Consider the following 72,089-nt stretch of genomic DNA (forward strand, 5'->3'; position numbering starts at 1 on the left):
ATTTTCACTCTTCATCTTATCCAGTTGATGGTGTGGAACTAAATACATCTTTTCGGCATACTCCATCCTATCGATTTGCTATTAAGCTTGATATAAAGGGTACTGCGACGCTTAGAAGCGGCAATAGGAATCCACCCTTCTGGTTGAAGACTCGTTTCTTGGCCGTAATGCCAATTTTTTTATCGGCTATAAATTTGATTTCGGCTTTTCTCTTTTTCAGTTTTTGGTACTGTTGCCTATTGACCGGAATGGTACCGTAGAGGATGTTAAGCGCCACTTCACACAACGCTAAAATGAATTCGTCGGACGACGATTGTAAAATAAGACGTCGCTGTTTAGGACTGGATTTATGTAGCAGTTTTAACACCGGCAGATGTTTACAAAGTCTGGCGGACATGACGTTTGATCACGTTCTTCTTTTTTTCGGGATATAAACCACTTGACGGTCAGAAAGCAATCCTGTTCTGAGACGGTACTGCTCCGGAGTTTTTGCTTTATAGTCTATCATTAGGTAGCCGAAAGGACGGTCGACTGCGTCGTGATAACACTCCATAAAGTATTTAGTGTTTCCCGGGTACATTTGACGTCCTAGCATCGCTACTTGATTGACGTCCAGAGGATTTTTAAACAGTATCATATAATTGGCGTTTAAGCTTATGGTTCGGCTGGACTTACCCTGTGCAAATAAATTTTGCACTATGTAAATAGAACTGAGATTCCTATGGTGACAGTATTGCGTAAAAACCCGTTGAAGTTCCACGTTACCGCTAGCTTGCTCCATTAAATCATCCACCACGAGTAGGTTTGTCTTGGTGACAGGCAGTAAATCATCATCATTCAGAGTCTGGGGTATTCCTTGCACAAATTTAATGTCATACAATTGAAGTAAATCATCGTACAAAGTCTGCCAACAATCATACAACCAAACAATGTTTTCAATTTTCTTGGAAATGATATTCAAACCTTTTTCCAACAAAAGTTTTACAAAATAAGACTTTCCAGAATTTGATGGGCCGCTCACGACACAAGAGAAAGGGTGTTGAAGTCTGAAATCAAAATCGGAAACATCCTGAGAGCCTCTGTGCATCATCTGATCAGTAGCCATAAGGAAGCGTGCTAAAGTCCTGTAAAAGTCTACGTTTATTGTACACGACCTTGAACCTTTTAACGACTGGTTTGTTGTGCAATGTGAGAGAGCTCTTATTTCGCACAATATTCTCGCTCTGAGCCAGGATGTATTTGGATCTATCATGCGACGTCACATAACTGTCAACCAGACCAATCAGGGATTCGAGACAGATAGCTTGTGAATTTTTAGCATTCAGGGTTATCCCTTTAGCTTTCATACACACTTTACCTTTGGCCGTGGCAAAACCATACGATTTGGGACCGCTCGACGAAAATTGTGATATAAAATCCCCATCGTCCAATTCGCTAGTCAGATCTCCCAAATAATCCCCCAGAGGAGGCTCCCAGTCCCCCTCCCTAGACACAAAAATAACACTATCTGTGTCAGAGTAAAGCAATCGGCTGCCGAGTCTGTCCATCAATTCGTACAATTCCAGTCGGGCGTGCGCGGTGGTAAAAGCACCTACAAAAACGTTTACGTCGCGCGCCTTGCAAACATCCTCTTTGGATGGTTTATGCTGGACGAGCGCTACGTCATCTGAAACGAATGAGAAATACGACAACGTGTCGGTATTGCCAAAAACAATTCTGGTGAAATCTTCGGGGTCGTTCACCAGAGTAGTTTGAGGCAAGTTCTGTCTTAAAGAGAAACGTCCCCATAGCGAATTCAAAATTAATTTCGTTATTGCCCTCTGGGCGGCGTTGTACTTAATCTTTTCGGGGTCGAGTTGAATCCCCTCTTTTTCAAAATACTCACGAATGTAAGTCTTTCTCAGCATCCGTGACGACATTGGACGGGTAGCCGGACGCTTGTTGTTTCAAACGCAAAAACGTTTTTACGTATTCGGCAAACAACGTGTCTGACCGCTGCGGAAAATGCCAAACCTCGTCTATCTTGCCCACCACATATCCCTTCTCGATGGCTTTTAAAAGCTCGATACTGACCCAACAGCCCGAGAGCGATCTTTCCTCGTCCGTGTGACTACAACTCGTGGTCTGGTTTTGCTCCTGAGCGCAGGTTCTGCATAGCGGGAACATGAGTTTTCCTTGACATCTGTAAGGGAGAACCGGGTGCAGTAATTTACGCGGAGGGTACACGGTCGCTTTGATAAGCCCGTAATAATTTTCAATCGGTTCAAAATCTGTGAATATGATTTGGGGGTGTTCGATCGGATAGGTTTTCCTCGCTTGACAATATGGATATAAGCTAGTGAAATCGAGATACCTTATTTTCTCATCACCGGTCACTTTGTGATAAAGTTTGTAGGCGTTCGTTCTGCCACCGTACAACGCATCTCGGGGGTTCAATCTCTCCGGGGCGGAATAATCGGTCATAAATTCTATCACAGAGGGGTCGGTCTTTTTCATCCGGTTCCATTCGCATTCCCAAAGAACTTCGATTTGCAAACCGTACGCGTTCTGCAGAATTTCAATCTTATCGTCAAACTCGCCCCTGAGAACCCCGTAGGGTACTCCAGAAAGGGGGTGGCTATGATGGGGTTCAAAGCGACAGCAATGACCATGGAAGACACAGCCGGCGTACTCTAAACCGTGCCTAACACCGTCCTGCTCGTAGTAGCCGTCTAAAAAGTAGTTACCGATCGATACTTCACCATGGTTTACGGCGTGGTGAAGGTCCACGTTTCGAGTCTTTTTTACATACTCTAGCCATTCGATCGAACCGCTTGAGTAGGCCTTATTCTGATGGACGTACGCTTTGTTATGGGTCAGGGCGAGCGTGTTTCTGTTGAGATAATGTGTTTTGAAGACACCCATCGCGCAGCTGGCGATCGTCGTGAACGCAAAAGGGTCAAGTTTGGTGCATTGTATGAAAGACTTTCTGTATGTCATACACCCTTCGCGTAATAAGACGACGTCGTTAACGCCGTACGCGTACAGTTCTTTCTTGAAGTCAAAGAACTTACCCTGAACCGTGCTGTACCACGCATCAAACTTTTCTCTGTCTTTATCAGACATGTTATCGTAGTTGTAGAACTTTTTGTCGGGGTATGGTCCGAAATAGTTCTCATTTTCCACCCTGTTGAAAAGATGCGGAAAGTAACCTTTTTCAGTCGTCGTTAAGTCTAACGCCGCGGGCATTTTGGCCAGAGCGAATGGGAAAAATGAGTAACTGTCGATATATCGCTGGGAGAATGCTTCGTCGTACAACAGAAGTAATTTGCACCCTTGCATTATGACCTCAAGCGCGATCCCGGATTTGCAAAAATACTCGAGGATTAGAAAGGAGTCAAATCTGGAGGCGTAATGAGCGATGAAGCAGTAGCCTTCGTATTGAGGTTGTCTGAAATGGCTGATTAGCTTAGCGATGCAGTTGGTACCATGAGCAGTAAATTTCTTACCTTTGAATGTGATGGCGCAAACAAAATTAGCCACGTGCCTACCATTTTCGTAACGCGTTTCAAAATCATAGAAGATGTATTTCTCACACGGTTCCTTAGGCTCTAGAGGTTGTATGAAGCATTGGTGCTCCCCATCGGCCGTCAGTCGCTCTCGACAGTGCATGCATTTGTCCGGGGCGCAGATGTGTTTACTTTTTTTCTTATCATCCGGGTTAACGTCGTAACGTCTGTTACATAGTTTACAGTATTTAATCATATCACAGGCTGGGTATTCCTGACCGGGAGGTGAGTTTTTTTTATGCATTTCGAAACAATATGCCGATTTACAGTACCGAAGACAATCGAGGCAATGTATGATTCTTACAGGGAACCTGTGACAATCGGTGGCAAAACAGATGTTGCAAGCGTACTTACATCGATGGTTTCTGCGGTTGGTGTAAGATTTGTAGCAAAATGGACACACGTATGGCGAACCCATGAACCCCGTCAAATTCAGTATCATGTAGTAATGATCATTGTGTAGGTAAAGGAAAATCGTTTTTGGGTGGGGTTCGTCAGAATTTTTGTACGTTTCTAAGACCATGGCGTTAGATCTGTGAAATACGACGATTTTAATGTCTAGCGCACGTTCAAACGATGCTATGTCGTCAAGACCGATTTTGTCTTGGATTGAGAAGCCTACGCTGTTTTGGATAACGCCAGCCAGTTTTTCTAACTCACTCTCGGGCTGTTGTGGGTTAAGGAAATGGGCGATACAGATGGAAAAGCACAAATTATTTGAAATATTGTTTGGGCAGAATAAGCTCGTCTTTTTTCTTTTAATTACCTGATCAACGGCCAGATCTGTAATTTTTCGACGACCTCCTCCTTGTCTGTTCATTGATACTGACGCATCAATTTCAACGGTTTGGTCAGATAGTAACCGATTGTTGCTCTGTAAAACTTTTTCAATTTGATCGAGAAGTAAATCCACGTTGTAATTATTACCATGAGTTAAAACCCCGCTGACTGGTGTTTGGAGACTGGGAGCTGACAATGTAATATTGATTACGGAATTGTGGTCGAATTCTCTAGCAAAATTAACAATCCCATTGACCATGTCGTGTAAGTAAGTGTGATAAGAGGCCAAATCTGTAGAGTTAATCTCTCTCAGATTCATAGTCCTTCTCAACGTTACGCTATTGAAACGAGGTCGTGGTAAAACATGATATCCGTTAACGTCCCCACCCTCACGAATCAACCTGTCAATGTCTGTGCGACTTAGAGTCTGTGTAGTAGTAGAATCGACATTACCTGATGTGGATGGTTGCGAAGTATCATTACCGCGGGGGTGGTCTGGTGGTGGTTGGTTGTTTAAAACACCGCCAAATTGTACAACAGGATCAACGTCTACACTTGACATGTGATCGTACAAATTCATATTTGGATTTACAGCTAATTCGAAAAGATCCAAATTAGCGAAGGGTTGTGAAGATTCTAAATTAAACATATAGTCTTCTAAAGAATCAGGAAGTATACTTAGCATTTCAATTTCGTCGGGTGATAGTTCTGTGTCGTCAGCGTCAAAGCTTTTAGCATCGTCCATTTTAGATTTCAGACCAAAACATGAAATAGTACAAAGTCAGAGTATATGTAAAAATCAGAGTATATGTAAAAAGTAAATAGTAAAAAATAAGAGTATATGTAAAAAAGTAAATAGTACAAAATCAGAGTATATGTAAAAATCAGAGTATAAAACCATAAATGAAGTAGTACAATATAAAAATCAGAGTATAAAAACATAAATGAAATAGTACAATATAAAAATCAAAAGCAAACATAGCATATAAAATCAATACATGATTTAATGGAACACATGTATTTTACTCATCTGACTGTTCGACGAGAATGAGAAGAAGATGATGAACCAAAAGTACTAGTTCACGATGGTGTTCGTTGAACACACGTCCGTTTCTATTGATACGTCGAAATATTTCATCAACCAGATTTTGAATAAATCGATCTTGCGCATCGATTCTGCTATGTACCTGCAACTGAGAGTTGTGAAGATCATCGCTCAATGCGACTAATCTACTACGTGTTTCTATCTGTGTGTCACGAACCTGAACGTGCAGTGTCTCTAATCGGTTTTGTGTTTCGCTGTGTGCATCACGAAACTGTTGTCTCAATGATTCTATTGAATCAATAAGCATATGCATCAGAGGAGTAGCAGCGTCGTCATCAACTGTCTGAGACCCTCCCGCTGGGGCTACTTCTTCCTCAATGGCTCCTTCGTCTTCTTCTTCCGATGATTGACCGCTGTTTTCATCAATTGTTTGAATAGTGTTTACGATCGATACCTCATCGTCGTCGTCGAGCTCACTTGCCCAAGAACCACGCTCCCATGCTTCCAGTTGATCACTATTCCAAGTCGTCACATCATCGTGCTTTCCGGTCGAACCTGTTGTGTAGAAAAATAACAAAATTCTTAATGGTCTGTTTCAATTTGGATTTTTAAACTTATGATAATGTAGTTAGTCTTACCGTAAAACCCGGTCGTGTCAGGACTGTGCTGCTGACTGCTTGCGCCAGTGGTAGATGGTCTGGCTGACTGATTGTCAGGCGGGGTAGTAGGGGAAATGACGGGTGGGGTGACAGGCGGGGTGATAAGTAGAATGACCGGAGGGGTGGTAGGAGGTGTGACAGGAGGTCTGGCATGTGATGTAATAGGACTGGGGGGTGGGACGGCTAGTGGAATGGCTGGCGGGGTATCGGGGAAACTGGAACCGACGGTCTTTCCCAAAGGTTCGCCGCTTGGTCCAGCAATCTCGCCGTCATCGTCATGCGGACTGGAATCGTTGGTCTTTCTAACCTTTCTCAAAGGTTCACCGCTTGGTCCAGCACTCTCGCCGTCGTCATCATCTTTCGTAAGATCTATCACAGCCGATACTGTAAATTAAAAATTTTGTTAAAATAAATGGAATAAAATAAGTTCATTTTAATTTATAAAATAATATAAATTACAATAAGTTCATTTTAATTTATAAAACAATATAAAAGATAAGTTCTCACATGCATCATTAATGGCTTGGAAGGCGTTCAATTCAATATTCGGGTTATTCGAGCCTGGAAAAATATAAAACCTGTTTATGCATGAAAGACAATTTAGTGAGCTGATTTTACACACACGCACACACACACACACACACACATACACACACACACACACACACACACACACACACACCAAACGTGAATTTAAAATAAATTAAAAAAATAAAATAAATAAATTACATTTAAAAAATAAAAATTAAAAAATTAAATTTTAAAATAAATCATTTAAAATAAATCATTTAAAATAAAATAAATAATTAAATATAAATAAATTTAAAAACAAAATAATTAAATATAAAAAATAAAAAAATAAAAAATAAAAAAATAAAATAAAATAAAATAAAATTAAACAGATTATCAATCATAAAATAAATTATAACAGCTTGTCGTAACAATAACAAACCACGAGTTGTCAGTATTTTACAAAACAGGAGGCTGCAATAACAAAAACAACCACGAGATGTCAGTATTTTACAAAACAGGGGTGCTATAACAAAAACAACCAGGAGATGGCAGTATTTTACAAAACAGGGGTGCTATAACAAAAACAACCAGGAGATGGCAGTATTTTACAAAAAACAGGGGTGCTATAACAAAAAACAACCAGGAGATGGCAGTATTTTACAAAAAACAGGGGTGCTATAACAAAAACAACCAGGAGATGGCAGTATTTTACAAAACAGGGGTGCTATAACAAAAACAACCAGGAGATGGCAGTATTTTACAAAAAACAGGGGTGCTATAACAAAAACAACCAGGAGATGGCAGTATTTTACAAAACAGGGGTGCTATAACAAAAACAACCACGAGATGGTAGCAGAGCACTATATGTATTCAGTTTCAACCACAATCGAGGAACAATTTTACCAAAAACAGGATGTAGTTCTTACATCCCCAACGCTAGGGTTGCTGTGGCATCGGTTTAACAACAACAACAACAACAGCTGGGTTGAATGACCCCGCTTTTCAGAAAGTGTAAAAACAGACTTTTATGTTTTAAAACATCACGAAAACATAGCGACCCAACTTAAGAAACCATGTAGACGGCGGTAAACAATTACACGTAGAACTCATAGAACATAAGTCAAAGTTAGCACGCATATGATATGATAAGCCAATAACTTATAATAGAACATCAAAATGAGATCAGACGGGCCAGCGTTAGAACACAATCAGAGCAAAGACGTAATGAAAGCTTAGATGTGGGGAAAAACATTTGTTGTGAACATAAAAAGACAAAAACAAATGTAGCATAATGGCTAATCAACCGACGGGGGTTAAGGAAGGCCTAGTCTTTTCATAATAAAAGTCATGGGAAAACGAACAAAATTATAATTTTGTTTTTTCTGAAACATAGACCAAAACTAGTTGACAATCAGATTTATGTGTCTAGGACAGAGTGCGACAACCGGGAAATTATGATATGATAACCCATGTTTTGACAAAGCAGTTTAAACATTGTTTTTAGATAAAACAGCTGCAATACCAACCAAGCAACTATAGTAAAACAATGATAAAAACAGTAATGAGTTATGCCTAAAGTATAAAAAACAGATAAAGCCAAGAGATAAAAAATAGTAGGCAAAGTAGTTTAAACAGTAGATACAAATAAAATAGTTAAAACAATGTTTTAGATAAAACAGCTGCAATAACAGTCAAAAAGCAACTAGTCAATCAATGATTTAAAACAATGCTAAAACAGTAATGAGTTATTTCCTAATGTATAAAAACAGCGTAGTAATATAACATAAAACACTTACTTTTTTGCATCTTGAAAAGGTGAGTTGGTCAGAGTCGGTAAACTGATGGTTTGGCTGAAATCCAAGCTCTGTATTTATAGACCTGCTGCACCTGTGGTGAAAAACGGTACTTTCCCGAAAGATGGCGCTCTTGCATAAGGAATAAATTTGTACTCAGGAAATGCACATCACGAGTCAGGATCGAAACAGGATGCCAACACCCTATGCAACGCCAATAATCTATTTCAACCTGTCAAACGGACTAATAAAATGTCCACCATCTGTGTATCTTTAAACAGAAACGGCTAACACGTTAAACCATGCGTTGCAGAGATAACAGTGTTTATGGCCGATTCAGCGAATACAGATCGTAAAGTCAAACGGACTGCTAAAATGACCAGTAGGCTACACAAAGTGAAAATAGACCGTTTAGTGCGTGCAAGAGATAATGATTGTGCACAAAGGCACTTACATCAGCTTTTCTTGAACACATAAGTTCGGGAGTTGTAACTGTCTATAAACATGTGAGATTAAGAATTTTATTTATTTATTTATCTAAAACTAAAATCCCCTGTTACCTAATATGGAATAGGCTAGTGAGGAGTAGGAGGACGCACGCTTAGAAAGAGACACATACACGTGCACCGTAAACACTGAATGAGTGAGACGCCGCGAGATGGAGCTGCGAGAGAGGGAGAGAGAGAGAGAGAGAGAGAGAGAGAGAGAAACACTGACATTTATACTTTATAAAAGAACGGTATGTTTTTCAACCTTGGTTAAATTATTTTATAATCTTTTCATTTATACTTTAAACGAACGGTATGTTTTTCAACTTTAGTTAAATTAGAAAGATAACCATTTTAATGTATACCCTTTTTTATGTAATATGATTTTTATTCTTTTGTTTATCAAAAACAATTGGATCAATAAGATATTTATTTTATAAGCATTTAATTATATACTTTTATAAAGAACTGAATGGTTTTCAACTTTAGTTAAATTAGCAAGATAGCTATTTTATTTTATACACTTATAGGCCTAAAGAACGGAATGTTTATGTAATATGATTTTTTTATTCTTTTGTTTATCTAAAACTGAATTAAATGGTTTCAGTAGATTTTTGCTAAGATATTATTGCATATCATTTGTGTGAAATATAAAACATGATTAGGCTAACTCTCTTTTTCTCACTTTCACTGTTACCTCAGGAATGTGGGGGGGGGTCATGTCAGAGGACACACACACACACACACACACACACACACACACACCCCCACCCACACACACCCACCCACACACAGGCACACTCCTCTGGCTGGAGAGGCATTCAGAAAAAACAGTGTTTTTGTTTTACAACTTTTAATAATGTATTGAATTTAAAAAACATTATTACGACTTTTAATAAATGTATTAAATTTAATTAAAAAAAAAATAAAAACAACATTTTATAAAGATATCATTTAAACTTTGAAATAAATTTAGCACTATTGTCTCATTCTGATCGCTGAATAAACCTAGGAGGAGAGAGAGAGAGAAACACTGACATTTATGTTATATTATTTTATAATCTTTTCATTTATACTTTAAAAGAACGGTATGTTTTTTTCAACCTTGGTTAAAATTATTTTATAATCTTTTCATTTATACTTTTTAAAGAACAGTATGTTTTCAACTTTTTTTGTGATAGGCTTTAGTATTTAGTAAAATCCTTATTCATTTTATTCTTTTGTTTCTCTAAAACTGAATTAAAATGGTTTCAGTAGATTTTTGCTAAGATATTATTGTATATCATTTGTGTGAAATATAAAACATGTTTAGGGACAACTCTCTTTTTTTCTCACTTTTGCTGTTACCTCAGGAATGTGGAGGGGATCATATCAGATGCTGACACATTTCCTAACAGCACTTGTGATGCCATATAGCCAGACACACATACACACACACACACACACACACACACATAACTGAACTGGACAACAAATTCAAACTTTCTGTCAAAACAGATGTCTATCACAAACACAGAAAATACACCCAGCTTGTGTGCACAAGAGATAATGCTTGTGTGACACAGTCTTCAAACTTTCTGCCAAAACCACATGATCTACGGATAAAAAGGGTCAAATAGGGTCAAAAACTTTCTGTCAAAACCACATGATCTACGACTAGCTAGGACAATAGGGCAAACCATAACAACATATGCCGGAAAGACACCGGTAGATAAAACTGTCAAAACTCATGATCGAACGCTCGATAGGACAATCCATACCCATATCTATACACGCCAGAAAGGGCGGGACAGCTCAACAGACAACCGGAAGGGCGGTGACCAGATGTCATATCTAGTGGGCGGGACCGGAAGTCATCAATCATTTTGACACATGGTATAGCATAAGTACTACTTACATGAATGACAAGGGGATAACGATAGACAGCTGGTGATTACAAACTACAGACACCTGGGTGTAATTTACAGACAGAATTGTGGGAGATGAAGTTCTTAGTGCAAGACACCGTGGGGGTAAGGAGGACATCTAGTGGAGACCTGGGGAAACACAACCAGACACTGTGACAGTATCTTCTTCAAAAACATTGTCTTGGCTTTGACATAGTTTGGCAGTGGACTCACGGACACACAGACGCAAGGACACACACGAAGCCACAGCTAGCTGAGTGATTATCGTCGATTGGAGATTAATGTGCCACTGAAGGAAGTGTTGCCAAGTCTCCTGGTGTGGCAGAATTTAAGGAAAGATGGCCATTACCATTCCCATTCCAGGTAAGTGACTTATCATTCAGTTTTTCTGACACTACTCACTTCTGAGAACTTTTTGGGAAATTGTGACTTGGACATGAGATAGTAGACTCACTTTTTTGCTTTGCTTAAACCCCCTTAAATAACAGTAAAACATTTGCTGTCTTACAGGTGAACGAGGAGTTCTGGAGATGTACTGCGGTTCCCCTGGAAGCAACGTTTATGTCACAGCTGGACAAGCACAGCCCAAAGCTCCTCGAGCTCTTGAGGGCCAAGAGGAGCAACTGGTCAACACATCAATAACTTGTTGATGGAACTGTTACAGGTGGGGCAAAAGTGGTTACAAAGTTAAAAGGTACAATATTAATCAATTGAGTAGTTTGGTTTTCAGTTATCTTGCTTATCTGGGTGTTTTTTTTTTTTTTTTTTTTTTTTTTTGTTAATTAGACTGTTTTTTTTTTCTAAATAGTCTCAATTGTTATTACTATTATTATATTATAATGACTAATAAAGATAAACTAATACAGACCTACAGTAATGATGGCATTACAGGGTTGGAGTGAATTTACCAACAAAAATAATTTATTCATTATTGTTCTATTAACTAGTGAAGAAGAGAGATGTCCCTCTGAGATGAGATGCCTCTATGAGTGTATGGGAGAGAGTGGACAGGAGCTCATCTCTGATTACTGGGTCGGTCTGGTGAACAGGTTTAAATTGTGCTGACTGTTAATGTGAACTGACTGAATCAGGCATTTGGCAGGTAGTGCTGGAGGATTTGTTTTTCATCAACAAATGAGATTGTTTGTCTTAAAAACTTTATCTTTTATCTCAAAGGGGGCTGCAGAGACCACTGTTCATGAGGACCTGAAAATGAAGAATATGAGCATCTATGTCTGCCGTGAGCCAGATGCAGAAGGAATAATCATTGAGGGAATACCAGTCCTTACCAATCTTGGAAATCTGGCCAAAGCATGCTGCTTACTGCTTGGGTTGACATATGCACTTAATCTTGAGTATTCATCCAAGCTTTCCAAAACATTTGAGACTTTTCGTGGGACTTGACACACTGCGCCCAAAACCAAGCCCCAAGTTCATGACTCTGAAACACAAGCTCCTTGCCAAGGCAATCAGACATGACTGTCACTCTGCACTTGTGAACAACTCATTTTGAATATGCACTGTAAAAACTAAAGGTGCCTCAAATATCCTGTCGGATGCTCAATGAACTAAACATTTTTATTAACAAAGCTCTTTCTCCTATAGTAGGGTTACTGGTGGAGCATTGACAATCTTTGCGGTTCTTGCTGGAACTTATGGGATCCTTTAAACACTTTGTATTTAGTTGAGAGGTTCTGGAGTCACCGTTTCATTACCATGAGACCTCGAAGTGCTTTGGGGGGAATTAGAGGAACTTGAATTCTGTAAAAGGGTTATTGGAAGATCTTTTAACATTTAAGTGGTTCCTGGAAGATCTCTTATGTTAAAGCCAGCATCTGGAGGAACCCAATGGTTCTGAGGCCACAATAAGATTTTTATTATCCTATTATTATTATTATTATTATTACATTTATTTAATCATTTAGCAGACACTTTTATCCAAAGCGACTTACAAATGAGTAGAGCAATAGAAGCAGTTCAACTAACAATAGGACAACAATAAGCTCTGACCCTTCCCAGTTTAGTCTGATGCAGTATAAGTTTTTTTTTTTTTAAACAGATATAAAGTAGAAGAGAAGAGAAATTAAAGCATTAGTATTAATGGATCAAGTGTTTATATTTATATATAGGCTTACATTTATTTAGTATATTGTATTGATTAATTGAAATTTTACATTTTTGACCACACACGAAATTGCAGATCGTGTGGATTCTTATGGAAATGACTGGAATTCACCAGTGAAAATTCACAGAACAACATATAATTTTACTGCACCTTAACTGGTGCCTTAATGGTGCCTCCACCTTAATGGAAAATGTTTTCTGCTTGTTGTGACATAAGGAATACTGTTTCCGGGTCGTAGCCTCTACTTCTACTTCCTCTGTCTTGTTTCTAGTGAGAATACTCAACAACCATTTATGAGCACTGTTGATTCAAGTCACACATTTAAGCTTTTCAAAAGCCATAGTGTACATTACAGTCTCCAGTCTAACGGCATCCCAGACTTCAACATTTTATGATTCAAAATAGCTGAATAACTTACCATCTGAGATTTCAGTATAGAGATAAAGGTTAGGATCATAATTTTCACAATTTTTCCATGACCTCCATGAGTGTTTCCATGTATTTTGTTGAGATGTCTTTTCTTGTATAGCCTATTGTATATATTTGGTTGATTCTTCATGTTGCTTATGTATTATACATTTTTTTTTTTTTTGTTATATTGATATTAATCTATTACTAGCTGTTTTCCCCAAGTGCATGGGAAGTGTATGTATTAAAATGGATCTAAAATATATTATAAACAATTCTTATTTTGTATTTGGTTCAGTTTGTTTATTATAATAGAAGATAATGGTAACCATAGTAACAACATGGAATTAATCATTTAAAAGAATCATTTTTGGCTCTTGGAGGCACCCAAAGCAGTTCCACACAGTGCATTATATAAGAGTTCCTCAGGAAACCTGGGGTGCGTTTCCCGAAAGCATCGTTAGCCAACTATGGTCGCAAGTTCATCGCAATGTCCATTGAACTCTATTGGTAACGACGGAACTTGCGACCATAGTTGGCCAACGATGCTTTTGGGAAACGCACCCCTGTGTGGTTCCTCAGAGAACCGGCCCTTTTTAAAGGGTCCTAGAGGATCTACAGACGGTTCCGCCGGTGTGGCAAAGTGAAGAACCCCAAAAGGTTTCTCCAGGCACCTTTTATTTTTACAGTGTGGCTTGTGAATTGTTACAAAAGTGCCTGTTGACTTAATTTTAAAACATTATGTACTGTATGTACACAGTGAAAAACGGTACTGTGAAGGTGTTCCACTAACCTGCACTTTATTAGCTGAGGGCATGCTTGCTTTAATGCATGAATACAGATGTTATTGAGTGTTTATACTGTCCAGCTCATTGCTACTGTTTGGATATAACAATGATTTAATAAATGTTGGAAATTGACATAATAGCAACTCATTATTTGAAGCTGTTTACACTTCCAAAACAAAGAAAGGGCAAATTGGTCAAAATTAATAAGTCAGAGGACATTAACTAGTTTTTTTTTTTTTTCATTTAAATGTTACCTATTTTAATTAAGTCTAATGTGTATAATATTTTTATGATATTTTTGACATTGATTGTACTTAATTTATTGGCTTTTTCTGAAAATGCTACTTAATCTTTTCGCATACATTGAAATACTCTCTCTCTCTACACTCTCATTCCTGCGTAATAATCAAGAAACTTTGCTGCCGTACCATGAGTCCAGCAGGCGTAATGATATGACGCAGCGCCTGAAAATAGTCCCCAGCTCGGTAACCTTCCAACGTGACCGGGACTAAGTTTGTCTAACCTATTAGACCTATTTTCAGGCGCTGCGTCATATCATTACCATTACCTTATATTAAACATTGTGCATTATTAATATTAATTATGAACCTGTATATAGTAGTTCTTATAGTCTTCAGTGAGGTATGAAAAATAGTAGTTATTGATTAGCTAATAGTGAACTACCACATTCGACTGTGCACTATTACTTATTAATTTGTTAATCAGAGTTTCTTGTTAGTTAATAGTAGTTACTAGAGTGTTAATAATGCATGACTCATTTGTTCCTGTGTAGTTATTAATTTATGAAGGAACGGTATTCTAAAGTGTTACCAAATTTTGAATACTTTAAAGAACAGACTTAAGTTTGGCCTCTTTTTAAAGATAACACTTAACTGATTATTATACACGGCAAAAGTACATATGTCCCACTATACAGAGTGTTGAAGTAACTTTAAATCAGTAGGCGCGTTTCCATTACAGATTTGCGCAAAAGTTTTGCGATTTTTTCTAAATGTCGAGAAAAAACTATTGTGAAATGACGTCGTTTCCATTAACCGATGTTATACGACTAAAACTAAATTTTTAACTCTCGCGATAATTAAGTAATTCCAAAAATCATGGCAACGGACGTTGGTAGGTTTATGTCTGTCACTGCAGTGGCCATTATTATTAATCGAAGGAGACGTATGTGTGTTTTTCAAGCATTAATGGTAAGGAAAGACCCTTTATACTTGTGAGAGGCTTTTTGAGGTTTAGAATCCATTATTCCTGTAATTCTTTTGTCTTTTATAAATTTAATAAAGAACTCTGTCTCGTATTCTGTCCAAACACACCGCGTCATCTACGTCAGGTGACTGTAAATGCGCAAAAACTGTTTCCATTGCAGTTTTGCGAAATATTTCTTTTTCGAATTGCCTGAAAAAAACCCTCATGCGAGCGTAAAAACGTTTTTGCGATAAATGGGAGTTTTTGCAAAAATGACGTGTTTCCATTGGGCGTATTTTCAATTCGCAATTTCAATTTGCGCAATTTGAAGGGTAATGGAAACGCGGCTATTGTTAAACTTAGTGAGGTAATTATGTGATTAATTAACATCTCACTATTGTTACCATTTACAACCTGAAGGCTACTGATTTTTATTGATTTGTTTATTCATTTATTTATTTAAAATTTTATATTTAATGATTCATGTTCATGTGAAGATCTACAATAAGTAACCATTCTCACTAGACAAAACATACACTGGATTTGTAGAAGGTGTAATAAGTAACAATAAGTAATAAATACAATAAGTAACCATTCTCACCAGCACCATGAAAACAAAAAAAAAAGGGGAAACAAAACCATACAAATTTTCACAACAATAACAACACAAACCCTGGAATGAACTCAATACATTTAACTAAATTTAGAGCCATGGATACATTTTAGTTAATGCAAAAGAATTTTATCACATTGATCAAGACATCCCGTTTCCCTATGTCCCCTCTAAGACATAAAAGTTGGTACAGTCTCATTTCCTTTAGAATTCCCATAAACAGATCAACTTCCTTTTTGAATCTCATTGTCACTCGGCTGGTCCACTCCCACGACACACCAGGTACTAAAAATTTCAAGTCATCTTAATTACAAAATGAACTTTAACAGTTTGAGTTATGTTTTTATGAATCACATTTTAGCCAAAGAGGAATTTTAACTGGTTTTAATGTTTTAGCCTTAAGCCAAATAACTAAGCCTGTGCACGGACTCAGTACAATGACAAATAAAGATCTTAAACCAAACCAATATAGTAATGTCATTTTATTTATTGATCAAATGCAAAGATGAATATGAATTGTGTGGCTTAAATCATGGCCATCTCACACTGTCACAACATTTGTCCTGTTATGAGATATTTTATGACTCATTTTCTATTGTCTCACAGTTCCTTTTATTTTATGATATTTATCTCTTTGTTTTTCCATATCTATCTTATTGTGCAGAAACAAAGAAGAGACACCAGCACGAGTGCCTTTCCTGAAGATCCTCCAGTTCTAGATTGCAGGGAACCAGAACCTCCCCCTAAGAAGCACAAGTACCAGCAAAGCTTGAAAGCCCTCATTCCGTTCCTTCTTGGCTCACAGTAAAACAGATTCTCAACATATTTGTAAGACTTGAATTTCCTGCTAGCTGAGATAAAACTCACCCTGCAATAAAGCAACAAAATGTACCCTGGACAGGAGATCACAATGTAAGAGCACAGGACATTGTCTTGTCCACACTTTTATCCTTCCTTATCTCTGCATCCCCCTCTCCCTCCTCCTTCCTTTCCACCTGAGTCGAGTCACCAAAAGTTCACTGAAATTGTCTATATATCACATATGATGTATCTTGTGAATCTATTGTTTTTTCCTTTTCATGTTTGGTATCATTTTAAGTGTCTCAGTGCGATTGGTAAAATGGTCTTACTTTCATTGCAGTCATTGGTATTATGAGAAAGATTGAGAACTTAGGAGAATCCTGTTCTCCTCTCTGGGTGATGTCTCTTCAAGATATCTCCCGAAACCAGGTGTTACCCCCTGGGGGACATGAATTGACCCAAAACTCTCTCTCTCTCTCTCTCTCTCTCTCTCTCTCTCTCTCTCTCTCTATATATATATATATATATATATATATATATATATATATTAGTATAACCCTTTTGTTCTGGTCTGGGTATATAAGGGGAAGTGGTAGAGCAGTCTTGGGGAACCTGTAACCAGGATCATCCCCCATGCAGTGCTGTGTCCGTGTCTTCCACACTCACACACCACTGTGTGTCTCTGTCAGGAATGCATTTCTTACTCTTGGAGTAATATTTGAGTGATGTCATGTATTTATTATTTCTGAATTGGCTTTTAATCATTTACTTGTGTAATTGGCATGACACATTTTTTACCTGAAAAATAAATGTTACTCTTGATTTATTCTGAAGTTTTCTGAACTCATTATTGTAGTAGATTATGAGGAGGCTGGTGCTCCCGCAGCTCTGTGTCCAGGATAGGTCAAACTAAAGGCACATATGAACGGAGCAGTAGGCATGAATGAATAATTGAAAATATGGATACACTGTAAAAAAGAATACATTGATTTTATTGATATCTAATTAATAAAAATGAGGCAACAGATTACAAGCAATATTATTAATTAAATTTAACAAATTAGAATTGAGTAATAATTAATCAAATGAATTCCTTAAAAGTTAACCATTTAAAATGAGTAAAATTTACAAAATATATTTTATTGCCAACATTGAAGACACCTGGTGTTAACAAGCAGAATCACTGAAGGAGAAAACCATAATTAAAGTCACCATTGTGGAGATAAGTGTGTGTTTTAGTTGGGCTCTTGACCTTAAATCATTGACTTTAAGTTTTGTTCGGCTGCTGTACCTGAGTTATAACAGCCAGATGAACAAATAGAAAAGGTGATCTGATGGCGTTGGTTATGTTTGAACATAATCATTATTTCACAATCATTTGACCTGAATCACTGAACTCATATAGAGTCCAATTTTTAAGTTAGGTTTACTTTATTAATTATAGCAGCACTGGCCTTGTACGGCATAATATTTTTAACTTATAAAATGTAAGGCAAATAATTTCTAAAAAGTTTCTCTTACATAAAAAGGAGACACACAGACATCAATAATCAGCCTGTGAATCTCAACAATGGTGACATTTATAAAGCATGTTGCAGTGCATTCTGGGTTCCACCAATCAAAACTCATTCATGGCTCCCATCATGCATTGCTGCATGAATAAATAATGAGCTTATGTTCAGAGGTGATCTGTTCGTCACCATTGCTGAGATTCATACGCAAAATCTTGATGTGTGTTTGTGCCTTAAAAAAAAAAAAAACACCATACATACATATTTATTTATTTTTTATTATTGATTTGATCATTTGGATTTCATTGAAACGGCTAAAAATATTATACTGCTGTAATTAATAAAGTTAACTTAACTCATAAATTGGACTCTATATGAGGTTCAGTGATTATGGTCTAATAATTGTGAAATAATGATTATGTTCAAACATAACCAACACCATGAGATCACCTTTTCTATTTGTTCATCTGGCTGTTATAACTCATGTACAGCAGCCGAACAAAACTTAAAGTTAATAATTTAAGGGTCAAGAGCCCAACTAAAACACACACTGATCTCCACAATGGTGACTTTAATTATGGTTTTCTCCTTCAGTGATTCTGCTTGTTAACACCAGGTGTCTTCAATGTTGGCAATAAAAGATATTTTGTAAATTTTACTCATTTTAAATGGTTAACTTTTAAGGAATTCATTTGATTAATTATTACTCAATTCTAATTTGTTAAATTTAATTAATAATATTGCTTGTAATCTGTTGCCTCATTTTTATTAATTAGATATTAATAAAATCAATGTATTCTTTTTTACAGTGTACTCAGAATAATCAAATATCTAAATTAAGTCATAATCAATATTTATGACTATTTTCTAATAAGAAACACGATCTAAATTTGATTATCATTTGAAATTGGAGTCAGATTAAACGCAGAGCTAAAGTAATATTGAAACTAAATTCCAATAAATTAAGTGAACTTCACTGGAGCGCTGAAAAGACATACACGCATTATCCCTTCGCCCACACCGCTGGGCCAATGGGTGGTCTTTACATATTATAAGCATATATTTTTGATTTCAGTAATGAAAGTGATCTGTCCATTTCATCAAGAGATCTGAGAAAAACCAAAAGATCCTTTGTTTTTATGATTGCTAATGCTCAGTTCTTTTCTGTTTTTATCAAGAAGCCTGTTATTCACGTGACATTTCTGAATCTCCAAATGTCTGATAATTTCATAATGTAATGTCAAATGTACATTTTCTAACTTTGCACAGCTCACACCCAGTTGATGACGCTGGTTTCTTCTCCTTCACAACATTTGCATGGATGACACCCATGATGTGGAGGCTCTTTAGGAATCGGTTAAATGAGGACTTTCCCTCGCTCTCGCCTCATGATGGAGCCCACATCAATGGAGAGAGGTATTCTCTTCATAATCTTTCATTTAAATCTTAGCTTAGTTCAGGAAGTCTCGACAGGATGAGTTGCTGCAGTGTAGCACTTTAACTCACACGTTAACTCGTTGTCTGAGGTCTAAGGATGTTTTTCTGAAGCCAGGATGAGTCTTGGAGAATGTACAGTATTTGTGGGCAAAAAACAACTATCTTCAAAAAATGAAAAGAGGTTGTGATTTCTGTTGTGTTCAGGTTCCAGAGACTGTGGGAGGAAGAAGTTGCCCGTGTGGGCCTGGAGAAGGCATCTCTTCCTGCTGTGGTCATTCGTTTTCAGAAGACAAGATTAATAGTGTCATTCTTGGCTTCAATCCTATTTACTTTTGCTGTATTTATTGGGCCGGTATGTAAAATTTGTATCATTCAGTTGAATAATCAATAAAACATATTGTTTTATTTTCCTTAAAGGGTTAGTTCACCCAACAATTATTCAATAATTTGCTCACCCTCAAGCCATCCTGGGTGTATGTGTCTCTTTGTCTTTCAGCCAAACACAATCAGAGTTATATTAAAAAAAATATCATGGCTCTTCGAAGCTTTATAATGGGAGTGAATGGTAACTGAGATTTTGAAGCCTCAAAAAGCGCATCACCCATCATAAAAAGTAATCCATACGGCTCCAGGTTAATAACTGATGAATGGGAAATTTGGGTGAACTAATGCTTTAAAGTGCTTTCTAGTTTATAAAGTCAATCCCCTTTTGAGGGACCCACTTATATGTGTATTTTCATGTATAAATAACCATGAGAAAAATATGAAGCATGATATTATAAAGGCATGCTATTTCCTTAATTAAACCATTTATATTGTCAAGTAGAATAAAGTAGAATAAAATAGTTCCAATTAAATCTGAAACTGCATTCAGTGCTGTTTTTGTTCCTGCCTCACATCATGGGTCTGTTTTGAATGTTATTTTTACATTTGGTGTGTCTTCTAGTCAGTTCTAGTGTATGAAATCCTGAACTACGTGGAACAGCCTGAGGCATACACACTGTTGCACGGCGTTGGCGTGTGCGTGGCTCTGTTCGTGTCTGAATTCAGCAAGGCATTTTTTGCGTCGCTCATGTGGGCTGTGAATTTGCGTACCGCTGTGAGAGTGAAGGGAGCATTCAACATGCTTGCTTTCAAGAAGATCATCTCTCTCAGGAATCTCACCAGCATCAGTGTAGGAGAGGTAAACCAGTGAACACTGCCACTTTACTGTCTGCCGAATCTATTTATTGGTACTCTAAGGAATTTTATTTATTTACTCTAGTACTCCAACCACTTTTTAATTACCTAAATTATATATATATATATATATAATACAAATAGTGTTTGTCATAAACTGCTGTGTGCATTATTTCTGTGTTTTGTTTCAGACGATAAATGTGTTGACGAGTGATGGTCATCGGATGTTTGAGGCGGGCCTGTTTGGAACGTTTCTGCTGTTTGTTCCTTTTCTGCTGATCATATGTTTCATATATGCTTGCTTTATTCTGGGATACACGGCACTAATTGGAATTTTGGTCTACCTGGTGTTCCTACCAATACAGGTGTGATGGTCTTTTCTGTTTTGTGTAACACATCTTCGAGATCTACCCGTCTCGGTAATATTTAGTATTTTCCCTGTCTGTTTGTATGTGCGCGCTATAGTTATCAATTGCCAGGCTGATTGGTGTGTTCAGAAGGCGGACGGTATCTGTGACAGACAGACGTGTTCGCACAATGAATGAGGTTCTGACCTGCATCAAGCTCATTAAGATGTATGCGTGGGAGGAGTCTTTTGAGAAAACAATCACAGGTTGTCCATCCATCCATCCATCCATCCATCCATCCATCCATCCATCGCTGTGTTTTCTCTCACCCATTCTTTCCTTGTTTTTTGTTTTTGTTTTTTTTCTATAGATATTAGGAAAAATGAAAAGTTGCTATTACAAAAGGCTGGTTATGTTCAGAGTTTAAACAGAGTCTTAACAATGATAGCCCCCACACTGGCAACCGTCCTCACCTTCATTGTCCACATTGCACTGAATCTGCCTCTTCAACCTTCTACTGTGAGTGCAAAAAAAGCTTTAAAATGGATAAGTTTACACTACCGTTCAAAAGTTAGGGATCAAAAAGAAATGAACTTTTATTACTTTTTTTCTTTTTTCAAATAAATGCTTTTCTTTGGAACTTTCTATTCATCAATGCATCCTAAAAAAAATGTCTACAGAAATATTTAGCAGTATAACGGTTTTCAGCACTGATGATAATAAGAAATGTTTCTTGAGCACCAAATCAGCTCAATAGAATGATTTCTGAAACCGCTTTGCCATCACAACAATAAATGACATTTGAAAATGTATTAAAAAAAAAGAAGCTATTTTAAATTGTAGTAATATTTCACAATGTTATTGTTTTACTGAATGGTAGTGTACATGTGTAAAACATCATTACTTATACATTGATTGATCAATTTATTGTTTTTATTTTGTATTTGAATAATTCTGTTCAAAGCACTGTTCTGTCCTAACTGGCTTAACTGTTGTAATTCCCTACATCACGTAAACTGGCAAATGACTCTGATGTACTTGAAACTTTGATGAAAGAGGTGAGTTTTCTGTTTCCCCACAGGCGTACACTATCATCTCTGTATTTAACTGCATGAAGATATCTATGGGCTTGTTGCCTTTCTCTGTTAAAGCTGTTGCTGAGGCTAAAGTGGCTCTTGCAAGACTCAAGGTTGGACTCATTCACGGGTTTCTCTCAATCAAACTCAAAGATAATTTTCTCTCATTTAAAGAGTTCCTCCTTTTCCCTACGAATTTGTACCTTTGGCCCCATTATCTGCTCTAATTAGGCATTGGTTTAGGACATATTGGGATAGATGTAAATATTGTTCATATGTGTAAGTTATAAATAAAGATAAGTGTGTGGAAAATATATTTTCACATGCTGTAACTTGATACTCTAAAGTGCATCAATCACGTCTTTTACATTGAATTCCAGATTTGCCTATGCAGTACGATGCAAATAACAGAATATTTAATGATAATGCATCTCTACAGAAACTTATGTTGGTACAGAACCCCAAAGGTTATCTTACCCAGGATAAAAATATGGACTTGGCGCTGGTCATGGAAAAGGCCTCATTCTCTTGGAGCCTGCCAGATGACATGAACACCACTGAAAGACCACAAGATCCCTCTCAAAGCGCCACACACCAGTCACACTCCCAACCTTCAATCAGAAGCATCAGCTTCACTCTTTCAAAGGTGTGATATGAATAATATTATAATGTGAGGAACTATATGTGTCCTGACACTACACGAGACTAATGATTCTCTCTTTTCAATTATAGGGAAGTCTGCTTGGAGTGTGTGGCAGTGTTGGAAGTGGAAAAACCTCTTTGATATCAAGTATTCTTGAGCAGGTGTGGCACCACCTGTCTTTTCTACGTCCAAGACACATGTGATGAGGTGTGACTGACAGTATAATCGTTTATTCCTGCAGATGCATCTTGTGTGTGGGTCTGTATCAGCTAATGGAACATTTGCATATGTTTCCCAGCAAGCCTGGATATTCCACGGGACTGTAAGGGACAATATCCTCATGGGAGAACCATTTGACCAAACCAGGTAAAACTAGAGAACACCAAAAACAAAACTGGTCAAAGCACATTCTTTGAACATTCTGTTGAAAAGCGCCGGGAGAGTTCACTTCTGCACAGTAAAATGATTACTAAAATGTAGAATCAAAAACAGGCAGTGCGGTTGCCAGAGTTTTATTTTTAAACCCACATCTGAAGTTACAGTATCACATTTTACTGGAGGCCAAATGCCAACACAAAGTCTATCATATTATCATCTTTATTGGCCAAAAGAGGAGAGCTTAATGGAGAACAGTGGATGATTTAGAGTGATAAACGGCACTAAACTGAACGAAGACGAAAACGTACAGTCATGTGCTAAAGCAATGAAATTACACATGACATTTTTTTTTTTAGCTACAATAGATCTTGATGAATCTTCTACAGCCTGACCTACGTAAAAAGGTAAAAGGAAAACTTTCATGAAGATATAGTGATTTAAAAATAATCTCATATGTGTAACACAAATTGAGCTGATGAATAAATATATCTCACAGTTAATGAGGTGTAGCAAATTAGCCATTTTAAATATTAACAATCAATAATAACTGGTTATAATTGATTATGAATATTTGGATAAGTTAATATAATTAACTTACTGTCGTAAATTAATATTCCAATCAATTAACCTGTTTGTCCCGTGAACACTCAAGATTAATTGTTTATTAACTCTAAGAAATGTTCATTTCCGGGGCATGGGAAATGTCTTTTTTCATTTACAGTACTACTAAGAGCAGTAGCAAAAATCTATATGATTACTGACTCTAATAGGCTCTATGCACGATCGCTTCCGCGTTTTGTCTCAGCCCGCCCAGTTACATCCGGTGCTGCGTCAGAAGCCGTTTTTGCATTAGGTGGAGATAATGGCAAATTACACTCGCTGTTTACAAGAACTTCCAGCGGTTAACGTGAATGATGTTAACAACTTCTAAGAAAGAGAAGTTCTTTAAATTATAAATTTCGAGCTACATCAACAACTTTGAGGGTGAGTATTCTCTCATATCGCGCGAAATCCGACTAGCGAATCAGTTTCTAAAATCGTTGTCTCCGTTTCTGAGAAAATGAATTTTATTAAAGTGAATTGTCCTATAGAACGCGCTATGCGGAAGTAAAGACGCCGGCTGAGATCCTACCGGCAATACGTCAGCAGCGTTCGTGAGCCTATTATGAGCTTGAGACACGGACAACTTTACGTGTGACATGAACAAGATTTTATTAACTAGTCTAAACACTTAAACTACTCTAGCATACACACACATACATGCATACAGTTTATCAAGGGAAAGAGAGCTGAAGCAGAATACAGGAAAGCAAGAAATTATAGCATTGTTGAAATTCAGCAGATCAACAGCCTTGAGCAAACCATCAGTTTAGTTCTAACACGCCCTTCTTAAAAGGGGTAAGGATATTTAATGTATCAAATAATGAGACTAAGTTTGATACTTGCATATCTCGCCCATTTGAATTAAACTGTCCTGATGCAATCTGTTGAGGCTCCAGTTGATCTTTGCTGATGTAGTCTTGATGAGAGAGAGCCAGTGGTTTTCAGAGTATCTTTGGTGAATGGAAAGACAAGGCCGCAGCCTGGTACAAGTTTGGTGGTCCTTAGAAACTCCCAGTTCAGCATCTTCTTCACGTCAGGATTCCAGAAAAGAGTAAGAGAGAGCTAAGAGCTGATCTTGGGTTTTTAAAGGGTGAAGGAGTAACACCCTGTGGAGGAGTGTCAGAGCCAATGAGAAGATTTCCCTTTGGGGGATATTTTTACGACCTATTGTTCAAGCAGGGCATTTGAATATGTAATTTGATTGGAAATTCCTTTGGGTCGTAAAACTCTTATCAGTCTCAATGTGTCCTGTAACAAGACACCGCGCCCTGCCAGTGTGTTAGCTTCATTTGTGATGTCAGTTTTGGGGGAAGTTTCACAGGCCTTTGTTGGGAGAGTGAGTTTGCTGGATTATTCATTAAAGGCACACTATTTAATTTAATTAATCAATCAACGATACTATTGATCAGCATTACCAAACGTGGACGTTCCACTAGAAACAAACATTGATGTATTGTTTTAATTTATTACTGTGAAGCTGCTTTGATACAACTTATGTTGTGAAAAGCGCTATATAAATAAACTTGACTTGACTTGACTTGACACTATGTAGAAATTGTGTTTTTGTCAAACTACTAGACCCCTAGAGTCGCTGTGGAATACTTGCACTGTCGTAAATACCCCCCGAACTAATTCGTGAGGCAAGCTAGGCAATAAAACATAACACAAAAAACACGTAAGAGAAACGAGTGTTTGTTAGCAAGTCTGTTAACAGCTCTGATTATCGAAAGCTAGCTAGACATGTGGAAATTATTGGACTGGTCTAATTATCAACAATGGATGAATGAACAGCATCGTAAAAAAATGACATACTACAAGCAAGCGCTACTACATAGAACGCAAACAAGTTTACAAATAAGAGATTTATTTACTGGTCACTTCATGCGTTTTCTCAGATCGGATAGCTATCTGATTTATCAAAACGATTCTATTTACACCTCGTCACATAAATGTGTTTTTGCGAAACGGATTTAAATCCGATCTTCAATTATCGCGCTATATGCAGATTTAATGGAGTGCACGTCACTGAAAGCAACAGATATGAGCTGCATTTTATTGATCATCAGATAAAATTTCAAAATCAAAGACCGCAATAAGAGAGGGCAGCAGCAACAGCCCTGGTAAGATAATTTCATTTCTTTACTTTTAATGATGATTACTTTCACTGTGATTTGAGATAGTTTACACGTTGGCTTAATGAATGCTCAGTTGCTCATCTGCGGTGATGCGTCCAGTAGCGTTGTCATATCTGGCTATAACATATAGCCTATAACACGCTCTCACACGTTTTTTTTTTTGTTGCATTTTTGGGAGGAGTACAATTTACATATTTCAACAACCAGATGCATTTACACTTGTCCAGTTTCGTCTGGAATTAGTCTCAGACCTCCTCCTGAAGTGGTTTGAGCGATCGGATTCAAATCCGTCTTGAATACGTTCCGGAGGGCATTTACACCTGGTCTTTTCACGATCGGATAGCTATCCCATCTGAGAAAACGCTTGAAGTGGCCAGGTGTAAAAAGCCCCCATGACAAAAACATACGCACTAAAGCCGAAAACAAACGCTGGTTGGCCTCTCACGTCCAAATTTGAGGAAGTGGTGGGGGAAGTGACGTATGCCGTAAAGCAGTTGAATTTTGTAGTTCTTTTTGTGCTCGGGTTACTACCCGAACCCTGAAGTTACATAGTGCCAGTAAAAGCGATACAGACCCCGTCAGGCTATGGCAGACGTGTCATTCAACCTATTGTAAGTCGATGTAACATCACAAGGGTCTTGGAAATATATTATGAAGGTTGAAAAGCTACATAGTGTGCCTTTAAATAAATTAATAATTTGTGTGTGTCTGATTGGTCTAGACGCTACAGTGATCACATTAAAAAAAGGTCCATGGTCTATTGTCAACAGTATGTTAGCAATGTGTGAGCTGTGCTTCATACAGAAGTCAAGCTTTTTGTTGGTCAATGTGGCGAAATCTGAAATGACCCGCGGAAAATCCGTCAAACAACTGTATGTGTCTCTCTGATACTGTAGATGTAAATATTATCTAAATAGCAAGCAGATCAATGTCATATTAGAGTGTAAAAGAGTAGTTTTGTATGAAACTTGACATTATTTCCCCATGGTAAGTGTGAATTTAGTGAGCAAGGACTCTTTAGACACCACTAATCCATTCGTCTTGAAATGGCAAGTTTTAATTAACCTCAGTGTCAGTCCTACTATGCTCCTATGAAGCTGCCCCTAACCTTTCAAACACATGTAATCTGCCAGATCCTGTTTTATAGCCATGAAGACAGTGAACCGCTTTATGGTGTGTTTTTTAATTGCTTGTAATGGGGTAAATTTCTGGCTCTGGTCACAGTCTCCGCTGCTTTATAATCTGTCAAATTGTTGAACATTGATCCTTTGTACTGAGAACCTAAAGAAAAGCGGTGTGTTTGCTGTGTTTTAGATATGACCGTGTTATTCATGCCTGCTGTCTGAAACCTGATCTGGCAATACTTCCACATGGAGACCAGACAGAGGTCCGTTTCCACATACTCACCAACACTCTGATTAGATACTACTATTTGTTTTTTATTTTATTTAACCATTAAATGTTTATAATACTAAGGAGTACAGTTGAAAGCAATACATATAATGTATGGGGATAATAATATTGCTTGTGTGTGTGTGTGTGTGTGTGTGTGTGTGTGTGTGTGTCAAGATTGGAGAGCGAGGAATTAATCTTTCAGGTGGGCAGAAGCAGAGAGTCAGTTTAGCCAGGGCGGTGTATTCTAACAGAGACATTTTCCTTTTGGATGATCCTCTGTCTGCTGTCGATGCGCACGTTGGGAAGCACATTTTTGAGGAATGCATCAAGAAAGAGCTTAAGGGCAAATCCATCATTCTGGTCACTCATCAGCTGCAGGTAATCTCTCTCACAACATAATCCATACTGTCAATCATTTGCTTTGCAGGCTTCTTTTCTGTTTGAGTTAGTGGAATAAATATTTGCTCATACTGCCAACCCTCCCGCATTCACCGTGAGACACCGCAATTGACACTTTCCACACGCTCTCACGCCACACACCTATTTTCTCACGCACAGAAAAATCACCAAGCAAAGAGGACACGGAGACCGACAGCTAGACAGAGCAGGTTACTTATGATATAAAAAATCTCAGCTCTCAGATTCTGTCAATTTTTGTATGAGATTCAAACAATAAATACCGTTTTGGCGTTTGTAAATGTGACGTGAAGATCTCTAGTGGCATGTGAACCAATCATCTCTAGCTAATAGTAAATAAACACGAATGAACACTGTTGAAAGATACAGTACAACTTACCGAAATGTATATTCCTCATACATAATATCGACCAAGCGTGCCGCACAAGCCCTGAAAAGTCTCGATCGCCCCCCGGTGACTGGTCCTAATATAGGTCATAAGCCCCGCCTCCCCGTGTTATTCAACGGGACGTGAGACCAACTAAACAATTAAATTACACTTCAAATATCTTTTTTCCATAGGTGGTTTCTGTCATGTACTGTAGTTTTCATCACGCTGATGTAATTTCAAGTGTCTGTTTTTAAAATAAGTTTGTTTGTTTTTAGTTAGTTACGCAATGCTATAAAAATGGTGGTGTAACCTACTGTCCTGTAACCTACATAGCTTGTGTGTACTGCACAGGTCTGGTCCTGAGATCACTACTGCGCAGGTCTGGTCCTGAGATCGCCACTGCGCAGGTCTGGTCCCGAGATCGCCACTGTGCAGGTCTGGTCCTGAGATTGCCACTGCGCAGGTCTGGTCCTGAGATCGCCACTGTGTACTGCGCAGGTCTGGTCCCGAGATCGCCACTGCGCAGGTCTGGTCCTGAGATCGCTACTGCGCAGGTCTGGTCCTGAGATCGCTACTGTGTACTGCGCAGGTCTGGTCCCGAGATCGCCACTGCGCAGGTCTGGTCCTGAGATCGCTACTGCGCAGGTCTGGTCCCGAGATCGCTACTGCGCAGGTCTGGTCATGAGATCGCCACTGCGCAGGTCTGGTCCTGAGATCGCCACTGCGCAGGTCTGGTCCCGAGATCGCCACTGCGCAGGTCTGGTCCCGAGATCGCCACTGCGCAGGTCTGGTCCCGAGATCGCCACTGCGCAGGTCTGGTCCCGAGATCGCTACTGCGCAGGTCTGGTCCTGAGATCGCTACTGCGCAGGTCTGGTCCCGAGATCGCCACTGCGCAGGTCTGGTCCCGAGATCGCTACTGCGCAGGTCTGGTCCCGAGATCGCCACTGCGCAGGTCTGGTCCCGAGATCGCCACTGCGCAGGTCTGGTCCTGAGATCGCTACTGCGCAGGTCTGGTCCCGAGATCGCTACTGCGCAGGTCTGGTCCCGAGATCGCCACTGCGCAGGTCTGGTCCCGAGATCGCCACTGCGCAGGTCTGGTCCCGAGATCGCTACTGCGCAGGTCTGGTCCTGAGATCGCTACTGCGCAGGTCTGGTCCCGAGATCGCCACTGCGCAGGTCTGGTCCCGAGATCGCCACTGCGCAGGTCTGGTCCCGAGATCGCCACTGCGCAGGTCTGGTCCCGAGATCGCTACTGTGTACTGCGCAGGTCTGGTCCCGAGATCGCCACTGCGCAGGTCTGGTCCAGAGATTGCTACTGTGCAGATCTGGTCCCGAGATCGCTACTGCGCAGATCTGGTCCAGAGATCGCTACTGCGCAGGTCTGGTCCTGAGATCGCTACTGTGCAGATCTGGTCCCGAGATCGCTACTGCGCAGGTCTGGTCATGAGATCGCCACTGCGCAGGTCTGGTCCTGAGATCGCTACTGCGCAGGTCTGGTCCTGAGATCGCCACTGCGCAGGTCTGGTCCCGAGATCGCCACTGCGCAGGTCTGGTCCCGAGATCGCTACTGTGTACTGCGCAGGTCTGGTCCCGAGATCGCCACTGCGCAGGTCTGGTCCAGAGATTGCTACTGTGTACTGCGCAGATCTGGTCCTGAGATCGCCACTGCGCAGGTCTGGTCCTGAGATCGCTACTGCGCAGGTCTGGTCCTGAGATCGCTACTGCGCAGATCTGGTCCTGAGATCGCCACTGCGCAGGTCTGGTCCTGAGATTGCCACTGTGCAGGTCTGGTCCCGAGATCGCTACTGTGTACTGCGCAGGTCTGGTCCTGAGATCGCTACTGCGCAGATCTGGTCCTGAGATCGCCACCGCGCAGATCTGGTCCTGAGATTGCCACTGTGCAGGTCTGGTCCTGAGATTGCCACTGCGCAGGTCTGGTCCCGAGATCGCCACTGCGCAGGTCTGGTCCCGAGATCGCTACTGTGTACTGCGCAGGTCTGGTCCTGAGATCGCTACTGCGCAGGTCTGGTCCTGAGATCGCTACTGCGCAGGTCTGGTCCCGAGATCGCCACTGCGCAGGTCTGGTCCCGAGATCGCTACTGTGTACTGCGCAGGTCTGGTCCTGAGATCGCTACTGCGCAGGTCTGGTCCTGAGATCGCCACTGCGCAGGTCTGGTCCCGAGATCGCCACCGCGCAGATCTGGTCCTGAGATCGCCACCGCGCAGATCTGGTCCTGAGATTGCCACTGCGCAGGTCTGGTCCCGAGATCGCTACTGCGCAGATCTGGTCCTGAGATTGCCACTGCGCAGGTCTGGTCCTGAGATCGCTACTGCGCAGATCTGGTCCTGAGATCGCCACTGCGCAGGTCTGGTCCCGAGATCGCCACTGCGCAGGTCTGGTCCCGAGATCGCTACTGCGCAGATCTGGTCCTGAGATTGCCACTGCGCAGGTCTGGTCCTGAGATCGCCACTGCGCAGGTCTGGTCCCGAGATCGCTACTGCGCAGGTCTGGTCCCGAGATCGCTACTGTGTACTGCGCAGGTCTGGTCCTGAGATCGCTACTGCGCAGATCTGGTCCTGAGATCACTACTGCGCAGATCTGGTCCTGAGATCGCTACTGTGTACTGCGCAGGTCTGGTCCTGAGATCGCTACTGCGCAGGTCTGGTCCTGAGATCGCTACTGCGCAGATCTGGTCCTGAGATCGCTACTGCGCAGATCTGGTCCTGAGATCGCCACTGCGCAGGTCTGGTCCCGAGATCGCCACCGCGCAGATCTGGTCCTGAGATTGCCACTGCGCAGGTCTGGTCCCGAGATCGCCACTGCGCAGGTCTGGTCCCGAGATCGCTACTGTGTACTGCGCAGGTCTGGTCCTGAGATCGCTACTGCGCAGGTCTGGTCCTGAGATCGCTACTGCGCAGGTCTGGTCCTGAGATCGCTACTGCGCAGGTCTGGTCCTGAGATCGCTACTGCGCAGGTCTGGTCATGAGATCGCCACCGCGCAGATCTGGTCCTGAGATTGCCACTGCGCAGGTCTGGTCCTGAGATCGCTACTGCGCAGATCTGGTCCTGAGATCGCCACTGCGCAGGTCTGGTCCCGAGATCGCCACTGCGCAGGTCTGGTCCCGAGATCGCTACTGCGCAGATCTGGTCCTGAGATTGCCACTGCGCAGGTCTGGTCCTGAGATCGCCACTGCGCAGGTCTGGTCCCGAGATCGCTACTGCGCAGGTCTGGTCCCGCGATCGCTACTGTGTACTGCGCAGGTCTGGTCCTGAGATCGCTACTGCGCAGATCTGGTCCTGAGATCACTACTGCGCAGATCTGGTCCTGAGATCGCTACTGTGTACTGCGCAGGTCTGGTCCTGAGATCGCTACTGCGCAGGTCTGGTCCTGAGATCACTACTGCGCAGGTCTGGTCCTGAGATCACTACTGCGCAGATCTGGTCCTGAGATCGCTACTGCGCAGATCTGGTCCTGAGATCGCTACTGTGTACTGCGCAGGTCTGGTCCTGAGATCGCTACTGCGCAGATCTGGTCCTGAGATCGCTACTGCGCAGATCTGGTCCTGAGATCGCTACTGCGCAGATCTGGTCCTGAGATCGCTACTGTGTACTGCGCAGGTCTGGTCCTGAGATCGCTACTGCGCAGATCTGGTCCTGAGATCGCTACTGCGCAGGTCTGGTCCTGAGATCGCTACTGCGCAGATCTGGTCCTGAGATCGCTACTGCGCAGGTCTGGTCCCGAGATCGCTACTGCGCAGGCCTGGTCCCGAGATCGCTACTGCGCAGATCTGGTCCTGAACTGTTCTGAAAGTTATCTTAATTTTTTTTTTTTTTTTATAATTTTAATTTAGATTAGAGAGAGATTGTTTTACTATATTAATAATAATTTATTAACTTAAATCATTTGTATTCATCCTGCAGCCTCTTGGTTGACACAAACTCCTTTTTGATTGTAAGTGATGACGTTTAATAGGACAGAGTTTGTTTAGTGAGCATTGTGCTACTGTTTGTTCAGTAAAATGAAAACCAATTGAGAAGAATTTTGATACGACTATATTTTTCATCAGATCCTTGGCAGCCCAATGAGTTTTTTCGACACGACTCCAACCGGCCGCCTGGTGAACCGCTTCAGTAAAGACCAAGATGAGGTTGACGCAGTCTTGCCGTACAACATGGAGAACTTTCTGCAGTTCTGTCTGATCGTGACCTTCACCATTCTCATCATCTGCGCAGTATTCCCATTCCTCCTGATCGCCGTGGTGGTTCTCGGACTCATCTTCGCCTCAATCCTACAGTAAGACACGAACATCGCACCTTAACATCATAAGATGTGTTTTTGATCAGAAGTGGAATATAAAGATTACAATGACAGATTCATGCCGTTTTCTTTTGCCCTAGTGTTTTCCAAAGGAGCATTCGTCAGATGAAGAGGATGGAGAATGTGAGCCGTTCTCCCTGGATCTCTCTCACCACCTCTACCATACAGGGACTCGGCACTATCCATGCCTATGACAAAAGAAAGCAGTACGTTGAACGGTAAGATATGACTGTCTTTCTTTCTTAACATATTTAAGAAAGACATTACATGTTGCACTTGAAATGAGTGACCCTCATGAATCATTCCCCAGTAATTATCCTAAGCTATAACACACAAGCAGAAGTGTTAATATTTAGACCAACAATACGATTACGAGTGTGATTATTGCTTCTATGCAACAGTCTAATAATCAAGAAGTTAATATTGAAAGTGAAATTGAATTGCAACACAATAAAACACAATTCTTTGTTTTCCTCCACCAATGAAACTCCACCAAATTCCTGAATGAAACTACTTTTGACTGAATCAGTTGAATCACTCCTGATGTAATGTTGTAACCTGCAAAAAGAGTCCCAGTGCTGTTTGACCGTATACTGCCAAACAAGGATCAGAACTAACTGTTGTATCGTTTTATATTACATTTAGGCCATGCAAACTGTGGCTTTTAAAGGAACACTCCACCGTTTTTTCATATTAAACTATGTTATTCCCTTAACTAAGACGAGTTGATGCATACCTCTCTCATCTCAGTGCGTGCACTCAATCGCGCGGCGACACTTTGATAGCACTTAGCTTAGCCCAGTTCATTCATTAGGGACCAAACAGAGATGAAGTTAAAGCGACCAAACACCTCCACGTTTTCCCTATTTAAATACAGTTACATGAGTAGTTACACAACCAAGATAAAATAAAATAAAACGTGGCGCTTTTCTAAGCGAGTAAAAAGGATAACTATGATGTATGGCGGAATAGCACTGGGAGCACTTCGACTCGCGCAGTAATATCATCACTCCTGAAAAATCCTCTCACTTCTGTCATTAGAGCCAACGTGACTTTTTACTGCGCCGAGTCGAAGTGCTCCCAGTGCTATTCCGACATACATTATAGTTATCCTTTTTACCCGCTTATTGTGCGTTCACACCGTATGCGACTAGCGCGTCAAATTCGCGCCTGCCGCGTCTAGTTATACGCTTGACCACTTTGTGTTAAATCTTAAAAAAGATGGCCACCAACAGGTTTCGAAACTTTCGCCTCCGGATTTCGCCTCTGACGCGCGTAAAAACAAAAGTTTGAAGCGAAATTTATGCGCGTCAGAGGCGAAATCCGGAGGCGAAAGTTTCGAAACCTGTTGGCGGCCATCTTTTTTTGGATGTTTATCGAGCATTAGCATTAATCGAGAGCACCGCTCGTATATGCTCTGGAGAGCAGAAATAGCTGCGTACGGGACATCGTCGCTGTACTCGGGTCCACCAGACCCTCCGGAGGGTTTCAGGAGTTTCACAATTTGCTCCAGGAGGTAGGTTTGGTGGACCTAACGGTGAGGACCCTGACGAGGACAGCGTAGGCCGTATAAGCCTCGGCCTCGAGTGGTCGCTGCCTGACGAGCCCGCGCTGTACAGCCCGGCGCGAGGTTCACCCTCGCCCGCACCTAATCTGTCATTTATTTTGTTTTGATAATAAATGGAGCCAACCTCCAAAAGTGAAACCTGTCCTGTGATTTTTAGTTTTTATACACTAAATTGTGTTTGTTGTCTTTACATTAGATTAATAATGTTTCATAATAATCTAGAATAGATATGGAATAAATAGCATTCAATACAAAATGAGTATCTCTCATATATTGAAATCGAGTTTTTATGTGAAAGATTTGCTTTGTTGTGAATTTTAGTCATATTACAAAATAATTTATTGAGGCGAAACATAAAATAACATTATAAACTGTCACTTCACCACGTGACAGCAGCAAGCAGGCTCCTGATTGGTTAACGCGGCGCGAATTGACGCAGAAGTTCAGATTTTTCAACTCAGACGCGAATTCGCGTCAAACGCGTGAATGCACAAAAAGCACTAATAAAATCATTCGCGCTTAACGCGCCAGACACGCGCCTTGACGCGCGAATGAGGCGTAATCGAGTCTATCGCGCTGCGCTCTACGCCTCATTCGCGCCGCAGGAATTTTTAACGCGCGTAACGTGTCTTTGCATTGACTTAACATTGAAATCACTTGCGCCTGACGCGCTATTCGCGTCAGGTGTGAACGCACCATTAGAAAAGTACCACGTTTTATTTTGTGTCACCATACTTGGTCGTGTAAGTACTCGTGTAACTGTATTTAACCCTCTGAGGTCTAAGGGCATTTTTTTCACTTTTTCTTCGATTTTACATATCTTATTAAATTCACCTTTTAAAGGCAATTACATAACATAATCCCATGTGTTTTATATCAAAATGTGCAGAGAAAACCCAGCTCTTTCACTGATGAGCTCACCACTTGTCCTAGAGCATTGTGTAAAGAGAGAGAGAGGGATAATTTAGCTCTAAAAGGTGAAAAATGTAAGTCCGATTTTTGAAATTCTTCAAATCTCTTGTGGAAACATACCATTACTCATGTGGATGAATTGTTTTGGCCCCTGATATGGGTTCCCCAAAGTCTTAGGGTCACAAAAGTAGTGTAATATATGAATAAAATAGTAGATAATGAATAATAATTGTCTAAAGAGACATTTTGAAAAATCGTTTTTTAGTACAAGTTTTGTCTGTGACTCTACCTTCAACAAATGTTAGAGGGACTGAGATAAAATAGGACTAAAATAACTTCCTACTACATATCAAGCTTTATGGGATGTGTGCAAATGAAAAAGTAGCATTACAACAGGTCTTTCTTTCAAGCAAATGTTTACTTTGTGAAAAAAGCTCACTACTAACAATATTCACAAAATGTACAAATTTTCATGTTTTCTTGTCTACGACATGTCAACTTTTCAACATTTTTTTTTAAAACCAAAGGTGAACTATATATTAGATATTAGAAATAGTGCTGGTTGATGCTGGGGGGGGGGGGGGTACGGGACCTCTTGGCTGGCCGGGTTGATGATGATGGTTGCTGTGTAAGGGCTGGTGGTGACCTGGTGACTTGGTGGCAGGCACAGGTGAGGCTGCCTGTGTTACACTGGGCCCTGGTAGCTGTGAATCCTCTCTGAAAAAAAACACAACAACAAATAAGTTAGGACTTGCATTATCAATTTGGCCAAAACATATTGATTCATCACTACAAGAGATAATGTTATTCAAATTGTGAATTGAAGTGAAAAAAATATTACATTAGTTATCAAAAGGAGACCACCAAGAACAGCCTACATGCCTACAACGTTACTATTTGTAAGTGTACCCCAGTTTTACACAAGAAAATAACTTTTACATAAAGTAAACACTTTGCTAAAGGCGCAGTCAATTTGTCAAAGTTCAGATACACAAAGCAGCACTGCGCATTTTAGCCAATATGGTCACAGTTAGTCTAGGACAAAGTGCACCATGCGAACAATGTTTTTATAAAATAAATACGCTTACCCGTCTTCAACTGGATCTCTTTTTGGTGATCATAATCCTCATCTTCATCAGAAGAAAATCCATCAGGCTCGGAAACTCGCCTTTCATCCTCGTCGCTGTTCTCCAAAACCGCCGCAAGTACTGTCAATGTCTTCGCCATTATCTTTCATCGTCTTCTTCTTTATGTTTTTGCCATGTTTTTTCGCGAACTTTTTTACTCTTTCTCTCTCCGTGTCAGCTTGTATTTTCCTCACTGTGAGGAGATGTGAGGAGATGGGAGGGGACTTAGGGATTTCAACTGCATCTATTGGTTGGTTTCACACAAAATGCAGACAGACAAGCTAGCCCACCAATCACGCAAGGCGAACGGTCATCTTGTCTTCCCTCTTGCTCTCTGTATGAGTTACGTACGATTTCGCGAGAATAAGGACGTTGAAGCTGAGAATCTATCGATTACGGCAAAATCAGAACCATTTATGTGTGCTGCACAATCGCGGAGATATTAATAGAAACATTTAGTAAACATCGAGTTGACGCGCCCGCGCGTCATCCGACCTCAGGGGGTTAAATAGGGAAAACGTGGAGGTGTTTGGTCGCTTCTAACTTCATCTCTGTTTGATCCCTAATGAATGAACTGGGCTAAGCTAAGTGCTAGCAAAGTGTCGCCGCACGATTGAGTGCACGCACTGAGATGAGAGAGGTATGCATCAACTCATCTTAGTTAAGGGAATAACATAGTTTAATATGAAAAAACGGTGGAGTGTTCCTTTAAAGAGAACTCGGTACGAAATATTTTTTTCTCTTCACGCAAAGCCAACACTAATAAGCTCAGAGCCTACGTTGCCCCCACAAATGTAGCAAACATCCAATGAATTCAAAGCCTCAAATTGTTTGTGTTTCCAATAACAGGTTTAAGACGCTGAGTGACATCAACTCAAACCACTTCCTGCTGTTTAACTGTGGGACTCGCTGGCTGTCGTTTTGGCTAGCCTTCCTGTCCGCTACTGTGACTCTAATGGTGGCACTGTTCGTAGTGCTCAGCCCCAATGAGGCCATAAACCCTTCTCTAAAGGGCCTGGCCTTATCTTACACGATACAGGTAACTCTCACAGCTAGACTAAGGGGCTGTTTACACCTGGCCACTTCATGCGTTTTCTCAGATCGGATAGCAAGAAAAGACCAGGTGTAAATGCCCTCCGAAACGCATTCGAGATGGATTTGAATCCGATCGCTCAAACCACTTCAGGAGGAGGTCTGAGACGCATTCCAGACGAAACTGGACAAGTGTAAATGCATCTGGTTGTTGAAACCACATATGTAAATTTTACTCCTCCCAAAAATGCTAAAAAAATAAACATGTGAGAGCGTGTTATATGCTATATGTAATGTTATAGCCAGATATGACGACGCTACTGGAACACGCTCAACTTTATTCACTAAGCCAATGTGCAAACTATCGCAAATCACAGTGAAAGTCTGAAAGTCTTAACACAATCATCATCATTAAAAGTAAAGAAACGAAATAATCTTACCAGGGATGTTGCCACTCTCTCTTATTGCGGTCTTTGATTTTGAAATTTTATCTGATGGTCAATAAAATTCAGCTCATTTCTGTTGCTTTCGGTGACGTGCACTCCATTAAATCTGCATATAGCGTGGGAAAAAATATAGAATTTATATCCATTTTGCAAAAGCACATTTATGTGACCAGGTGTAAATGGAATCGCTTTGATAAATCAGATAGCTATCCGATCTGAGAAAACATGAAGTGGCCAGGTGTAAACAGCCCCTAAAACAGTAGGCGAACAACTGAAGGATATCTGAGCACTTTGTGTTCATGCCGTTTCAGCTGACTGGAGTCCTTCAGTTTGTGGTGAGATTGTCCACTGAGCTGGAGGCGAAGTTCACCAGTGTAGAGAGAGTGCTGGAGTATATTACGGTAAGAGATGAACATTAGGTCAACCTTTGGGTCATCATGCATTCAAATTCAGTTTTGCCAGTAATATAGCAGATTGAATATAGTTTTAATGCATCACTGCTTCATTGTGTGCTGCAGAGTTGTGTATCAGAGGGTCCACGAAGTGTCAATGGTGCTCACGTCCCCGCCGGCTGGCCACAGGAGGGCGCCATTACCTTTAAAAACTACAGTATGAGATACAGGGACAACACACCCATGGTCCTCAGTAATCTCCAGGTTCATATTAATCCAGGGGAAAAGCTTGGCATTGTGGGACGTACTGGCTCTGGTGAGAGAGAACATGTTCTATTCAAAGCTTAATTTTATGTTATTAAATGTTATGAATCATTTCCTCTTATTGTTATAAGTTCAGATTGACGTAGTAATGCATAATGGATTAAATTAAGAGATGGGGAATCAATGTTAAAGTCGTCATTCTAAAGTATTCTTTAGCAAATGTGGCCACCATCATAAAAATGCATAAAGTAGCTAGTGCCTTTCAGTAACATCATGTAATATAAATGCATCTCATATAGTTTCGCTTATTGCCGCTCTCTTTCTGATTCAGGGAAGTCCTCTCTGGGCGTGGCGTTGTTCCGACTGGCAGAGCCGGCTGAGGGCACTATTCTGATAGATGATGTGGACATCTGCAAGCTGGGCCTGAAAGATCTTCGCAGCCAACTGTCCGTCATCCCACAGGATCCTGTACTCTTCATCGGCACTGTCAGGTGACCTCTCACTGACCACTTTTTTATTCACAAAAAGCACTTCCTCAAGCAGTCTTATTCATTGAATTGACCTGAACTGAAATAAGGCAACATTCATTGTGTGATATCGAAAAATAAAATGTCAATTATCCTTGATACTCATAACCTCAATCTGTGTACATTTTGTGTATTGTATTCTTGTACATGTAATGTGCAGAATGTGATTTACTGTGTGTAGGTATAACCTGGACCCGTTTAACAACTACAAAGATGAGGAGCTCTGGCTGGCGTTAGAAAAGACCTTCATGAAGGACACGGTAAAGACTCACTCTACACAAGGCCCGCAAGCAATACTGGATATAGTTTTGATTATGTTTCAAGTACGTACTTCTCTAGATCTTGTGTCAGAGGGCTTCTCCAAATATGTTCCTCATTTTTCAAATAGTAGAACACAGCCTGAATGCTCACTCTTTTTCAGACTTGATCAACATTACCTGTTTAAGTAATGATGCACTTCTTTCACTGTATATGATCAAGTTCAGGTGATCAGTGGGGTGCCATAGTTTCATTATTTCAACACTCATGGTTTCTACTAGGAGCAGCTCAAACATCATAAAGTTAATCTAGCCTTTTATGTGAGGATATCATTTATTGAGAGAGCAAAAAAGAAAGAAACACACAATATAAGAGTGTGTAGTAAAAGTAATAAGTTACTGTGAGCTGCACTATAGTGGTGAAACACTAGACGTAACATCTGCTTAAATTCTTCTCCGTACCTTTCACACTTTGGTCCACGGTAACATAAAAAAGAAAGGAGAAACAGTAATTGAATATAATGGTCATATAAAATAAACACTCAAGCATTCAGGTGTTATCCGCACTTCTCTTTCTCTCTCTTGCAGATTGCTAAGTTGCCAGAGAAGTTACACTCTCCAGTAGTGGAGAGCGGCAGCTCATATGTATGGCCAGAGCACTGCTCCGTAAGTCCAAAGTAAGACTACAAAACACACACCAGAATCTAGGGATGCACCGATCCGATACTGCCATTTTTGCCGGATCGGGTATCGGTCAGACGAGGCCGATCCAAATCCAATATTGTGCGTATACTATTCGGTGTTATTGTTAAGCCCCACAAAAGGCACACGAACATTATAAAGCACCATAGGTTTTCGTGCACAATATTATAAGTGTTCTGAAGCAATTATATAGTATAATGTGAGATAGAAAATAATATTTAAGTCGTTAAATTCAAAATCACGTAAACGTTTCCCTCAGCTGCGGCTGTCAATCATTTAGCATTCAAACAGCGCGACGCATTCGGTTACGACAGTTAACACAATGAAACTCTCTCCAAGATGATTCAATGTTACTATTATACTTGATCTGTAGATAAAGGTCTATGGTTTTGCATAAAAGTTTGTTTTCAAAGGGAATATTCCCCACGATCAACGTCAATGCTGTCATGTTTGCGCGAATCATTTCACACACCAGACTGCTATATAAAGGAGGGTCAGTAAAGCTGGTTTTGCTAAGAAGCTGCTCCTGAAAAAAGGATCAGTACCAACTATTCGTGTTCCTGCTGCACCTCCAGAAGAAGTGAAGTGAGTGTAACGTTTTATTAACCTTTATATTAATCTTGTATTAATATTTGCAAATCGCTTGCTGAACGCTTCACGATGAATCCCTGGTTTACACTTAGGGTACATTACGGCATGTTTTCTATGTACGACGTTCTCAATATAATTCATAATATCACGTTTATAATGAACAACGCGTTATGGTTATTGTGTTATTGTGTTACAAACGGTGTCCACACAGAACAGAGGGGCGGGGTGAGCAAAGCTCATTATCATTTAAAGACACATGCACTTGAACGGAGTGCTGAAAACAGAGCTGTTTTTGACCAGGTAAAATGAGTGTTTTCTTACAATACTAATGAGAATTTTTAATTAAAGTATATTACAAACTTTTAATTTAGACCCTAAAGAATCATATTAGCTTGTACAAAAATGACATTATATGACCCCTTTAAAACAGTTAAAAGGAAATGCTGAATAGACTATTGTATAGATAGATACTGTATAATACACTACGCATCAATATGTATTTTCTTTGTGCTTTAAACTTTTCAATGCGGACTCGATGCGCTGCGCGCTGTGACTCATGTTGCTTCAAGCGCATCATTCTGCGCTCGGGATGCGCATAAGCGCTGTGTGCCGCACTGGAGCCTTTCATATCATAATACAGGGACGCAATGAAAGATTATTAATAGCCGTTCTTGTCCTGTCCTATCTATCATTGCTACCTCATTAAACAGCTCTGCTATACATTTAAAAAATGTCTCAATTTTATTCAAAATTATATAAAATAATTGATATTTTTGATTTTTGTTATCTTGTTTTTTATGAATGTATTTTACAATAATACAAAGAGCAATGTGTAAAGTTTTACCAGATTTAGTGTTACACTTATTGTCTCTAATTTGTTCCCCACTAAACGTTTTTTTTTTTTTTTTTTCACAAACTGTTCAGATTTTATACAATTATTGTGCACTTGTGATTTTTCTAGACTAAATTTTACTGCTGAATTATCCACTAATCTAGTTTATAACAGCATTTATGTCAGATTATGATCATATATTTTTTTGTTGTTGTTTGTTTTTCTTTTTTTTAGTTCTTATTATCAGTTCAACACAGAGTTATACAAATTCTACTTGATTAAAAAAAGAATTGCGCTAGTATCGCTATCGGATCGGTATCGGTCGATACTCAGAATTTTTGGTATCGGATCGGATCGATTCTGAAAAAAAATGGTATCGGTGCATCCCTACCAGAATCCCTTGCTCTTAACAGGGTCTGATAAAGTCGTGTTCATAGATCATTCTATTGGATGAGGCGACGGCGTCTATAGACTCCGAGACTGACAGCATGATCCAGCGCACCATCAGAGAGGGTTTCCAACACTGCACAGTGCTCACAATCGCCCACAGGATTAACACCGTGTTGGAGAGTGACCGCATACTCGTCATGGAGCAGGGCAAGGTAATCCACTACTTTTTAATATATAAATTGACATTACATTCAACTAAATACAGTAGCCTACATTACTGTCTGATAGCATTATTGAAGACCTCTATTCCCCTTGTGTAGCAACGCATAAGCTATTTTCTGTGATGTTGTGGGCACTTCCGATTCATTTGCAGCTAATAACCGGAAGAATAACAGAATGCTGTAAATGGTAAAATGATTATGATTATAAATTAAAATAATATTATGACAAATATCAGTTTGCTATGGAAGCTTGTTTACGCCACTGAATAATAAATAAATAATAATAATTGCGACTTTTTATCTCACAATTCTGACTTTATTTCTCACAATTGCGATATATCAAGTCAGAATTGTGAGAAATAAAGTCGCAATTCTGAGAAATAAAGTTGCAATTGCGAGATATAAAGTCAGAATTGCATGATATAAAGTCGCAATTGCGTGTTATAAAGTCAGAATTGTGAGATATAAAGTTGCAATTGCGTGTTATAAAGTCAGAATTGTGAGATATAAACTATTCTGAGGTAAAAAAAAAAGGTCGTTTTATATCTGACAATTCTGAGAAAAGATGTCAGAATTGCGAGATATAAAACTGCAATTATGTGTTATAAAGTCCGAATTGCGTGATATAAAGTCGCAATTGCGAGAAAAAGTCAGAATTCTGACTTTATAAGACGCAATTGCGACTTTATTTCACACAATTCTGACTTTATATCTCACAATTCTGAGAAATAAAGTCAGAATTGCGAGATTTAAACTCGCAATTGTGAGATAAAAAGTCGCAATGATCTTTTAAAATGTTTTATTTAGTGGCGGAAACAAGCTTCCATAGTTTGCAGCATAACAGGCAGTTTTTGTACAGCAGCTAAACTAAATGGAAGTGGATGAGAACGGAAAGCCTCGACACAATCGCTCTTGCATTAAGAGTGAGGTGAACATAAGCCCTGTTGTGTTTTCTCCAGGTGGTGGAGTTTGACCCACCGCAGGACCTGATACAGAGGCCGGACTCTCGGTTTGCCTCTCTTCTAGCAGCAGCTAATCGAGCCAACTCGTGAAGCGCTCGGAAGCATTCTCACAGAATGCAGAATTTGATCGATACCGAAGTGGTTCACCACATCTATAGGCCTATGTGGGTCAATGACGTGATGGGTCTTTTTTTTTTTTTTTTTGTCCAAAGGCCTTAATAATAATAAAAAAAACAAATATATAACATCCAAAGTATGTAAGGTGGTACAACTTGATCTCTTTTACTGAGTCCAAAAGGTTTTAATTATATTTTTCTACATATAAAGGTATTTTAAAGATTTTGAAGTGAAGTTATTAACACGTTCAGTTTTCAGCCAAGCTGATTTGTCTGTAAGATCTTGAACAAAATAAAGAACTTTTGTTTGCATTTACAGAGATGTCGACTGATCAAACATAGGCCTATCCGCCTGAGATTCAGACATATCTGACCTCTATAGAGTAGCCTATAAACATTTTTATATTTATCTGAGATCACAATTGTTACATTTGTAAAATCGATTTGTCTGAAATGAATGGTCAGTATATTGTATAGGCTTTATAATATTTATATAGCCTACTATATAATATTTAGGCATACAAAAGCAGATAGGGTTGCAGTTTTAGCTGCATTTGAATGTATGGTAAAGCATATTTCTATGGAATATGAGCCATTGTGTGTTCCTGAAACTTCTGTTTTAATGGGAGATGGAGAAAAAATATGTTGAATATCTCGCGCTTTTCCGAATTAGCCGTCATTAGCATGCCCGGTTTATTAAAGGAGAACTCCGGTCAATTTTAACATTGAGCTCATTTTTTGGTAAATTTGGAGTGCTGTCAGTACAGAGAACAACGGCAAAAATCGGTGTTATCCTCTTTTTGTGATGAGGTAAGAGAGGACTCAAAAGCAAAAGTGACAATCACAGTTCTTTAATAGAAGCAGTAGTCTGACCACAGGTATTTTCAACAGAGAGTTCCAAACAGCAAACTGAAGATGCCAGCATCAGCTGGTAATAACGAGAACACAATCTTCCTCTGCGGCAGATGAACAGAGAGCAGGTTAAATAGCAGACCTCGTGAATGAAGCAGAACAGGATTCTGGCGACGAGCACCGAGCAGGTAACTGGCTTCAGTTCTCTGTAGGTGAATAATGACGGCAGCAGAGTAATTCCAGTAGAAACAATAAATCCGTAGGACAGGACAGGACAGGACAGGATAGCAATAATACTCAGGTCTTTGCGCATCTGAGAAAACAGACAATCTGACAACAAGACTAGGAAAGAGAGGGTAGAAGAAGCCGAGATAATGAGGGAAGATGAGGAACAGGTGGAGATGAATGAGCGTGATGAAAAGTGATGACAGCTGTCAGTAATGAAAGGGTGCATAGTGGTGAACTGTGTGTGAACTATGTGTGTGGCCAGCAGAGGGAGACAGAGAAAGAGGCAGGATCATGACAGTACCCCCCCTTCAAAGAGCGCCACCTGGCGCTCCTGAGGGGGAGCACTGGCGAGACCGGAGGAAATCATCAATGAGCGAGGGGTCCAGAATGTCCCGGGGGGAGACCCAGCTTCTCTCCTCAGGACCATACCCCTCCCAATCGACCAAATATTGGTGCCCACGACCACGACGGCGCATGTCCATAATCTTACGGACAGTGTAGACAGGAGAACCCTCAATACGAACGTCGGAGAACGAGGCACGAGAGGGTGAACGATTTACAGGTTTAAGACAAGAAACGTGAAATACTGGGTGGACACGACGAAGATTAGGCGGCAGTCTAAGCTTGACAGCGACAGGATTAATGATCTTGATTATACGGAATGGTCCGATGAAACGAGGCGCAAGTTTACGAGACTCGGACTGGAGAGGTAAATTTGCCGTGGAAAGCCACACTCTCTGACCAGTCATATAACGAGGACTCTTGACACGAGATCGGTTAGCAGCGATACTCATGCGTCTTCTCGAACGACAAATAGCAGATCTCACCCTCCTCCAAGTACGCTTGCAGCGACTGATGAAAGTCTGAACGGACGGGCAGTTAGAGTTAGTCTCTTGTGACGCGAATAAAGGGGGCTGATAGCCGAGACAACAATGGAAGGGAGAGAGACCCGTGGCAGAAGATGGAAGAGAGTTGTGGGCATATTCTGCCCAGGGAAGCTGCTCAGCCCAGGACGCAGGATTACGATAGGCTAGACTGCGAAGAGTACGGACGACAATCTGATTGGCCCGTTCGGCCTGACCATTAGTCTGGGGGTGAAAACCCGAGGAAAGGCTGGCAGTGGCGCCAATGAGGCGACAAAATTCTCTCCAAAACTGCGAGGCGAATTGTGGACCCCTATCGGAAACGATGTCGGTGGGTAACCCATGCAACTTGAACACATGATTGACCATAATCTGGGCTGTCTCCTTGGCAGAGGGGAGTTTGGCGAGTGGGATAAAGTGAGCGGATTTAGAAAAACGATCGACCACAGTCAGGATGACGGTATTACCGGCCGATGGAGGGAGGCCAGTAATAAAGTCGAGAGCAATATGGGACCACGGACGAGTAGGAACCGGTAGCGGACGCAGCAAACCAGCAGGAGGAGAATTACTAGCCTTGGTCTGGGCACAGACAGGACAGGACGCGATAAAACGACGCGCATCACGGTCTAACGTGGGCCACCAGAAACGTTGGCGGATAGATGCGATCGTGCCCCGGACGCCGGGATGGGCAGATAATTTGGATGAGTGACCCCACTAAAGAACAGCTAAACGCGTAGGCATCGGGACAAAAAGATAGCCCCTAGGGCAGTTTCGCGGGGTGGCGACACGAGAAAGTGAACGCTTAACCTGTCTCTCGATTCCCCAAACTGTAGTACCCACTACACGACTGAGGGGAATAATCTCCTCCCTGGAGGTGACGGTGGTCGGGGAATCAAAGAGACGAGACAAAGCGTCAGGCTTGGCGTTCTTAGAGCCTGGACAGTAAGAGATGGAGAAGTCGAAGCGCGTAAAAAATAGCGCCCACCGAGCTTGACGAGCATTCAATCTCTTGGCCGAACGGATATATTCCAAATTACGATGGTCAGTCCAGACGATAAAAGGGACAGAGGAGCCCTCTAGCCAGTGTCGTCATTCACCTAAAGCCAGGCGGATGGCAAGCAGTTCGCGATTACCAACATCGTAATTTCGCTCTGCGGAAGAGAATCGACGAGAAAAAAAGGCGCACGGGTGTATCTTGCCATCTGAGACTGATCGTTGAGACAGAACAGCTCCTACTCCCAGCTCAGAAGCGTCGACTTCAACAATAAACTGTCTAGTGATATCCGGGGTTAGAAGAATGGGCGCAGAGGTAAAAAGTTTCTTTAGACGGTCAAAAGCCTCTTGTGCAGACTCGGACCATCTAAAATTGGACTTAACGGACGTCAAGGCGGTAAGCGGCGCGGCTACTTGGCTAAAATTGCGTATGAAACGCCGATAAAAATTCGAAAAACCGAGAAAGCGTTGTAACGAGACACGAGAATCAGGAACGGGCCAGCTGGCGACAGCCTGGACTTTAGCTGTATCCATACTGATCCCCTCTGCGGAGATGACTGAGCCCAGGAACGTAACGGAGGACGCGTGAAACGTGCACTTTTCAGCCTTGACAAAGAGTCGGTTCTCGAGTAAGCGTTGGAGGACACGACGAACGTGTTGAACGTGGACTTGATAAGAGGGTGAGAAAATTAAAATGTCATCAAGATAGACGAACACGAATATGTTGAGCATGTCCCGGAGGACGTCATTGACAAGAGCCTGAAAGACGGCGGGAGCGTTGACCAATCCGAACGGAAGAACCCTATATTCAAAGTGCCCGAGAGGTGTGTTAAAGGCGGTCTTCCATTCGTCCCCTTCTCTAATCCGTACCAAATGATAGGCGTTACGGAGATCGAGTTTGGTAAAAATCTTTGCCCCCTGCAAGATCTCGAAGGCTGATGACATCAATGGCAAGGGATAGCGATTCTTGACAGTGATGTCATTCAGCCCCCGATAATCTATGCAGGGGCGCAAAGACCCATCCTTTTTCTTGACAAAAAAGAAACCAGCACCGGCAGGCGATGAGGACGGAACTATGGTACCAGCATTTAGAGACTCGGACAGATAATTCTCTAACGCCTCCCGTTCAGGAGCAGAAAGTGAGTAGAGTCTTCCCCGCGGAGGAGTGGTTCCAGGGAGAAGATCAATACTGCAGTCGTACGGACGGTGAGGGGGGAGAGAAGTGGCCCGGGAACGACTGAAAACCTCCCGCAAATCGAGATATTCCTCCGGAACTCCAGACAAATCCCCCGCCTCCTCCTGAAAAACAGAAACAGAAGAGACAGGGGGAACAGCAGAAACTAAACACTCAACATGACATGACAACTTCCATGAAAAAATAGACCCCTTGGACCAATCAATGTGAGGATTATGGAGCTTAAGCCAAGGATGGCCCAAAACAACAGCAGTATATGGAGAACGAAAAATCAAAAAAGAAATTGTCTCTCTGTGATTACCAGAAACGGTAAGAGTCAATGGAATAGTCTCTTTCTGTACTCTAGGAAGGGAACTACCATCTAGGGCGTAAAGGGGGGTGGAGTCTCTTAAGTGTGTGATGGGAATACCTTGCTGAAGTGCCCATTCTTCATCGACAAAATTTCCTTCTGCCCCAGAGTCGATTAAGGCGGAGCAGGCGACTGACGATTCAGACCAATGAAGCAGCACCGGAAGAGTAGTACACGAACGTGAAGGGGTAACCTTGGTGACGGCGCTCGCCAGTAACCCTCCGCCTACTGACGAGCGCTGGCTTTTACTGGACATGACAAGACAAAATGATTGGCCGCCGCGCAGTACATGCAGAGACGATTAGCAATCCTCCTCTCGCGCTCCTTAGGCGAGATGCGAAGGCCTCCGAGCTGCATGGGCTCGGGATCCGTGCTGGAAGTCGGGGTAAAGGAATTGACAGGTGGCGTGGAAAGGAGAGCGACCTCCATGCGGCGAGCCCTGCGCCGTAAATCGAATCGCTTCTCGACTCGAATCGCCAGGTCGATGAGATCGTCGAGCCGAGCGGGCACCTCCCGGATGAGAATCTCGTCCTTCAGATCAGAGTTCAGACCCTCCATAAAACGAGCGACCAGCGCGGGTTGATTCCAGCCACAGGTGGTAGCGAGGGTCCGGAATTCAATAGAAAAATCGGGCACGGAGCGCCTCCCCTGCCGAAGAGTAGAAAGCAGACGGGAAGCCTCCTCACCGATGGCCGAGCGGTCGAAGACCCGGATCATCTCGTCTTTGAAAAGCGAGAAACTGAAGATGCAATCCGTCCCCGCCTCCCAGTTTGCCGCTCCCCATTCACGAGCCCGACCAGCGAGAAGGGAGATAACGTAAGCGACCTTGGCTCTCTCCTTCGCGTACGTCACGGGCTGTAGGGAGAACACCACCTCACACTGGGTCAAAAAAGAGCGACATTGAGTGGGCTCACCTGAATAAACAGGAGGATTATTAACCCGGGGCTCCGGCGAGTCGTGAGGATCATGAGAGGCGGAGGGTTGAAGGCGCATGGTATGGACCTGGCAGGAGAGCTCTGACATCTGAGCGGCTAGCGTTTCGACAGCGTGTCTAGCGGCGGAGATGTCCTCCTCATGTTTGCCCAGAAGGGCACCCTGGTGCTCGACCGCCGACTGGAAAGAACTGCCACTTGCTGAGTCCATGCTTTGGTCAGATTGTTCTGTGATGAGGTAAGAGAGGACTCAAAAGCAAAAGTGACAATCACAGTTCTTTAATAGAAGCAGTAGTCTGACCACAGGTATTTTCAACAGAGAGTTCCAAACAGCAAACTGAAGATGCCAGCATCAGCTGGTAATAACGAGAACACAATCTTCCTCTGCGGCAGATGAACAGAGAGCAGGTTAAATAGCAGACCTCGTGAATGAAGCAGAACAGGATTCTGGCGACGAGCACCGAGCAGGTAACTGGCTTCAGTTCTCTGTAGGTGAATAATGACGGCAGCAGAGTAATTCCAGTAGAAACAATAAATCCGTAGGACAGGACAGGACAGGACAGGGTAGCAATAATATTCAGGTCTTTGCGCATCTGAGAAAACAGACAATCTGACAACAAGACTAGGAAAGAGAGGGTAGAAGAAGCCGAGATAATGAGGGAAGATGAGGAACAGGTGGAGATGAATGAGCGTGATGAAAAGTGATAACAGCTGTCAGTAATGAAAGGGTGCGTAGTGGTGAACTGTGTGTGAACTATGTGTGTGGCCAGCAGAGGGAGACAGAGAAAGAGGCAGGATCATGACACTTTTTAAAATTTGCACCCTGTTGACTTCAATGGGGCAAGTTTTAAACCGTGTTAAAATAGGCCTATGATTTTATGAAAATTATCAATAATTTCGTTTTTGCTCATTGTTTATACGTGGCAGACATGAAAATCAACTAAACTTAGCCTAATTACAAAGTAAAGTATATTCAGCAGATCATGTCTAAATGTAATACTAGAACTCTTATACATGTTTTTAACCTTTCCACTTTAACATTTATGATGTTTATTTGTGAAAGATTATGATAATTTAGTAATTTTATTAGGATTGAGTCAGTGTTGAGATCTCCTATTAGTTCTTGATATAAAAGATCATGCTTGGTTAGATTTTATCCATTTTTTATTTGTTTGTTATCTGTTTGATATTGCCTGTCTGTGTTTAGCATTTTGAAACATAAGTGCATCACAGTGAGAAATGTGTTTTAGAGTGAGAATGTGTTTAGAGATTTGCAAACAGTGTTTAAACTATCTGAACTTGCGATGTCACACGTTTTTTTAGTCCAAAACATTTTTTTTTGTAATAATAAACTGTCCTGTGTGAGTAGTGATTCAGCACTTGTGGATAGTTCGGTAGAATGAAATATCCTCATTCCTTTAATATCTGCGGGACTCGTGTGTCTGTCTCTCATAGCAATCGTGCCCTGTGTCATACCAGTCATGTTAAAAAACATGAATGTATTCACACATCCACAAACATTATTAGATCCATCAGCATGACGACAAGTCCCATGATTCCTCTCATCACTGCATCATCAACCTACGACTTTGTTATTGTTAGAGGTTAGTGACCCCTAGTGGCGAAAAAAAAGACATATTGTAGCTTTAAGAATAAACCATATTTCATTTTATTGAGACGCATATAGATACTCACAATCATATTTTAAACAAGTAATTAGTAAATATATGACTAGTGCAAAACACAGGAGTGAGGAGAAGAAAGAAGCCACACCACCAGAATAACAAGATCCCATGAAATCAACAGACGTGGCTTGTGCGTTGCTTTTATTGTAAACAGTCAATATACTATCATCCTCGAATCATGATCTTCTACTTTATATTTAACAGCAAGTATGTTTGACTGAACAGTCACAGATGAAAACTCATGTTGATGTCATGGGGTCTTTAAAACATATAGTGCACATTAGTATTTTAAATACCCAAAGAACATCACATTGATAGTAATAATAGTAATACTTTTAAAATACAGAAATTAATTTCATTGTACTGATATAAGCACATTATCTGATGATCAAAACAATACAAAAAGTGTTTGCCAGTTAAAAAACATTCGCCAGTTTAAGGACACAAACACATCCTTCACTCCTCAGATCTGCTGCAGATGAAGTTGAGTTTGTCGTGTTCAGGACGGCTGATCCAGTGCTGATCTCCTCCAGACTGAACTGCTCCAGATCTCACTCCAGACACACAGTTCTCCTCTCCTGTGCCGTTCCCTGGAGCCCAGTTCTGATAGCACACGGTCTCTCCGCTCACCCAGAACCAGAGGCCCACAGTGCAGGAGTGACGTAAACCCAACCACACCGCCCCAGTAGACGCACCTTTAACCACATTCATCACACGACGCTGCATCTCGACTGAATGAACCGAGACCAGATCCGTATAATTCTGTCTGCAGTATCTCAGAGCTTCAGGCCACGTCAGAGTCTCGTTGATCAGAATCAGTTTATCTGGACACAAAACAAACCACAAGCAAAAACTAGAGAGAGACTGATCAAAAACAACATGCAGAACAAACACTGTGGAGGAATCTGTCATGTCAGACATGTAGCGTGAACTTTAAGATATCTGGAGGTGATGGATGGATTGTGTGTGTTTGTGAGGATCTGCTCACCTTCATGACACACAAAAGGAAGTTGGCTGTTGCAAAAGTAGGCATGCCATTGACTCAGAGCGTTCGGTCCGATCACTGTACAGTTTTTAAGTTTGTTTACAATATCAGGTTCACCAGAAGCCCAGTATCTGAAAGAGGAGTTACTCTGATCTGACCACTGCCATGGGTCTCTGACTCTGAACAGACCGATCCAGACATCATCAGATCTCTGATTATCATTGATGAACTTCTTAACCTGTTGACTCTCATTCTGGTTCCTCACACTGACCAGATCAATGTGATTCTGTCTGCAGAAACTCTGAGCATCTTTCCAGTTCTTCGTCTGATTGACAAAGACGAGTCTTGTGTTCGCTTTAAGAAAAAAAAAAAAAAAAACGTTTAAAAAAAAAGTTTGTTCTTTTTCTTTTTCAGTAACTTTTCTGAACATTACTATGATTTTAAAGCGCTTCCTCTTCAGAACACTTGATTAAGAGCCTGAAGAGAGAAACAGAGGAAGATGTTACACTGCATCTAAATATGTTAATTATTTAACATAATTCATATTTGATATGAAATATATGACTCCGCTTCGCGTCGGGGTCCCGTTCAGCCTGTCGGGGTTGTTATTCACTATAACAACCGCCTCGCTATACATTATCCCTTACATATATATATATATATATATATATATATATATATATATATATATATATATATATATATATGTGTGTGTGTGTGTGTGTGTGTATATATATATATATATATATATATATATATATATATATATATATATATATATATATATATTCATGATGATTCACACCTCCTCGCATAAAAGCTTTCTTACACAAAACACGTCTTACAAATTTTAAATCAATTGTCTTCTCTGAATGAGCAGTCAGGATGATTTTCACATAGTTTTGGAGCAAATATTCTAGGCTATGTGATACAATTTTCAAAAGTCGTGTGAAAAAATAATCAGTATGGGTTTCATGACCTTATTTCAGTGACAATTGGTTGTTTTTTTGTTTTTTTGTTTTTCTTCACAAACCACGCAGAAATGTCATTATCTCAAAACTACAAACTTTTACACACATGCTGCTGATATATTATTGTAGCAGAGTTTGTGCTGAATACAGTGTAATCAGACTTTAGCCATGAAAATGTCACAAGTAACAGAAATAAGCACAAATGTCAGAGCATGTCAGAACACCTCCAGGGCCAGAAAACACCTCAGACCCCAGAGGGTTAAAGGTCTTTGTTTTCCACTAGGGGACAGAAATCATCCACTAAACTAAAACATGGCATATTTTCCATATCTCCATGAATGAAAAAGAGAAATGTAAGCTAGATCTTCTTTAAACTAAATTTAGTCTACAACTATAGAGGTAAAAGATAGTGTTTAAAATAGTAGGCTACATGTGTTAAAGAAAAAAAAAAAAAAAATATATATATATATATATATATAGTATATATATATATATTTTTTTTTTATTTTTTTATTTTTTTTGGGCTCCATGATTGAAGATAAAACATTTCAGCATTTTATCATGAAAAGGCTGCTTAATTTAGTGGCATTTTCAAAAGGAGGCGTAGTGATGATGTGAGTAATAATACTTCTCTGTTTTACTCATTTGAATACAGCGAGTCAATTAATTTACCTTAATTATCATTACTGGAACAATAGGGGTTTGTAGTGGTTTTGTAATCTGTCTTAAAAACAAATTGACCGAGGATACTTGACAAAATGAATATCTCCAAACAAAATATCAGTATACATAAAGTTCATGTATTGTTCTTTTTAAGCACTATTTTTATAATACACATTTTATAACAACATTTGCACATTTGTCTACAAAACCTCTGGATTTATTTTTCTACACTTAAGATATGCAAATGAAAAACTAGCCTACCTGAACAAAATTATATTCTTTGTGTTTTATTTTTGATAAATCATTGAATATGCACCTGCTGCGCAGACGTCACACATCATCAGCGCGTTCTGTAAGGCTTTGCAGAAACACACAGTCACTGAGTGCCACAAACACACACAGTGTCTTTTACAGTTCCTCCTGAACCAGAACAACGAGCTTATTCTGCGTTCACACCATGAGGAACCGTAATTATGAGATGACAAACTGTGACATTCTACCAGGAGCTGTTCACGTCCTCAGACTCGGATTCGTGTGTTTCTATGTCAACACTATCAACGCCGAAATGAATCTACAGCAGTCAGGACTAGAGCTCCGTATGCTGTTTACAATTATTATTGTTATGTTATGTGCTTTGAGTCATGAGGTAATTTGACACTGTCTCTCTTGATGCTTAGCCGACTCTGCTGTGTGTGTTCTTGTGTTTTAAAGGAGCCGTGGGTTTGGAGATTCTGAACGGAGAGTGGGCTATTGCTAGCCTCTCTGAAGTTACCTATCCAACCTTTAATTTATAAGTTAATACTGTGTGTGTTAGTAGAAGACGTTCTGGAGCCGTTATATATATGGTGCATGGGCGTCGGAAGCAAAAAAAAATGTGGGTGGGTCATCCTCCAGATTTTTTTTACTGGAGTAGATTAGGGGTGTTCCCAAAGCCAAATACCTTATCTAAACTATCTATGCAATAATGAGTGAGAGTAAAAATTAAACGAGCGCAAATCCTTCTTTCAGAATTTGCGTCTTTCAGAAATTGCGTGCATCTTTCAGAAATCCGAGCTTGGCAAGAGTAATATCAACTCAAATAGGCTACTACATCATAGACATGTTCTACGAAATGATATTGTATATTATTGTATGCATATTTAAATGATTTTAAGTATTGTACAATATGATACTCGAATGAATGGAATAGGCACAGCATGATCACAAATCAAACAGCGTGTTAATTGCCGTCTCTGCGCGTCTCCGCTCTAATAGCCTATAATCAACTAAGATTGATAAGCATTAATTACTTCTTGATATGTCCATTTAAATGTTTTAAACTTCGTATGATGTGATAAACTACATGATATATTTCTTTCTCACTATCTCTTGAAGCTGAACCTCATTGTCCCCGTGCACTGTGAGGTTTTTTTTTCACTGCAACTTTGCTGGCTGCGCGTCGTCTCGTTTTATTACGACTCTCAACTGTGTGGTTACAAAGTATATTACAATGGCATCGAACACAGCTCAGCCAATAATAATCAAGAACTGGAAGTGTCCGTTTTTATAACGTGTTTTGACACTTTTTTTTTCTTGCTATAGCATTATAATTTTTTTTGAATAATGCTGTATTTAAAATTAAAAAAACAATAAAGTTTATCACTTTGAACATTGAAAAAAAAAAAAAAAATCCCCTGGGAGAAACTGTAAGTTCTTCTAAGTAAAAGAGCCAATCACTGCAATCTGTTAGAAGCTCCGGTTCCCATAGGAACCTGAGACTCGCGCTTTGGACAGCACATGCACATTGGCTCGTCTAGCCTGAAAAGTAAGGGTTTGGTCCATAGACAGTATAAGAAATGGACACAGCGACCCCATAGACTTCAACGGAGAAAAGTGAAGTCAGTTAGAAGCACTCTCTTCCTGATGGCTGAGCGACTGCGCAGACTCAAACTGAGCTTGACCACATAGATGTGATGTGAGCAACCCGTCTGTCTTCTAGTAGCTGTGCCAAGAGAAATCTGAATCATTCCCTTCCCAATATTGTAGAGACGGAGAGTGTGAGTAGGAGCTGTCCATGAGCTAGGAGCAGGAGCAACTTTATGACTCTCTATTGGCTTCTCCCTTGACTTTATCAGACTTTATGCCTCCACATCCCCCCGATTGCCCGCAAGCTTCTCCTCCTGTCTCTACGGTAATCTCTCTACTGTGCGACAGAGAGTCGCGTGGTTATGACGCAACCTTTAGCCTATTTTGACAAAAACTGCTTCTACTGGGCCATAACGTAAGATACAATGTAATGGAGCCTTTTATACATTTTCGTGTTTCTTTATAAATAAATAATGGATAAATAGAGTCTTTAAACCGATCAGATGTAAAGTTATTTGCTGTCAGAGTGACGCCAAAATGAATGGGAGTCAATGGAATGCTAACAGCAGGTGATGGTCTGCTAACCAATAACAGCCCCCCGGGGAAGGTACGCTTTCCGGGTGCTGGATTACCCCCTTGGTTTGGTCGGACTCTGAATGAGCCAAATGGATTTGAGCAGCAGCGTGGAAATCAACGCTGTAGCTAAAACGCGGAATGGAGTTTAATTTATTAGGGCATTCCTCAAGTGGAATGGATCTGACTGACGGCGCTCTGAAGAGTGAACAGACATATGCGCTGAATTAGAGACGGTAAAAGTGAGTGGGTCCAATATCATTGGTCTTAAAAAGTGGGTGGGTTTTGTCCCACCCATATACAATGGTTCCAACGCCCATAGGTGCATCTTTAAATGAATGGTTGTAATTTTATACCTGCACTCACTGTTGCAGACGAAATGACGAGTATCAGTACATGGCAAATCATGAAATTGTCCATTTCTCATCATAGCACACTCATCTCTGCCTTCAGGTTGCCCAGTAGCCCAGTAAATTATCAAGTACTCTCAGTTCTTTTAGGAACTCTTGTATAACTAAACTATACTAACTAAGCTTTTGTCAATACAACATACTATTCCTCTTTCACTTTTCTTATTTTTTTCTTACTTTTGCTTTTAAGTAAGTCTAACTAATTAGATTTTACAGTACAGAATATGGTGCATCTTTTATAAATAAATGTTTATTGTGACTGTATGGAGCTGCACTTACTGTTAGATGAACTGCAGATGAAAGTCAGGCTGTTACTACATGACGCATCATGCCATTCTCCATTTCTCATCATAGCACACTCGTCTCTGCCATCAGGTTGTGTAGGTCTCCAGTTGAGATAGAGCGCAGGTTCTCCTGAAGACCACTGCCATTTATCAACATCCTTCCTCTGCAGCCCAATCCAGATATTTCCATCATTCACACTCTTCTTCAGCTCGTTCATGTCGTTCATGTTGTCAACGGTGGCCAGATCTGTGTAATTCTCTCTGCAGAATCTCTGAGCTTCAGTCCAGGTCTTGTTCACGTTTATAAAGTGATACTGACGCTGAACACATTCAGATACGGAGCAGAGAGCTGTGAAAGAGAGCGTTTGATTTAATGCTTTTCATAACAGGGTCAAACCTGATGAAACTATAAACCATAAATAATACAGCAAACACACTCACCAATGAGAAGAAGAATCAAATATAGAGTTTGGTCCATTTCTGAGGAAAAACACATTGAAAAACTCAGAAGTCAAACATTTCCAGATTAATTTTGGAGGTAAATATGACAATTTCATTTAGTATCTCAACAGCAGCATGAATTCACTGTAATCATTCAGACAATATTAACATCAGAAAGTGTAATTGTGTTTGAAGAATGAACATGTTCTTACTTTAGAGGTCGTGTGTTTCTGTCCTGAGTCTGATGTTTCTGTCTGCAGATTTACACTACGCTATTATTATATCTGCTCTCATCCCTCATTCAGCTCACCACATCATTTGTGTATTTCTCTAAAACTAATTTTCATATTTTACTTCCTCCTTATTTGTGTTTGTCTTCCTCTGTTTCTCTATATTTGCATATTGACGTTTTTGTCAGTATTAGTCTATATAAATATGAACCTTAATCAAAAAAATGATATGAACATTTACAATTTACATCTGAACATTCACAACTAAACAGCAGCTTTAAAGATATTGCTGAACTGAATAACTCGTGTTTTATCCCTGATCATCTTGACATAAATGGCCGTTCCATTCTTGCGATCTTTGCACTTCACCATTTGTCTACGTGTGTAGCGGTGTGTTATCTGTGTTGTGTCTACTCAGAATCACTCTTGAATGCAGAAATTTGTCCCATCAAATCCTCCTTTTATAACATCTGTAGTAAAAACAGATAATGAGGACTCGTGCAGCCCTTAGAGCAGTAATGAACGATGCTGAGAAAGATAAAGGATCAAATCAACGTAAAGAAAACCACTTAAAGAAAGAAAATAATTAATAAAACATACATGTGTCCATCACAGAGGGACTTGAAGTCACAGTACAACAGTATAACCTATGAAACAGTCATTTACAAGATTACGGCCTTCAGCACGTAAACTTGCGTGACCCACCGCTGTGAATGCGCATGCAGACTGGGAAGAAGCAAAGTGTGTCACTGGCGGACGGAAAGAATGAGGAAAGCCCAAAAATGGTCATGGCAAGTGGAATCACAAAATAAATGTTCTTAATGCACACCAGCTACACTTGCATGACATTTTCCTTGTGTTTGGCCCAAGTGTTCAAGAGGTCATGAAGACCGCAAGTGTGTGTAGAACTTTTGATTACCCGATGGGACACATTTACAGTGTTGTAAAAATGCAAGTGTTTACAGAGCTTTATTTTGATTCTAGCTTTGCATTTTTAAATAATCCTCTAAGCGTCTGTACAGCAGTGCCTATAGTCATATACATATATGTAACACGATTTACTAGTAATGATGGTGCTTTTAATTAAAGCTACAGTCCGCAGTTTTTCCTCTTTGTCGCCATCTCTGTTCGAAATCTGCAACTGCAGTTATTCGCGGAATTATCAACTTTACGAGCGTTGTCAAGTCAAATATATTTGTATAGCGCTTTTCACAATACAAATTGTATCAAAGCAAGGAACCGAAAAACTCCATCAAGTGACCTAATGGAGAAAAATAAACCTTGGGAGAACCCAGGCTCAGTCGGGGGCCAGTTCTCCTCTGGCGTTGTGCCTCGGCACGGCACGGCGCGGATGAATACAATGTTTTGAGGAGAATGAGCGGCTCTCAATCACCGCGCCGGTGTGGTTACTGTCATTCGCAATCACAGATTATACTTTTTGGAAATATGAACAACATTAGAATTTTCACCAGAAAATGTCGTCTGAACAAGTAAGTAACATCCACTTTTGTTCTGACCAACCAAGGGGAAAAAAGCATTGCAGTAAATCGCGCTGATTAAATCTAATCTAACGATCGCTTCTCATATCACATCAAACCATGCAAATTATTCTTTGTTCTCAAATTGTTAATGTCAGCATTGCATGACTACACTTAATGCCCTTCTGATATTTATCCTTGTTTTGCCAGTTGCAGTCTCTTTTTTTCTCCCAAGTCCGAAGTCTTTCGCGTTTTACAATGGGTGAATCTCCAGTTGTCACTGGTTATTGTCGTTTGAACCATTCTGGATCCGCCATCAAATTGATAAGCAGAGGCGGACAGAGTACACAGCTACATTACTTGAGTAAAAGTACAGATACCCCTTGCTAAATTTTACAACAAAAAAAAGAACAACAGTCAGATGTCTACTTAAGTAAAAGTACTAAAGTACTTGTTTTTAAAAGTATTTGAGTATCAAGAGTACAAGAGTACATTTTCTAAATATTGCATTACCGCCACAGTGCTTACATTGGTAAACACAGCAAACACTTGAAGCGAAAACTATCATTAACTTGTTCAGAAAATTAAAATAGTCTGGCGAGGTGGGGCCACGGCTTGGCACTTTCCCGGGATGCGATATTTTTTTTCCCAGGATGGTAGGGGAAGTCTCATGAATATTCATTAGGGAAGTCATCCCTGATTGGTCTGATGACCTAACCCCACCCCTAAACCTACCCACCACTGGGGGTCTTATGACCTCCATAACCCCGCCCCTAAACCTACCCGTCACTGGGGGTCTTATGACCTCCATAACCCCGCCCCTAAACCTACCCGTCACTGGGGGTCTTATGACCTCCATAACCCCGCCCCTAAACCTACCCGTCACTGGGGGTCTTATGACCTCCATAACCCCGCCCCTAAACCTACCCGTCACTGGGGGTCTTATGACCTCCATAACCCCGCCCCTAAACCTACCCGTCACTGGGGGTCTTATGACCTCCATAATCCCGCCCCTAAACCTACCCGTCACTTGCAACACTGATTGCGACACAGGCTGTCGCAATCAGTGGCGCCTGCACAATCCAATCACATTTGAGAGGGTTTCCGAGATGTTTCTTTTTTCCTTTTTTCTTTTTTTTTTTCTTTTAGAAGAAGTAACGGGTACTCACGGTTATGGATAGAAATGTAGTGGAGTAAAGAGTACAATATTTGCCTCTCAAATGTACTTGAGTAAAGTCATGAGTACTCCCCAAAAATGCTACTCGAGTAAAGTACAGATCCCTCAAAACTGTACTTAAGTACTGTACTCAAGTAAACGTACTCCGTTACTGTCCGGCTCTGTTGATAAGTTTAATTATACCAAGTGCTGTGAGAAGGTCAAGGTCAAGGTCAAGGTAGCATTTATTGTCTCCCTTAGGAGAGATTTGTTTTAGATTAGGGAAATTGCTGCCACATCAAGACATAACACATAACATACAACATTTAAAATAAAATAAAAGTAAAACACATTCCAGTCCCAAAATCCTACATCATAAAAACAATACATATATCATATATCATAACACAACACAGCCCTCAGTTCCTGCCTCTTGTACCCTCTATTACCATTATTTATCTTCCTGCAGTTGCTCATTAATTAATTTAATAGACAACGGTAAAAATGAATATTTATATCGGTTATACTTGCATAATGTAACCCTGTATCTCCGACCAGAGTTCATCAGCGTATACTCAGGATACAACACATGCGAAGGGTCTAATAAAATCTTGTTGGCCTGCTGGGTGATACAACGCTCAAAAATATCCTGTAAAGAGCTCATTGTCTGTGTCCCCATGATTTTTCCTGCCACTCTCAACACATTATTTATTTGGGCTCTCAATTTTCCTGTTAGACTTCCGAACCAAACAATAATTCCATACCTTAAAACAGACTCAATCGTTGCTTTATAAAAAATTAACATGATATTACTGCTCACTCCAAACAATCGCAATCTCCGTAGAAAATGTAAACGCTGGTGGACCCTTGTGCACACCCATGATACATGTGTGTGCCACTTAAACTCACTATCAATGTAAACCCCCAAATATTTATATGAAGTAACCTGCTCAATAGCTTCACCATGAACCACAACAGAGCTCCTATCCCCCACTGATCTGGGGTTTATGATGACCTCTTCAGTTTTTTTAAGATTGATCTGTAGATAATGGTCGTCGCACCAGCCCACAAACGCTTCTATAGCAGCTGTGTAGTCGTCAATACTGCAGTCTCTTGTCAACAATTGCAATACTACTGTGTCATCCGAAAATTTTATTATAAATTGATTTGATTGCTGACTAATGCAGTCGTTTGTATACAAAGTAAACAGAAATGGCGAACTTACGCACCCTTGAGGGGCCCCTGTACTATTCACCGCAACATCCGACAGCACTGAGTTAAATTTCACCTGTTGTGTCCTATTTGTTAAAAAGGAATAATACCAATTAATTATAAAAGGATTAACTTGTAGATTAATTAATTTCTCTAGCAGTTTATGTGGTTGGATGGAGTTAAACGCAGAACTAAAATCAATAAAAAGCAATCTAGCATAGGCAGCTGGACTCTCCAGATGCTTTAAAACCAGGTGTGTTAATGTAGAAACCGCATCATTAGTACCACGATTGCTTTTATATGCAAATTGATACTGATCTAAGGATGGCTCCACTTCCTTACGCAGCTCTCCTATTATTATCTTCTCAAATGATTTCATAACGTTCGATGTTAAGGCCACTGGCCTGTAATCATTATTGTCCTGAGGGCATGAATTTTTTGGAATTGGAATTACAATAGATTTTCTCCAAAGCTCTGGTACTGTATGCGTATCAATTGAGAGCTGGAAAAGGCGATGCCAGACTGATGTGAGCTCCTCAGCAAATGTCTTTAAAAGAAAACATGACATCCCATCTGGTCCCGTTGCTTTACTAGAGCATAAATTTTTAAAAACCCTTGTAACATCCCCTGAATATATCAATATTCTATCTTCACTGATATTACAGTTTACATTACCTAAAATATCATGACATTCCTTAAAAGTGTCTGTCTCAAATCTCATATAAAAATTATTCAGTTCATTTGCTTTATCAGTTTCATTGACAGCGAACAATGGCTTCTTTTTCGGGGTCATATTAGTCATTCCTCAAATTGAATTCCACAGTTCATTAGTATTACATTTTGCCAACTGTTGTTCAGCCTGTTCCTTATATTGTTTTTGTGCTACCCTTAGTTGCTGGTTAAGGTCCTTTTGTGCTGCTTTAAGTCCCATTGTATCCCCCAACCTGTAGGCCAATGTTTTCTTTTTAATGCAATCTTTAATTCCCCCTGTAACGTATGGTTTGTTATTCGGATACCTCTTAATAGCTCTTTGAGGGATAACTAGATCCACACAAAAGGAGATATATGCCGTAATTGCTTCAGTGACCATATCTATATTTGCATCTTGATAAAAAATGTCCCAGTCCGTACAGAGAAAACATCCCTTCAGCTCCTCTATACTATCACTTGACCACACCTTAACCACCTTTGTAACTGGTTTACTTTTCTTAAAAATTGACCGATAGTTGGGGAGCAAATGAATAACATTGTGGTCAGAATTGCAGAGGGGGGGTCTGGCTTTAGCCACATAAGCATCCTTAATATTCCCATAACACTTGTCAAGGATATTATTTTTCCTCGTTCCGCACTTCACATATTGGAAAAACCCTGGTAAGGATCTCTCCAAACCACATTGATTAAAATCACCAAGAATCAATACAGGTGCATCAGGCTTAATTTGTAAGTGCTTGTGAACACAATCAGCAATTTGACTAGCTGCCCTATGAACGTTCCCACTAGGTGGAATGTACACTGCACAGACAAATATAGGGGTAAACTCCCTTGGCAAATAATATGGGCGCAAAGTAATACACAGTAGTTCAAGATCAGGATTGCAAATTCTTTCCCTGACCGCAAAATTACGGCACCAGCTTTCATTAATATAAATACAAATACCCCCTCCTCTTTTCTTCCTATAGCTAAAATAGGAAGAAAAGAAAAGAAGAGAAAAGGCTATAAATCTCCACCTCCGGCATCCTCACACTCATAGCCGACTAGCCGAGACTCTTCTTTATGTGTACAGATGTGACGTAATGACGCAAAGACATGCTCGAATTTCCTGTGGAAATCCACCAGTACCACTGGAATTAAAAACACTATTACAAGCTTACCGTTTTGAATCGAGCTACGTCAAGCAGAGAGTTTTGAACACTGGCTGGTTGTGTACTTGCTCAAAAAATTATTTTGGATAATTTTTAACCCTAAAAAGCTACGGACTGCAGCTTTAAGTGATAAAAAGCAGTTGCAAATGTTGTACAAATAACAAAATACTCGTCTTTGCACCAGTAAAATGTGCTCACTTATAGCCTGTTACGTGCACATACTCTCTAGTGGCCAAGTGTGGGTATTTGGACAGACCCCATGTTTGAGTTTCTCTGTTTTGGGCCACTTTTATCTGTTGCTGTTTGAACTGAACAGAGAAGGGTTGAGTCCATTAGTGAAGACTGGTGATACTGGTTACTGAGAGCCTTTAAAAACCCTCCGTTTCAGGCTCCAGTCAAAGAAAAATAAATGTCTGTGAGAAAACGTACTCGGTTAATAACGTAACCTCGGTTCTCTCTAGAAGAGGGAACGAGTACTGCGTTTTTGTAAAAACGCTACAGGAAAAGTCTCTTTTCACGAAATACTGAAGCAAAAAAAATTATCCTTAATTTTCATACATGTAAAGCGCGTTGCAGCAGTACTCAGCTATGGCGAGACGGCTTGCTCGCTCATTGGCTGCTCTGCGGCAACTGCATAAGCCTATCGAGCGAGGCCTGAAGTGACGTCAGGCCAATGAGGGCGCTTCGCGCACTCCTCGCCATTTCCCGCCGAGACGGGTGTGGCTAACCCCTATAAAAGGAGCTCGAAAAGGCTGATTCACTTGATTTTGATCGCCGAAGCGAACCAGAGTGAACCGTACGCACGGCAGAGAACGCAGTACTCGTTCCCTCTTCTAGAGAGAACCGAGGTTACGTTAGTAACCGAGTACGTTCTCTTACGAGAGTCCTCTCGTACTGTGTTTTTTGTAAAAACGCTACAGGAACCCCTTGTAAAACGCCGTGCGTGCTGGGATAAAGACACCGATCACTGGAAGCTAATCCAGGTGTACAGTGCATAATCACCAGATAGACTCACACAGAGTCAGGGAATAAGGGAGGGGAAAACGCCTCGGTTACGACTGTAACCTCGGTTCCCTGAAGAGGGAACGAGCGTTGCGTCGAGATTGACGCTATGGGAACGCATTGCGTGATTGCATCATGAAGCACTTGTAAAATCAGTCCAATGGCATATAGGCGGGTGACGTCATGGCAGGAAGCTATAAAGCGCACCCAGACCGAACATTGTCAACTTCTGATAGGTCGAAGCAAGTCGATCACAGGCGCGCCGGAAGTATGGCAAGGTGACGCAACGCTCGTTCCCTCTTCAGGGAACCGAGGTTACAGTCGTAACCGAGGCGTTCCCTTTCAAGGGAACTCGCGTTGCGTCGAGATTGACGCTATGGGAACGTCTATACCAACGTCACCATAGTGACCAGTGCCTGTCTTGTGTGAAATCAGGCGAGCACAACAAAGACAGAATAACTTGGGACCCAGGAGTGAAGCCCAAAAGTAGGTTTTAAACCCGATGAGTGTGTGCGGAAAGGAACCGCCCACCGCATCACACACCTCTTGTAGGGATACCCCTAATACAAGGCTACAAAGCCGCCATACTGCTCCTGCTCCAACGCACCACGGAGGAAACCGGTTTGTTTCCTGTGCAGGGAGCTCTAGAGAGATTGTGGCCTCAACAACCTCAGTTGAGAGACTCGAGTCTATGAGTTGGGCCCCCTCAGGGGCCAAACCCACACTCACATAACTCTGTTCTCCAGAACTCCCGGAAGTAGAACAATCAGGGAACCATATGAGCTCCACCGCCTCGGGGTGGAGTCTCCCTCCCCTGGGCCTCAGCCCCTGCCTCGACAGGATGTCTGCTCCCTGAATCTGGTGCCCAGGGATGTAGAGCCTGAGCCATCATCACCAGGTGATTAAGTGCCAGGTGAGATGGTGACCCGTCCACGGGCACCGAGCGACCATCCATGATCGCACCCCAGCCCATGAGGGAAGCATCCGTCGTAAGCGTTAAGCGACGACAATGAGCTCCCAGCACAGGATCCTGGGGACAAGAACCAAGGCTTCTTCCACATAACTAGGGCACATAAGCATCGCCGCGTGACCCTGATCATGCGAAAGGGGTTGCCCCTCGGGGAAACTCTTTGGTCCTGAGCCACCACTGCAGGGGTCTCATGTACAACAGGCCAAAAGGTATCACGTTGGACACTGCTGCCATCAGACCCCACAGTCTCGGAAACTGTTTCACAGTGAGTGACTGGCCTAGCTTTATTCTTTTCACAGCTGACAGGATGTACTCTATGCGTGCAGGTGAGAGGTATGCCTGCATCAACATTAAGTCCCAACCACGCCTAGAAAAAGTGGTCCTCTGTAGTGGAGAAAGCACACTATTTTTGGCGTTTAGCCGTAACCGCAACTCCTTCCTGTGGGCGAGATCGACATCTCGATGCCGAACTGCCAACTGATGACACTGATCGTGAAAGTTTGGGGTGATAGTGCTAGGCCGAACGAAGAACTCGATATTGGTATGCTTTGCCCCCAAAAGCAAACCTCAGGAACTTCCTGTGATATGGAAGGATGGAAATGTGGAAGTATGCGTCCTTGAGATCTGTCGTGACAAACCAGTCCTCGGATCTGATCTGTGGCATGATTTGTCTCAGTTTTAACATTTTGAACTTTAGCTGAATGACTGACTCGTTCAGAACACTCAGATCCAAAATGGGACGCAATCCCCCATCCTTCTTTGGAACGATGAAATACCGACAGTAAAACCCCGGTTTCCCTGATGGAGGGAGGTACATGTTCTATGGCCCCTTTCTCCAACAGGGTTTCACTTCTTGTTCCATTACCAGAACCTGCTTGGGGCCCAACACGGTGGATAGGACTCCCACAAACCTGGGCGGGCGAGACCCGATGATAACCCTTTTCTATGGTCTGCAGGACCCAACAAGAAATATTTGGCAGCATCTTCCATGCTGTCAAAAATTCTAGCAGAGGTACCAGCCTCTCGACACTGGCTTCTGGATTTAGTTGTTGTTGAACAGTCAATCCGTCGTCCTGTAACGCGAACCGGCAGGGAACTACTGAACTGACTGCTCTGGGACCCTCCTCGGAGGGGGCAAGCATCCCAGGACCACTACGTTTCCGGGTGGACCCTGAGATATGTGCTCGCTGGAGACCACTGCGCCCCGAAACACACAAGGTGGCGGGGTTAGCATAATGGTCCCCTGAGGGCACCGAAGGGCAGCGGGCACCGTATAATGAGGTGTTAACCGCTTTACTTCGGGGGAGACTGCCCTCGTTGGCCTGACCCCTCAGGCGTCAGGACCTTTTCCCCACAGCCTTCTTGGAAATAAAGACGGTCCTCAGATCTGTCTTACTCCTTAAAGGCTGGAGTTGAGAGTGCCATCCCGAACCCCAGTCCTTTAGTGGGGGCTCGGGAGCAGATTCTCTGCTACTGTTGAGATATGTTTGGCAGAAGTTCCCACGCTGCCAAAAAATCTACTAAGAGAACCAGCCTCTCAAGACTGGTGTAGGTGTTACTCGAGCGACCAATTCGGTGCCCTGTACGGCGAACCGGCAGGGAACGATCGAACTGAATGCTCTGGAACCCTCCTTGGAGGGGGCGGGCATCCCAGGACCACTACGTTTCTGGGTGGACCCTGAGATGTGCCGCTGGAGACCGCTGCGCCCCGAAACACACAAGGTGGCGGGGTTAGCATAATTGTCCCCTGAGGGCACCGAAGGGCAGCGGGCACCGTATAATGAGGTGTTAACCGCTTACCTTCAGAGGAGATTGCCCTCATTGGCCTGACCCCTCGGGCGTCAGGACCTTTTCTCCACAGCCTTCTTGGAAATAATAACGGTCCTCAGATCCGCCTTACCCCTTGTAGGCTGCGATTGAGAGTGCCAACCCAACGCCAGTCTTTTAGTTGGGGATCAGGAGCAAACACTCGGTTTCTGTTGAGATATGTTTGGCAGAAGTTCCCACGCTGCCAAAAAATCTAATAAGAGAACCAAGCTCTCCAGATTGTTCTAGGTGTTACTAAAGCGACCAATTCGGTGCCCTGTATGGCAAACCAGCAGGGAACGACCGAACTAACTGCTCTGAGACCCTCAACATAGGGGGCGAACATCCCAGTGTCGCTACGTTTCCGGGCAGACACAGAGATGTGGGCTCGTCAGAGACCGTTGCGCCCCGACGCACACGAGGTGGCGGGGTAGCGGAACGGCCCCCCGAAGACATCAAAGGGAAATGGGATCCGTATAGTGAGGTGTTAACCACTTCCCCCCGGAAATTAAGAGGACCAGCCTCTCAAGACTGGTCTCTGGTATTACTCAAGCGACCAATTCGTTGCCCTGAAACGGCGCACCGGCAGGGAACAGCCGAAATGATTGCTCTGAGACCCTCCTCGGAGGGGGCAAGAATCCCAGCGCCGCTACGTTTCCGGGCGGACAGTGAGATAAACGCTCTGGAGACTGTTGCGCCCCTAAGCACACGAGATGATGGGGTTGGCAGAACGGCCCCAGCATATTAATACCGAAATCGAACTCCTCAGAGATCAGATAAGTACATATTTAATTTTCTCAAAAATTAAATACAGCCAAATATCAACCAGACAAGTAGAAACGGTCTGGATGAAATGCTGAATACTACATTAATATAGACATCTAACTCCTCAGAGATCAGATAAGTACATATTTAATTTTCTCAAAAATTAAATGCAGCCAAATATCAACCAGACAAGTAGAAACGGTCTGGATGAAATGCTGAATACTACATTAATATAGACATCTAACTCCTCAGAGATCAGACAAGTACATATTTAATTTTCTCAAAAATTAAATGCAGCCAAATGTCAACCAGACAAGTAGAAACGGTCTAGGTGAAAGGCTGAATTTAGTGTATTAATACAGAACTTGGTCTGGATGAAAAATAGAATATATTATTTTCATACTACTTTCAAAGCCAGACAAATATTTAATTTCTCCAAATTAAATTCATATTATATTCTCAAACAAAAAGAACCACAATAATAGTCTGCAAACACATAATTAGTTTGCAAACAATCATAAGAGAAAGAGAGAAAAGGAAATTCCCGTCTGCTCAGTTCCCTGTGAGTAAATATATCGGACCTTATCTACACGTTGCCTCGGCAAACGCGCGATCTGAGCCATTAGATTCTTATTGCAGAGATGCAGACTCATAATCTACGAGCTGCTTCGGCAAACGCGCGATCTGAACCATTAGATTCTTATTGCAGAGATGCAGACTCATAATCTACGCGCTGCCTCGGCAAACGCGCGATCTGAACCATTAGATTCTTATTGCAGAGATGCAGACTCATAATCTACGCGCTGCCTCGGCAAACGCGCGATCTGAACCATTAGATTCTTATTGCAGCCCCGTAATCTACACGCTGCCTCAGAACACGCGAGATCTGAGATCGAGTCACAGAATCTTTATTGCAGACCCGTAGCCTAATCTACACGCTGCCTCGGCAAACGCGAGATCCAAGCCAAAGAATCTTTCTTGACTTTCTTCCCTCGAGAAGAAAGCCAACAGGAGCAGAGCTAAACCTCTCGAAGTGCATATGTTACACGTCAGGAATTATGAATGAACACTGTCAGCCACCTTTTACTAGAGCTGACCGTGCATGCTCTACTCCCAAACAAACAACACATAAATCGCGTGTATCCCCACTCGTAATGAAGCGAGAGCGGGGAGGAACACACGATCCAAAATGCTGTTTGCTCGCCATTATATTCCTGTCTAGATATATAATATGCTTGTAGGACAAACAACAATAAATAGACAGAGACAGATTTCACAGAGAGCGCTTGCTGAAGACACAGAAGCTGACAATGTTCGGTCTGGGTGCGCTTTATAGCTTCCTGCCATGACGTCACCCGCCTATATGCCATTGGACTGATTTTACAAGTGCTTCATGATGCAATCACGCAATGCGTTCCCATAGCGTCAATCTCGACGCAACGCGAGTTCCCTTGAAAGGGAACCTTAATTCCCTATACTGTAGTGTCCGCAGACTCATATATGACCTCACAGAGAGAGTCTAAAGACAAGAGGGGATTCCCTCTGTCCTTATATGGCCGCGTCCGCAGACGCGAATATGACATCACATAGACAGGGTAGGGAGCCTGAACTAAATGTGGGAAATGTGGGTCTTACACAATTCTGCCCAAAGATAGTCGGTAGCGCGTTGCGCCTGCGATTTCAGTGATCTAGTTAGACAGCTGAATCGACTACACCGATAAAAGCTTAGCCTGCACGAGTTCGAGCTCCGTCTCGCATGAGCTCCGTCTCGATGTTGGCTCTCGTCGTGGGCTTGCGGGCGGGAGGCGCGAGATCCTCAGAGCTCGCCCAGTCCTCGCTGCCTGAAGCCAGCAGAGAGCAGGAATCCTTTTCCCCCGACGCGGTCTCTGAAACAACTTCCTCAGATGAAGCGGCGGCAGACTGCGGGCGCTGAGCATCAGGAAGTGAATCGGGCGAGGCCGGTGAAGCTGGCGGGCGAACCGGCGAGCTTGGTCGGGCTGGAGCGGGTTCCGTGACCCGCTGCGAGCGGCGCTTCTTACGGCGCGGCATCGCGGCGGTGAATGCAGGCTTCGAGAAGGATGCCAGGCGAGTCCGCAGAGTCAACATCGGCAAAAGCTCGCAGTGAGGGCAGCCGCCGTCAGCGAGCGCGAGCGCTGCATGGTCCTCACCCAAACAGGAGACACAGATGACGTGGCTGTCTCCCTCGCTGAGTGGGGCTCGGCACGAGCCGCAGGATGGCATCTTTAAAAAGACGCAGCTCTTTTAGGGGGTGAGTGTTACAAGCGAACACACACACACACACAAAACAGAGCAATATGCAATAAAGGATATGTGCGTCGGAAAGCGCAGCAGGTACGGCTGTAGAAGGCGGCGTTGGCCAGCGGCTTCGAGGGCTCGTCCCGCTGAAGTGCTTGCTTCGAACGACGCTTGCTTCCGTGATCCAGCGATGCGTGCGCTTCGCTGAAGAGATTAAAATCAAGTGAATCAGCCTTTTCGAGCTCCTTTTATAGGGGTTAGCCACACCCGTATCGGCGGGAAATGGCGAGGAGGGCGCAAAGCGTCACTTCAGGCCTCGCTCGATAGGCTTATGCTGTTGCCGCAGAGCAGCCAATGAGCGAGCAAGCCGTCTCGCCATAGCTGTGTACTGCTGCAACGCGCTTTACATGTATGAAAATTAAGGATCATTTTGTTTGCTTCGGTATTTCGTGAAAAGAGACTTTTCCCGTAGCGTTTTTACAAAAACGCAGTACGAGAGGACTCTCGTAAGAGAACTGTTTTGCTCATATATATAGGCTTCTTCTTTTTCCTCTTGAGAGCCGAGATCGCTGGTGTGGAGATCATGGCAGACATTCACAACAAAGACGAGATAAAGACATTAAAGTGCTCATATCATGCTTTCATTCCCCTATAGTCCATCTCTAATGTTAGTAAAGATTATTAAACTCATTATCCCACTGAAATAATATCATCATCTTCTTCTGTTTTAGAATAAACGTCTTCATTTCCTCCGTCTAAATACTTGATTGTGATTGGCTGGAATGTGTTCATTAAAACATTGTTACATTTTTAAGAATTAGTCTCATTTAGAAAATTCTTATTGTGTTTCGTGTCATACTCCTGCTGTTCTTTGTTTATAGAGCATGAACACATTTGCATGTTAACACATCCTCATCACTCATTTGTTTAGGTCCACATTTAGACTTTCAGGGTGGACAAACTTTACATCTCTAACGTGAAACAGAAACAGTGTGTTATTGTTCTAGATATATTCCATTGTTTCATTCAGTCTTATTCATCTGTTAGTTTTATTAAGTTACACTTAACTCTAACATTAGTTTTTCTCTGGCTGTTATAAAGAACATTTGTTACAGAAAAAAATCAGTGACAAATGATTATGTAGTAGATGATTATTATGTATTGATGATAACATGTAGTGGCCTGAGGCCTAAGCCATGAAGCCGGTTTAAGTTAACAAGGTTTTTCAGTTTAGTTTGCACCAACCCTGGATTTCAGGCACTATGAAAGTGGCTCTGCTTTTAGCATTCATCACGATAGTCACGGTACCAACACACCTGAGTGGATTGGTTTGGTGTTTGTAAACTCCAAACTAATCCTGCAACCCTGAGTTTGTTCAACTACCATCATGGTATGGTATTTAATACAGACACTTAATTTTGAATCATATGATTTATGTCACTCACTACATGTGGGTAATGTCCATTCACTCCCACCACCTACATTTCCTGCTGGTACTGAGACCTGAACCCACGAGTCTCTTTCCTTCAGTGATTCTGCTTATTAATATCAGGTGTCACTTAATTATCTCATTAACTTCAACACTACTTTAGGGGGAGCTCTCTGGTCAGAAATATTGGTAAGCTATTATTCTGACAATCGCAATCCTGAATACCTTTCTCTTTTCCTTGGTAAAGGCTCAGTCACAACAAGTACGATAACGATGATGAATAAAGTTATAGTTCAAAAAGTCATTCTAAATATAAAAGAATAGCAGTGTCTATAGGCTAGTTCGACTGCATGCAGCGCTGCGCAGACCGATCGGCGGCTGACTTGAAGCAGTGCATGCTGGTTAGAAATTGTGTCCGACTTGAGACAGTGCCGACGCCACGTGACTGTGACATATGCCATGAAAGTGCATCGAGAGTGAATCAGAGCAGGAGGACTCAGCCAGAGCAGCTTCTCCAGAGCGACTCACGAGCTCTGATGACGACACAGCTGTCCCACGATTGGCCAGAATCACCACATGACAACAATCACAAGTGTTTCGTGTTTATTCTCACACCTTCAGTTCCACTAATGCTCACAAATCTGTTTTTATAACAGTAAAATCTCTTTTCATCTAGTCGTGATGTTATATTGTGTCATGTTTATCAAAATATAACTGATAAAAAAACGTAGACCCCACTACATTGGTATTTACATATAAGCTTATGTTGAACTTTATCAAACAGACGCTGTATTAAGCAGTACTACAGTGTAGGCTGCATAACGTATCCCATACAAAAATGTAATATATGGCCATATATGTACTTATATTTTAAATAGCATGACATATATCTATACATATATTTGACTTGTATGAGAACACAATATATGCCTGCAACATATATCTATACATATATTTGACTTATCTGAGAACACAATATATGACTGCAACATATATCTATACATATATTCGACTTATCTGAGAACACAATATATGCCTGCAACATATATCTATACATATATTCGACTTATCTGAGAACACAATATATGCCTGCAACATATATCTATACATATATTCGACTTATCTGAGAACACAATATATGCCTGCAACATATATCTATACATATATTCGACTTATCTGAGAACACAATATATGACTGCAACATATATCTATACATATATTCGACTTATCTGAGAACACAATATATGTTCAACATATATCTCTACATATATTTCACTTATCTGAGAACACAATATATGACTGCAACATATATCTATACATATATTTGACTTATCTGAGAACACAATATATGACTGCAACATATATCTATACATATATTTGACTTATCTGAGAACACAATATATGCCTGCAGCATATATGAACATGTATGTGTCCAAACATGTGAAGAAAATATTTGAGTTCATCCATATATGATACCATATATCTGCATATATTACAGTATAGTATTGGTTTCTCGCATATATGGACAACATTAATTATAAATATGTGACATACATATTTGTTTTCAACATATTTAATAAATGTATGTAAACATACACTGTAACCCTTTACTGTAAATTTACAACGAATTTCTTACAGAATTGTAGGCTACTGTATTTCCATAATACAGTATTAAGCTGTATCTTTTACAGAACAGCTGTAAATATACAGCACATTTATGTTTTCGTCCTGATAAATTCGTTACCATCATACTGACTGAAAAGGCATTGCATTGTGGGATTGATTTCTTTCGCGCTCAATTCAGTTCAAATGTGACGCGTCATGCGAGCAG

At 41.3% G+C, this 72,089-nt stretch overlaps 1 protein-coding gene and 1 pseudogene across 2 annotated transcripts; one reads left to right on the top strand and one right to left on the bottom strand.

The window, feature by feature from the left end:
• Positions 1-11,071: 11,071 nt before the first annotated feature.
• Positions 11,072-42,797, top strand: LOC307156310 (ATP-binding cassette sub-family C member 12-like; annotated as a pseudogene). Its single transcript has 25 exons — positions 11,072-11,096; positions 11,244-11,359; positions 16,538-16,677; positions 19,455-19,601; positions 19,827-19,974; positions 20,569-20,805; positions 20,993-21,166; positions 21,267-21,414; positions 21,519-21,667; positions 22,230-22,337; positions 22,664-22,870; positions 22,957-23,028; positions 23,109-23,233; positions 27,298-27,370; positions 27,553-27,756; positions 32,229-32,461; positions 32,566-32,703; positions 36,941-37,130; positions 37,881-37,970; positions 38,088-38,277; positions 38,557-38,716; positions 38,934-39,012; positions 39,598-39,686; positions 41,572-41,736; positions 42,705-42,797. The product of its transcript is annotated as an ATP-binding cassette sub-family C member 12-like (transcript).
• Positions 42,798-49,877: 7,080 nt separating this feature from the next.
• Positions 49,878-56,392, bottom strand: LOC307155337 (C-type mannose receptor 2-like). Its single transcript, XM_079865941.1, has 5 exons — positions 56,305-56,392; positions 56,093-56,131; positions 55,647-56,000; positions 50,909-51,259; positions 49,878-50,744 (listed from the first exon to the last, which is right to left on the bottom strand). The coding sequence occupies exons 2-5, from the start codon at positions 56,127-56,129 to the stop codon at positions 50,377-50,379; spliced, it is 1,110 nt and encodes a 369-aa protein (XP_079722067.1). The 5' UTR covers positions 56,130-56,131; positions 56,305-56,392; the 3' UTR covers positions 49,878-50,376.
• Between the last annotated feature and the right edge of the window lie 15,697 nt (positions 56,393-72,089).

Source organism: Squalius cephalus (genome assembly GCF_949319135.1).
Source record: "Squalius cephalus genome assembly, chromosome: 3".
Classification (NCBI taxonomy): domain Eukaryota; kingdom Metazoa; phylum Chordata; class Actinopteri; order Cypriniformes; family Leuciscidae; genus Squalius; species Squalius cephalus.

Excerpts from the sequence above, each read along its gene's own strand:
- LOC307155337 (XM_079865941.1), bottom strand. The coding sequence starts at position 56,129 with ATGGACCAAACTCTATATTTGATTCTTCTTCTCATTG. Across the intron at positions 56,001-56,092 it reads TTTGATTCTTCTTCTCATTG|CTCTCTGCTCCGTATCTGAA; the intron begins GTGAGTGTGTTT and ends TCTCTTTCACAG. Across the intron at positions 50,745-50,908 it reads TCCTTTTGTGTGTCATGAAG|ATAAACTGATTCTGATCAAC; the intron begins GTGAGCAGATCC and ends TTTTGTGTCCAG.